The sequence below is a fragment of the Pelophylax lessonae genome, assembly GCF_965119305.1.
Source record: "Pelophylax lessonae genome assembly, chromosome: 11".
Classification (NCBI taxonomy): Eukaryota; Metazoa; Chordata; class Amphibia; order Anura; family Ranidae; genus Pelophylax; species Pelophylax lessonae.
Window position 1 is genome coordinate 13,583,930 of NC_138778.1, and position 72,089 is coordinate 13,656,018.

A 72,089-nucleotide genomic window follows, 5' to 3' on the forward strand; every position below is an offset into this window, starting at 1 on the left:
ACAGGGAGAGACAGGAGGTGACAGGGACAGGGGGGTTACAGGGAGAGACAGGAGGTGACAGGGACAGGGGGGGGGTGACAGGGACAGAGGGGGGGTGATGACAGGGACAGAAGGGGGGTGACAGGGACAGAGGGGGGGGTGACAGGGACAGAAGGGGGGTGACATGGACTGAAAGGGGTGACAGGGACAGAGGGGGGTGACAGGGATAGAGAGGGTGATGACAGGGACAGAGAGGGCGATGACAGGGACAGAGGGGGGGGGCGAAGACAGGGACAGAGGAGGGGGGGCAATGACAGGAAAGCTGCTCACTGGGCTGTGTAAGAATGAAATACACACACAGCCTTGTGACAGGGGGAGGGGCAGGCTGAACGGAGGAGCTACACATTCCCCATACAGCACAGCCGTAAAAAGGAGTGGGGAAAATTTACTTGGGGAGGGCGCCCAATTTTAGTCTTGCCTAGGGCAGCACAAAACCAAAATACACCACTGGTAAGTGTGGTTTATTATACTGGGGGGGTAAGGGGTGTTTAAGTATGTGGACAGCGGTCTTTCCTGAGCATATGCACCTCAGCAGTCAAGTGCGGCGGGCGGTCCGTAAGTGGTTAAGGGGGGAAACGGTCCTTTTGGTCCTTTGTTTTCCTCTGAACGTTGACGATGATTGCTAAAAGAAAAGCTTCCAGAACCCGACAAAAAACCTGCAAAACAAAAGGCGGTAATTGGAGCCGCTGAAAATAGTAACGTTAAAAGAGAGTTTATTGGTGGTTGGTGTTATGTATTCCATTAATTAAAATGTTGGTTTCGCTTGTTCGGATATCAATAGAACAGCATGGGGGTTTGCTGCCTGAAATGTGTTCTGACCTCGGCGTACAGCAATCAGTCTCAATGAAACGCCAATGTTCCGTTACAGCGAGCCAAAGCCGCACCTCGGCGAAGGAGAAAAGAGCTTGGCAGCCTCTCGGTATAAATGTGTTTTAAATTGTCAAATATAAGGATTGTGAGTTTCCACGGAATCGGATCTGAAAAAAGGAAAAAAATTGAAAAATAACATTTATTTAGTGCACTAGACAGGAAATGGGACTTCACGGGGTTCCCGGTCCCCAGGTAGGACTCTGTTACCGGTCGCTAGGCTGGACTTTGCATTGTTCCTAGACTCCAGATTGGGCTCAGTATTTTTAGTGAACATTGGTGAGGAGCGAACCAAGCAAAGATCCCTTCACTGGATGTCCGCCAAACGTTTGAAAAAATCTTGGTGTATATTTCTGAGGGGATCCCACGCCATTTGTTTTTTTGCATGATTAGTTAGAGGAAGGAGCAGAGTCCTCCAGCAGTGCAGAGTATTTCAGGAGAGGAGAGTTATAGAGGAAGGAGCAGAGTCCTCCAGCAATGCAGAGTATTTCAGGAGAGGAGAGTTATAGAGGAAGGAGCACAGTCCTCCAGCAGTGCAGAGTATTTCAGGAGATGAGAGTTATAGAGGAAGGAGCAGAGTCCTCCAGCAATGCAGAGTATTTCAGGAGAGGAGAGTCATAGAGGAAGGAGCAGAGTCCTCCAGCAGAGCAGAGTATTTCAGGAGAGGAGAGTTATAGAGGAAGGAGCAGAGTCCTCCAGCAGAGCAGAGTATTTCAGGAGAGGAGAGTTATAGAAGGAGGAGCAGAGTCCTCCAGCAGAGCAGAATATTTCAGGAGAGGAGAATTATAGAGGAAGGAGCAGAGTCCTCCAGCAGAGCAGAGTATTTCAGGAGAGGAGAGTTATAGAAGGAGGAGCAGAGTCCTCCAGCAGTGCAGAGTATTTCAGGAGAGGAAAGTTAGAGGAAGGAGCAGAGTCCTCCAGCAGTGCAGAGTATTTCAGGAGAGGAGAGTTATAGAAGGAGGAGCAGAGTCCTCCAGCAGTGCAGAGTATTTCAGGAGAGGAGAGTTATAGAGGAAGGAGCGGAGTCCTCCAGCAGTGCAGAGTATTTCAGGAGAGGAGAGTTATAGAGGAAGGACCAGAGTCCTCCAGCAGTGCAGAGTATTTCAGGAGAGGAGAGTTATATAGGAAGGAGCAGAGTCCACCAGCAGTGCAGAGTATTTCAGGAGAGGAGAGTTATAGAGGAAGGAGCAGAGTCCTCCAGCAGAGCAGAGTATTTCAGGAGAGGAGAGTTATAGAGGAAGGAGCAGAGTCCTCCAGCAGAGCAGAGTATTTCAGGAGAGGAGAGTTATAGAGGAAGGAGCAGAGTCCTCCAGCAGAGCAGAGTATTTCAGGAGAGGAGAGTTATAGAAGGAGGAGCAGAGTCCTCCAGCAGTGCAGAGTATTTCAGGAGAGGAGAGTTATAGAAGGAGGAGCAGAGTCCTCCAGCAGTGCAGAGTATTTCAGGAGAGGAAAGTTAGAGGAAGGAGCAGAGTCCTCCAGCAGAGCAGAGTATTTCAGGAGAGGAGAGTTATAGAGGAAGGAGCAGAGTCCTCCAGCAGAGCAGAGTATTTCAGGAGAGGAGAGTTATAGAGGAAGGAGCAGAGTCCTCCAGCAGTGCAGAGTATTTCAGGAGAGGAGTAGAATGTGAATGAAGGATGTTAACAGAAATGAGACAAGGTAATCATCCCCCCCCCCCCCCCCCAGTCTTGTCTATCTGATGGTCCCAGTGACATGAAGCAGATTCTCAGTGAAGCTGACGCAGCCATCAGCACCAAACCAAATTAGTGGCGTAAAAAAAAAAAAAAAAAGTCTGCTTGATGTGTGATCTTCTAATGCAGCGTCTGGGACTTTATGTTCTTCCAGCACTCGTAAAATGTAAACCTGTAATAATTTTTTAGCTGACTATTGTGCCAAATCGGCTCCTGGATGATATAATGCTAAGAGGAGTATTTAAGGAGAGCGTCTATCACCGCGGCATTCTCCCTCTCGCTGGCGTAAGTCATCAAACGCGAAGCAGCAGGCAGATCGCTAGGAGCAAATAACCTTGATGCCGCTCGTCCCTTAGACAGAAATGGGGACGTCTGCCAACGCAAATCACGCAGGATGGGATAATTACAGCTAGAAAAAAATTCCATATATTATAAAACTTACATTTTTCACCATGAAATAATATAATGGTTAATGCTTTAGGGACATTTATAAAGCCGGTCTCCAGGCTGAGCCAGCCGCAGAAACCTTTCCATTTTCGAAATACTTTATTTCCTACACCGTCAGCCTATGGGGCTTATATAAAGCAGAAATTACATCTTTGTTTGCGTCCTCAAAACGTTTTTGGCCTTTTAGAAATTTGTTCAAGGCAATATATCTTCTCTTGTTTACTGACATTTAAAACAAGGGTGAAAATAATCCACTCATCCAGTTGAGAGGCAGGAACTTCCGAAAAGTTGGGGTTTGGCCAAAACTTTTATGTAGCGTTTACCGTTGAAGGAGCCACTGTCCGGGTCCCCTGTCCTCGGAGCCCATGCACCCCGCTCTCCGAGACACCAGGCCTGCGGAGGGGATACCTGTTGCAACAATACACTATATTGTCAAAAGTATTGGGACGCCTGCCTTTACACACACATGAACTTTAATGGCATCCCAGTCTTAGTCCATAGGGTTCAATATGGAGTTGGCCCACCCTTTACAGCTATAACAGCTTCAACTCTTCTGGGAAGGCCGTCCACAAGGTTTAGGAGTGTGTCTATGGGAATGGTTGACCATTCTTCTAGAAGCGCATTTGCAGAGTTGTATAAAGTACTCGAAACCCATACTTGAGTAAAAGTACAAGTGCTCGATCAAAAAGTGACTTGAGTAGAAGTACTAAAGTATTCAACATTTTTTGTACTTAAGTATTGCAAGTAGTTTTTTTAACCACTTGCTGACTGCTCACAGTATATTTACTGCGGAAGTCAGCCCCTCACAGGCAGAGTGACGTAGGGCTACGTCGCTAGCCTGTGAGGCTCTGGGGAGCGAGCGCGCGCCGCCGGAGGCGCGCTCCCGCTCCCGAGCGGTCACGGACCCCCCCCCCGCGCGTGTGACCGGCGGACCCGATGTCACTCGGCGATCGTCGGGGGAGAGGGAGAAAGTCAGGCGGCTTATGTAAACAAGCCGCCTGTCATTCTCCCTGGTGTAGAAACACTGATCACACGGTTCTACTATGTAGGACCGTTGATCAGTGTTCCTACACTTCAAGCCACAGCCAATCACAGTAAGAATCACGCCCCTAGGGACACACATATCCCCTCCCTCTCACATAAAGTTAACCCCTTCACTACCAGTGTATTTTTACAGTAACAGTGCATATGTATAGCACTGATTACTGCAGTAATGTCAATGGTAACCCCAAAAGTGTCAAAAATGTCAGTCAAGGGTCCGATCTGTCCGCCACAATGTCGCAGTACCGCAAAAAAATCGCAGATCGCCGCCATTACGCGTTAAAAAAAAAACAACAAAAATGACAAAAATCTTTCCCTTTGTTAGTAAACGCGATAACTTTTGCGCAAACCAATCAAAATACGCTTTTTGCGATTTTTTTTACCAAACATAGGTAGCATAAAACAAATTGGCCGAAAATGTTAAAAAATTTTGATTTTTAATTTTTTTTTTTTTTGGGAATTTCATATAAAAAAATGTGAAAAAATATTGTTATTTTTGCAAAATTTACGCTTTTTTTTGTTTATAGCGCATGATCAAAAAATCGCACAGGTGATCAAATACCACCAAAAGAAAGCTCTGTTTGTGGGAAAAAAAGGACGTCAAATTCATTTAGGTACAGCGTCGCACGACCACGCAATTGTCTGTTAAAGTAACGCAGTGCCGAATCGCAAAATACCCCCTGGTCTTTTAGCAGCAAAATCCTCCGGTGGTAAAGTGGTTAAACATTTTGCTACTCAAGTACTGAAAGTAAAAGTACCAGTAGTTTTGAAAAAAAAAAATTGCTACTCAAGTACTGAAAGTAAAAGTACAAGTTCTGTGTTATGTAGTTATTAAAGAAAGAAGTCAAAAGTTTGAACATCATATTGTTTTTTATTATTTCAAATGCAGATTTTATTTATACATACAGTAGCATTTATTTTCGTATGCACTGATAATACACATGTTTTGAGCTTCATGAAACCTGCCATCTACTGTTCTGTCAGTGGTAATTTTTATAATTGTAACGAGTAACTATGCAGCACAAAAAAAAAATATTGGAGTAGAAGTATTGAAATCATCGAAAAAATGTAGTGAAGTAAAAGTGGAAGTAGGAGAAAAAAATTCTACTCTAGGAAAGTACAGATACCGCCTTTCCGTACTTAAGTACAGTAGTGAAGTAGTTCTACTTAGTTACTATACATCTCTGCACATTTGAAAGGTTTAGGCACGGATGTTGAAGGCCTGGTTCGCAGTCTCCGCTCTAATTCATGCCAAAGGCATTCTATTGGGTTGAGGTTGAGACTCTGTGCAGGCCAGTCAAGTTCCACCACCCCAAACTCACTCATCCATGTCTTTATGGACCTTGCTTTGTGCACTGGTGCGCACCAGGCCTGAGGAGGGAATACCTGTTGCAACAATACACTATATTGTCAAAAGTTTTGGGACACCTGCCTTTACATGCACGTGGACTTTAATGGCATCCCAGTCTTAGTTCGTAGGGTTTAATATTGAGTTGGCCCATCCTTTGCAGCCAGGGCTGCTGTTAGAATTCGCGGGGTCCCATACAGACTACCTGGCAGGGCCCCCCAAGAAAATATTAAAGATATATTTAGCTAAAATTACAACAAAATTACTATTATCAGACACAAATATAACATAACTCGCATAATTCCTGCTAAATCTAAAAAAAAAAACTATGTTAAATAAAAAAGAAGATGAGATGAGAAAAATATACAGGCTGGGCAGTTGGAGCTCAGTGATCAGAGAGACAGAGAAAGAGAAACAAAGTTACAATTTACAAATAAACTCCTGAGCAGAGGTAACATTAGAGCCAGGGAGAGGGACAGATCAGATTCAGGTGCTGGAGGAAGATTTCTGTATTTGTTGTCCATCACTAATCCCCCTCTCTGTATGGGCCCCCTTGTGTGCTCGGGCCCCCTACAAGAGGGCTGGTGGTCCCCCCCTATCAGCGGCCCTGTTTGCAGCTATAACAGCTTCAACTCTTCTGTAGCAAAGGTCCATAAAGACATGGATGAGCAAGTTTGTGGTGGAGGAACTTGACTGGCCTGCACCTGCACTCATAGTCCTGACCTCAACCCGATAGAACACCTCCGGGATGAATTGGAGCGGAGACTGCGAGCCTGACCGCACAAATGGGTTTCTGGAAGAATGGTCAAACATTCCCATAGACACACTCCTAAACCTTGTGGACGGCCTTCCCAGAAGAGTTGAAGCTGTTATAGCTGCAAAGGGTGGGCCAACTCAATACTGGACCCTATGGACTGAGACTGGAATTACATTAAAATTAATTTTCAGGTAAAGGCAGGTGTCCCAATACTTTTGGTAATAAAATCTATCTATCTATCTATCTATCTATCTATCTATCTATCTATCTATCTATCTATCTATCTATCTATCTATCTATCTATCTATCTATCTATCTATCTATCTATCTATCTATCTATCTATCTATTTATCTATCTATCTATCTATTGTGAGATTTGCATCAAGTGTAGAGCGTTTAAAGGACACCACCACTCGCTTTTTCTTTCTTTTCAGGGCTTTCCTCGCCCATGTGTATTAAAGGAAAGTTCTTCAAGCAGAAAAAATAACATAGGTTTCCCATGCAGGGGTTCTTCTCCAGTCAAAATATAGAAACCAAAAATGCTAGCCCACCTGGCTCTCAAGCTCTCACTCCATTTCTCAGTAGCAGTACCTCTGCTCTTTTCGTTGGTCCCCAGACCATGAACTCTGGCAGCTTCACTCTGGCCTTAAGGCCCGTACACACGTGCAGATTGTCGGCCGAAAAGATTCGGCCGACGACCGATCGGCCGATTTTCGGCTTGTTAGTATGATGCTTCCGACAGCCGACAGTGCACTTTCGGCCGAACAGAACGTGCAAGCATTAAAATTTTTGTATGCCGACACCAGAACGGCCGATTGTTCGCCAGTCAGTACAGATTTCGGGTGACAGACAGCAGATTTGCAAGACTGGGCATGCTCAGAAAAGAAAAAAGACACGGAAAGTTAACCATCACATGACATCACTTCTGCAGTCGGCTGTTGTTGGCGGACAAAATTAGTGTGCAGTCTTTTGCACTTTTCAGCGGACACGACAGCCCGGGGACAAAAGACGGCCGATCGTTCGGCCGACGATCGGTACGTGTGTACGGGGCTTTAGTCCTTAGGCCGTCACCTGTCTCTTTCAGACACCCGTGCTCTGGCTGCCACCTGCAGCCTCTCTCTCTCAGGGATGGTGGGAGCCCTCCTGACTCCTGGGGCCAGACCTCCTGTCTGCCCGGGTGTAGCTGTCTCCAACTGGGAGCTAATCTTGGGAATAATATGAACCCAGCCCACAGGTGTGCAATCCCAGTGACCCGGGGTCGCCTCTCTACACTATCTATCTATCTGTCTATCTGTCTGTCTGTCTGTCTATCTATCTGTCTATCTGTCTGTCTGTCTGTCTATCTATCTATCTATCTATCTATCTATCTATCTATCTATCTATCTATCTATCTATCTATCTATCTGTCTATCTGTCTATCTATCTATCTATCTATCTATCTATCTGTCTATCTGTCTATCTGTCTATCTGTCTATCTGTCTATCTGTCTATCTGTCTATCTGTCTGTCTGTCTGTCTGTCTGTCTGTCTGTCTGTCTGTCTGTCTGTCTGTCTGTCTATCTATCTATCTATCTATCTATCTATCTATCTATCTATCTATCTATCTATCTATCTATCTATCACCCCAATGCAGCCAATATTCTCAGTGTCTCAGAGTTTATTGCAGCCTTGGCAGATTGTACAGAAGAGTCATGTAACAGGATGCAGCAAACCCATTCCCATAAAATCCTAATAAATCTAAGAAATATACAGACACACCTAATAGGAATGCACAATTAAACTATAAGTAAATAGACAGAACTGTCCTACTTGTTTTCTAAATGTTAGCAGATCACCCGCCAGACTTTCCGCGTTGCCTAAAGTTCCAATGTAAGCAGCTTACTGCAGATTGCTGGAACGGCCTGTACGCGGAGCTTGTCGCCGCCATCGCTCAGATAAGAGGAGATGAAACACAGGATGAGTCACAGGATTGCATTTCTATTCTGCTATCAGAAAATATCACAACAGATTCCGTCTCATCCCGCTGGAAATCAATCACTCACCATATGGCGGAAACACCTTTTGAAGTGATACAATAATTAGCGAGCAGTAAAATCAGGCAAATTATTTTGTTTAATCCTAAAAAACTCAATTTATTCACGTCATCCTCTGCTGAGCAAAGTGTTCCTTTATTGCTGAGGTAGAACAGTCAGCGAAGTTTAGTGTCTCTGTGCGGGGAAGTTCGGGAAACATTCTGTTTGGGGAGTCGGAATATTTGTCATCCGCTGGTATGGTGGCAGTTTTGCCAGCATTCCCAAAACGCGGCCCTGTCTGCAGGAATAATTCCTGGCCTGTTACTGTGTACAGCTCCGGTCAGTGACTAAGCTGAGATGATATCATCGGTCTGCTGCAGGCAGGAGGAAGCATTTCCTCAGTCCCCCCCCCCCCCCCAGTGATCAGATTCCAACTTTGTAGCAGGACATTAGGTGAGGCGAGGACCGTCTTTAATATTGATTGGACCCTGGGCAAATATTTGCTTGGGCCCTCCCAAAACCACTTATTAACTATTTGCAGGCAGTGTGGGCTCAAGGGGCAGCTGCTTTGGGCCCCACAACAATGACTGGGCCCAGGGCAGCTGCCCCTTTTGCCCTGTGTTAAAGATGGCCCTGGGTGAGGCGCTGCAGCAGGGGGCTTATCTGTGTCAAGATTAATGTGTAAGGTAAAGTCTACAGGCTTCCTTTTCTTTACTTTAGTCTACAGAAATCCTTTTCTTTTTTATTGGTCTTATGTAATATTCTAATTTTCTGAGATACTGAATTTTGGGGTGTCACTAGCTGTAAGCCATATTCATCAAAATAAACAGAAAGAAATGCTTGAAATATTTCACTCTGTGTGTAACACTTCTATATAAAATATATCAGTTTCACTTTTTGAATTGAATTACTGAAATAAATCAACTTTTTGATGATATTCCAATTTTATGAGATGCACCTGTACATGTGTATATACAGTATGTGTGTGTATATGTGTATTTACATGTATGTGTATATACAATATATAAAGTATATATATATATATATATATATATATATAAATATATGTGTGTATATATATATATATGTATATATATATATATATATATATTTTTTTTTTTTCTTCTATTGATTGAACTATATGGACTTGTGTCTGATCATCCAATTACATCTGTTTTTCCATAGAGATACATTGATGTCTGTTTTTCATCCGTCAACGGATGGATAAAAAATGGACAAATGGACAGCATGTGTGAAAGGGGCCTAAGAGTTCCGTTCACTGGAACTAAGAGGCCAAGCCCAACTCCGGAAAAACAACCCCACACCATAATCCCCCCTCCACCAAATGATTTGAACCAGTGCGTAAAGCAAGGTCCATAAAGACATGGATGAGTGAGTTTGGGGTGGAGGAACTTGACTGGCCTGCACAGAGTCCTGATCTCAACCTGATAGCATGAGATGAATTAGAGCGGAGACTGCGAGCCTGACCTCACAAATGCGTTTCTGGAAGAACAGTCAAACATTCCCATAGACACACTTCTAAAAAATGAGAGAGTTTGGGGTGGAGGAACTTGGGGATGGCCTGAAGAAGGAGCGCACGCTCCGTAACGCGTCGCCGTTATGTCTGCAGCACAGCATCAAGAAAGTGACGTCACAGCCCCCGGACAGACGAGCCACAGCATACCATGGAACAGGGAAGCCTTCAGCACTCACTTTTGTTGCCAGCGGTTTAGACATTAATGGCTGTGTGTTGAGTTATTTTGAGGGGACTGCAAATTTACACTGTTATACAAGCTGTACACTCACTACTTTACATTGTAGCAAAGTGTCATTTCTTCAGTGTTGTCACATGAAAAGATAGAATAAAATATTTACAACAAATGTGAGGGGTGTACTGACTTTTGTGAGATACTGTATGTGATTGTTGAGGACTAGGAAGATCGCCTTAGTCGCCGTATCCTTACAAATGCCCCAGGCCCGGTATAGTAACCACACCACCAAGTCTCAGATACTGTATGTTAATTTAGTTGATTTGCTCATCTTGCAGCCACTTCCCGTCACCTGGGCATAAACTATATGTCAACTGTCGTCTCGTCACCATTGTACGAGTCGCTGAATAGGTCTCCTGTCCTCTGTCAAGTGCTAATGAGTTTCTTATGAAGTGGTCCGCGCAGAGATAAAAAATTCAAATTGCTCCTATCGTCTACACACTTGACATACCTCTGGTTCCCTTCCTCATCCCGCGAGCAGCCGTTTACAATCACTTATTACTTTCCAGGCTGGAGGGCCCTCGAAACGGTAATTACAGTCGCGCTCATGCTCGGTCTGCGCCACTTTCTCAAACTTCTATTCCCAGTCCTATTACTGTGCCTTTGAGCAGAGCCCGTGAGGGATCGTGGGTAATGACATGCAAATGAGACCACTGAATCTGTCATTTTGTGAGCATTCTCTCCTCAGACGATGTCATTTTTGTTCTTATAAATGCTCAATTATGCCTGTTTACATCCAGCGCCAGGCTCGATCGATTTTGCCGGCACATTTTTTTTCCAGCCTTAAAGGGGAACTCCATCCTATCCACCTATCTGTCTGGTCTGCATCTCAGATGCCATGGCAGGCAAGATATGAGTTTTTCAAAAATTAGCTCATTCCAGAGGCATAACTACAGGGGTTGCAGGGGTTGCAGTTGCAACCGGGCCCCATGCTCCAGGGGGCCTGTGTGGCTCTCCTGTACACCTGGATAGGAGGGGCAGCGGGGGCAGCGTGTAGAGAAATCCCTGTCCTCCTTTTTCCTCCTGTAGCTGCAGGAGGAAAATGGAGGAGATTGGTCCCTCTGTATGCTGCCCCCGCCACTCCTCCTATGCAGTTCACTTGTGTTCTGCTGTCTCTGGGCCCCCATGTGCTCCCCTGGTCCCCCCCCTCCCCCCACTGTGCTCCCTCCCCTCTCCTACTGGCTGCTGAAGGGGATGTGTCACAATAGAGAACCAGGAAGGGGTCAGTAAATATGTAATTTACCAGCTCCTTCCTTTTCTGAATGGACAGAGTCATAGTCAGTGACATTGTAAAAAAATAAAATAAAATTAGGGATGCACCGAAATGAAATTCTTGGCCGAAGCCGAAGCCGAATAATAATGAAATGCTTGGCCGAAGGCCGAATACCGAACGCGGTGTTTCGCATTTTTTCCATTTATTTTGCCAATTTTTAGGGGGCACGCTGATGGGCACATTTTATGTTAGGGGGCACGCTGATGGGCAAAACAAAACATTTAAATCAGCGTTGCTCTTAACATAAAATATGCCCATTAGCGTGCCCTTAACATAAAATATGCCCATCAGAGTGCCCCTTAACATAAAATATGCTCATCAGCATGTCCCTTAGCATAAAATAAGGGGCACGCTGATGGCCACATTTTATGTCAAGGGAGCACTCTGTTGGGCACATTTTTTTTCTTTTTTTTTTTAAGGGGCACTTTATAGGGCACTCTAATGAGCATGGCAAGTGGCAACAACATATGGCAGTCTGCACACTAATGCTTGTGCAGCTACCGTATTCTCCCCCAAATGTGCTCCACATACCATACAGAAGCATCGCGCGGGCCGCCATTTAGTGACCGCCGCTGACATTGTTCGGCACAAAATTATTCGGCCTTTTGACTTATTCGGCCGAACACCGAAAGTGCTATTTTTTCTATTTTCGGCCGAATAATGTTCGGCCGCCGAACATTCGGTGCATCCCTAAATAAAATGATACAAAATAATAAAATTAAAATACCAAAAAATAAAAACTACTGACACCAGTGGGTGAACTTCCAGGATCCCAAAGGTCACACTTGTGACCAGGCCCTGGCATTCCACCACTGTGGGGAGGCCCCAAGATGGCAGGAAGGGGGCCCACTGCAGAACTTGTGAAAGGGTCCCGCTGCGGGACCGTAATAAAGGACCCCACAACGAGAGTAAAGGGCCCCAGGATCAGTAGGAAGAGCCCCAGGCTTGAAGGGAAGGGCCCCGGCCAGGGGTCCGGGAGGCCCTTCATGGTTTCTTGCACCGGGGCCCTGAAGGTTCTAGTTATGCCTCTGGCTCATTCTCAATGAAATGTTTTGTCAGCAATGTGCACACTACAAATCCCATAGTTCACAGTCCATAGTTTATATTGGGAGCAAGCAAATGGGACCGCTGAGAAGGAACGGAGCCACCCTCTAACAGGAAGTCAGATCGCAACAGCAAAAAAAAAAAAAGAAGAGATTTGGAGAAGGCTGAAAGCTATAGAAGGGACTTTTTTTGAGTTAAGAATACATACTTTGATAGAATTTTTCTAAATTAACATTTAAGGAGATGTTGTCAAAGACGTTTTCTATTAGCCCTCCCCTCCCTGTGATTGGTGGGTTTCTCTGGTCAAGACAGACCATATCATTGTGCATGGCATGGTGTGGCTTAGTACCTTGTAGACGTGGATGTGGAAGGTGGAATCAGGGCCGGGACAAGGGGTGGGCAGGAATGGCGGCTGCCCTGGGCATTGTGGTATTATGTGAGGCGGGGCACCACAAGTAGATTGGGGGGAAGGGATTTGTGTTAGAAGGGGGAATTTGGGGGGCTGCAGGGGGTAAATATGGTTCTAGACGGGGGGTGCTAACAGTGTTTATTTAGGGATATTTGTGTTGGGAGGGAGATTGGGGGAAGAAGATTCATGTGCTAGATGGGGGGATGTGCTGGGAGGGGCAGATTTAAAGTGGGGGGGGGGAGAGAATGTATACTAGGAAGGGAAATTTTAGGGGTAGAGGATTTGTGCTAAGAGGGGTGATTTTTTTTTTTTGGGGGGGGGGGGGGCAAAGATTTGTTCTGAGAAGGGGGATTTTAGCAGGGGGGCAGATTTGTACTCTGGGAGGAAGGGGAAATAATGCTTAGGGGGAAAGCAGGCAGATTAGTGTTCTGTGTTTTTGTGGAGAGATTTTTGCTGACACATAATGCTCATACATCTTCAGAGGGGTATGCTGGGGGAACAGTTTGGCATGTTCCCCTTCGGCTCTAGATGACCTTGTTCAGGCATTGGGTGGAGTTGTTGGTTGGGCTGCAGGGGGAGAAACAAGAGGATCAGCAATAAGGCAGAAACAGCTGGTTCCCCTGCTCGGCAAGTGCCTGGACCCCCCTTTTGAAATAATAGGACACGGGTCTGGTACAGGAAGGCAGTCTGTACTGCCTTATCATCAGCCATATCACCCATCATTGGTGCCATTTGGAGGAATAGTGTCCCAAAGGCTGTATTCAGTACAGGCATGCAAATGGGCCACCTCCGTCCCCGGGCCACAGTTTGGAGACCACTGGCCTGGATGGAAGTGTTATTGTGAAGACTTCCACCTTTATGGGAGACCTATACTTGAAAAGAATGGTTTCTGTTGTCCATTCTGTGTGGAATAGCATGCTAGTAAAGAATGTTGTGTGCATTCGTAACACATCTTAAAAAACACCTAGTCTTAAGGTGATGCAAATACTTTCGAAAGGAAAGTAATTGACACAGACTACAGAAAGATGAGAGTGAAGAATAGGGATGATCGAACTTTTCAAAAGCTTGGTTCGACCAGAACACCCGAACTTCCCGAAAGTTCGGCCCGGATTTCAGAACCCCATTGAAATCAATGGGACCCGAACTTCGGTAATCAAAAAACCCCATTTTGAAGCCCTAAAACCCAATAAATGCCCTTAAAAAGGGCCTAGGGTTCTGGGTCATGCCCCAGAGACTATTAATCACACCAAAAAAAGTTCTTAAAAATTGTCATTTTTGATAGAGAGCCAATTATTGAAAAAATTATTGAAAAAAAAAAGAGATTTCTTTGGATTTGGTGTCTGGGGGGTCTAAAAGGTGTACCTGTGATATTTCAGCTCTGTAGCATGTCCAGAACCAGAAAAAAAAAAAGATTGTTTCTCTTAGGTCACTTATAGAACAGGGATATGGCTCCGCTATTTTCACACCTTGCCGGTTTTGTAGCAAGCGTTTTTTTGGGCATTTTTTGGGGGTTATTGGAGGCAGGCATAACATCAGAACTTCTGTGTAGGGGTATATATACACACACACTTATATGTATATATACACATATATAGGTGTAAAAGTAACAGAACACTATACTTGCGCTAATGAAATAATTAACACCCATATGGCTTCTCTCCTTTCACACCTATATGTGTATAAATACATATAAGTGTGTGTGTATATATACCCCTATACAGAAGTTCAGATGTTTTGCCTGCCTCCAAAGACCCCAAAAAAATGCCCCAAAAAAACGCCTGCAATAACACACCTGGGCGTTTTTTTTTGGTGCAGGCGTTTTTTTGGGCATTTTTTTGGGGTCTTTGGACCCCAATCACATTCCTAGCATTCTTCTGCCCCCTCAATTGGCTTTTACTGATGGTTCTGGTCCAATCAGGGGCTTTTAAAGCCCATTTCCTGTCCCATTGCATTTTGGTCGGTTCTGGTTGCCGAATTCCGAACTTTTTCAGCAAAAAGTTCGGAATTCGGCCGAATTTCGAACACCCAATGTTCGGGTCGAACCGATGGTCAACCCGAACCATTCGATCATCCCTAGTGAAGAAATGGTTGAGACTACTGGAAGAGTAGTGAGGACCAGAGAACCTGATTATGGTTGACCTGACGTTTGTTGGGAACCAGATGCTCCCAGAGAAGCTCCAAGAGAAAAAGATTTCGATCCGTAATCTGCCTTTGCATGGGAGAGGCACTAAAGAAAAGAGTTGACAAACCCAAGATCTAGTGATGTCCTATCCATACCAATCTGGAGGGGCTCTAGTGGAGGTGTAACAAGCTGAGGCCTAGTTAGGTCCTTGCAAATCCATGATCCCATCCTCCTCATCCTCTCCTCAGCATGTCAGCCAAGGAGCCCGCCTCGTTGTTTCAATGAGGAAAAAAAAAGACAATAATGATGTCAGTCGATTTCACCAGATTCAATACACAGCACATGCTGCAGGTTTCCTCCTTGGAACTGCCCTCCACAATGCCTTTCATTCTAATGGGCTTAGTCAAGATTTCCACTTCGGTGAAAAAGAGTGATATCATTGGTGTGCAAGCTTTCTCTGTCCTGTTCATGGTGAAGGAAAGCATGTCGATTATGAGACCCATCTTTGGAAATGTTGGATGAGGTGTTTGAAAAGGAGTTCCCACATTGTTATGGCCATTTTTTGCCATTAGATACAGCTTTCCTTGTCATTCTTCCACAAACCACCGCCAATACTCTACTGCTTTATGCAACATTTTGCATGCATTTTCCAGAAAGTACAGCAAGAAGCATGCTGCAAGGTCTCTTTTCACTGTATTGAGCCAAAAAGAGGCCCACCGATCAGGAATGTTGCAATTTACCCCATAAGTGTGTAGGTTTCCTCTAATGCTCACTTTCTATGCATCTAGCATTTGTGCGTCTATGGTCATGAGTTTTGTGAATTGATCAGCCTTGAGCCTTGACACCAGTTGGTTGTTACTCAGCACTGTAGCATAGGTCACACTGGAGTGCACACCTGCTCAAAACCCGGAGGGGCTTACATGGACTTTAGTACACTCGGCCTCTTCTTGATCAAATGTGTTTGCTCCCTATTTGTTTGCTTTGGATTGCTTTTTGTCTATGATTGGAATAACTCATGGATTCCACTTCTGCCTGCTCTGACCTTCTGGCTGTTTTGGATTATATTTGCCTTCCACCTGCTCTGACCTCCTGTCTGTTTTGGGGTCTCATTTGCCTGCTCCTATCTTGACCTCCAGTCTGTCTGACTCTGATTTTGCTTCTTGATTTTATCTCACATCCATGGCACTTTTCCACTGCAAGTACCGGCTTGGCTCCACTCGGCCCTGCTTGGCTCGGTTTGGTTTTCCACTGCATGGTACCGCATGGTACGGTGTTGGAACAGTTCGGTACAGTTTGCTTTTCCACTAAAGTAGTAAGTGGGTGTGATAACAACAATTCTCTGACCAATCAGTGGCTAGTAGTGACAAACAGTCAAGGCTGCATGCAAAGGATTGTGGGATATGATATCGGTACGGCCCTCTTGGAACCACAACCGAGGTGGTGCTGTTTAAGAGAGCCGTACCGTGGGGTCCATGTAGTGGAAAAGCGCCGCCGTACCGTACCGAACCGTTCCAACACCGTACCAATGCGGTACCATGCAGTGGAAAAGCGCAAAAGCGAGCCGAACCGTTCGGTTCCATGCAGTGGAAAAGCACCTTTAGTTCCACGTTTGAGTTACCTGTCACCCTTTGGTGATGTAGCACAGACCCCAGACTGAGCTGGCTGTATCATGCCAGGTTTGATTTCCTACGACGCATATGGCAGTTGGGCATACAGTAGTTCACAGTTACTTAAGTCAGAAAACAGGCAGTGCATGTCTTTTTGTGGTTTATTTGCTGGTATAACTTGGGTAGGGTGTGGGCAGAGATGTATAGTAACGAAGTAGAACTACTTAAGTTGAACTCCATAGGGAAGGAGAAAAGGGGAAAGTAATTGTGGGGGTTTGCTATAGGCCACCTAACCAAGGGGAGGAGGTAGAGCTGGAATTCTTAGCACTAATGAGTAAAGTGGCAAAATTGGGATCAGTCGTCATATTGGGGGACTTCAATTATCCCGACATTGACTGGGACGAGGGGACTGCACACTCACAGAAGGCCCGCTTATTCACAGAAACCTTACTGGATAATTACATGTCACAGTTGGTGGATTCTCCGACTAGAGAAAATGCAGTCCTGGATCTATTGATCACTAATGACCCAGACCTAATCTCGCAGGTAGGAGTCCAGGACAATCTGGGCTCTAGCGATCACAGGATGATCACATTTAGTATAAATAACAATATAACAAGGCAAGTGGGGAACATAAGAACCCTAAACTTCAGAAGGGCAAACTTTCCAAAATTGTACTCAATGATGGAAAGGGTAAACTGGGACCAAACCCTGGGATCCCTGACCACAGAGGAAAAATGGGAATGCTTTAGGAACATATTAGGCAAAGGCATCTTGCAGTGCATTCCTATGGGAAATAAATTTAGAAGAGACAAAGCCAAACCTGGCTGGCTAAACCGTAGCGTCAAAAAACTTATTAGGGGAAAAAAATTGGCCTTCAAGAAGTATAAATCAGAGGGCACAGTATCGGCTTTCGAGCAATACAAGGAGGCAAATAAGAAAAGTAAACAAGAAATCAAGATGGCTAAAATCAACTTTGAGAGACAAATAGCGGAGGATAGTAAAAAAAACCCAAAGAAATTCTTTAAATATATCAACAGCAAAAAAACTAGGGCAGAGCATATTGCACACATAATTAACGATGATGGGAGGATGGTTACAGAGGACACTGAAAAAGCAACCGTGCTGAATGCTTTTTTCTCGTCAGTCTTTACGCAGGAAAAGGAGGGGTACACTGACCATGACTGTATGGTTAGTAGTAATACACAGGACTTGCCACTATGGCTAACAGAGGGTGAAATCAGGGAAAGGCTGGATAAACTCAACACAAACAAATCACCAGGCCCGGATGGCGTACATCCGAGAGTACTCAAGGAACTCAGTAAGGTTATATCCAGACCACTGTTCCTGATCTTTGCTGACAGTATTAGGACAGGAGATGTACCAGGGGATTGGAAGAAAGCTAACGTGATTCCGATATTCAAAAAGGGCCAGAGGCATATCCCGGGAAATTATAGGCCTGTCAGTTTGACATCAATAGTATGTAAACTTCTGGAGGGGATGATAAGGGACTATATCGTAGAGTTTGCTAAAGACAACAACATCATCAGCAGTAATCAGCACGGGTTTACAAATGGGCGTTCTTGTCAAACCAATCTATTAACATTTTACGAGGAGGTGAGCTGTGAGCTAGATAGGGGCAGACCAGTGGATGTGGTGTACTTGGATTTCGCTAAGGCGTTTGATACAGTTCCCCACAAGCGCTTAATTTATAAAATAAGATCTGCAGGTATCGACAGCAGGGTTTGCTCTTGGATACGGAATTGGCTTAAAGGGCGTGTCCAAAGAGTGGTAATAAACAGCGCATACTCAGACGGGTCTAAGGTAGTAAGCGGGGTGCCCCAGGGCTCAGTCCTGGGACCAACCTTGTTCAATTTATTCATAAACAACATTGAGGTCGGGATCAGTAGTTCGATATCAGTTTTTGCAGATGACACAAAATTGGCCAGAGCAATAACTGCACAGCATGAAGCAGATATCCTACAGAATGACCTGGACAAAATTACAGAGTGGGCAACGACATGGCAAATGAGGTTTAACGTGGAGAAGTGTAAGGTTTTGCACTTGGGGACTAAAAACATAAAAACACAATACACGTTAGGAGGGGAACCCTTGGGGGAATCAAAAATGGAGAAGGATCTGGGAGTCTTGGTTGATGATAGATTAGGCAACAGCATGCAATGTCAAGCGGCAGCTGCCAAAGCCAGCAGAATATTGGCATGCATAAAGAAAGGGATGTATTCCAGAGATAAGACTATAATCCTTCCACTTTATAAAACTCTGGTCCGACCGCATCTGGAGTATTCTGTCCAGTTCTGGTCGCCAGTCCTCAGGAGGGATGTGTTGGAGCTGGAGAGAGTCCAGAGAAGGGCAACTAAACTAATTAGGGGATTGGAGGACCTTGACTATGAAGAGCGTCTACAATCGCTCGATTTATTCTCCCTGGAGAAGAGACGTCTGAGGGGGGACATGATAGCAATTTATAAATATCTTAATGGGGATCCCAGCTTAGAAAAAAAGCTGTTCATTCGAAGGGATTGCATGAGGACTCGAGGGCATACAATGCGATTAGAGGAGAAGCGTTTTAACCTCAGGCAACGTGGGGGGTTCTTTACTGTTAGGGCTACAAGATTGTGGAATTCTCTACCACAAGAGGTGGTTTCTGCGGGTAGTATGGTGGCTTTCAAAAGACTCTTAGACTTACATCTCAAGGATCAGAACATTCAGGGGTATGTGAGATGATTACAGCCACACACACCTACACAGGTTGAACTGGATGGACTATTGTCTTTATTCAACCTCACCTACTATGTAACTATGTAACTATGTAAGTACTGTACTTAAGTACCGAAATGCGGTATCTGTACTTTCCTAGAGTAGAATTTTTTTCTCCTACTTCTACTTTTACTTCACTACATTTTTTCGATGATTTCGATACTTCTACTCCAATATTTTTTTTTTGTGCTGCATAGTTACTCGTTACTATTATAAAAATACCACTGCCAGAACAGTAGATGGCAGGTTTCATGAAGCTCAAAACATGTGTATTATCAGCGCATATGAAAATAAATGCTACTGTATGCATAAATAAAAGCTGCATTTGAAAGAATAAAAAACAATATGATGTTCAAACTTTTGACTTCTTTCTTTAATAACTACATAACACAGTACTTGTACTTCTACTTTCAGTACTTGAGTAGAATTTTTTTTTCAAAACTACTTGTACTTTTTACTTTTAGTACTTAAGTAGCAATTTTTTTTTTAAAAAACTACTTGCGATACTTAAGTAAAAAAAATGTTGAATACTTTAGTACTTCCACTTAAGTAACTTTTTCTGTGAGCACTTCCACTTCTACTTAAGTCACTTTTTGATCGAGCACTTGTACTTTTACTCAAGTAGAAATTTCGAGTACTTTATACAAGTCTGGGTGTGGGTGAGCCTTGAGATTCTCCAAACTAACAGAAATGTAATGAAGGACACCTCAAACCCCTTTAGGGCACAACCATCCTCTTGTATCTTGTCTCTGGTGAAGTACAACTCAGGGGACCCCTTTGTGAAGGTGTAACCTGAGTCTGCAATAGAAGTGAGCTCTCCCAAAGGTGACAAGGACAGTCTGTAGGACCCTAAGGCTTTTACTCACAGTTCCCTGGGTACTTTCATGTTCTCTTGTAGTACCAGCCAGCCATTGTACTGGGTGCCTCCATGTTAGATCCTCTTGACTTCATGCATTGCTTACAGGGACTCTGGATGTAGGTCCCCAAAATCAAGCTGGGACCCAGGTGGATTTCTTCTAATCTGCAGCTAGCAGTCCAGAGGGTCTCAGCCCTCAAGCTGGGTCATCTCCCACAGAAAAAAGGTCCTGCTGTTCTAGGGCCCAGGCTATCTATATATAGCCTCCTGATGGTCACTCCTTCAACAAGGGATTGGCTGGGGCTGCATGAATATTGAGCCCAGGGTATGCCTCTCCCTCCCACCATATTCCAGAACCCACTGGAATGCAAAGGGAAGTAGTTGAACTTGCACCAGCAGAACCTAGAACAGTCAAAATAAATTGAACACTGCTCCTTCTTTTACAGGAGAACCAAAAACGAAATTTGCCCCAACTATAGCAACCTAGCTAGGAGGATGCTACAGTGACAAAGAGGCTCCACAGCACCCTGTGTTAATAAAACTGGCCACACAACTCAAATTTCACTGGACTGGAGCTGTGGGTGGCCCTGTTGGCACCACCTGGTAGGGATGGAACAAGGTCATCTGGAACCCAGGGTGAACATACCAAACTGTGCCCCTCCCCAAGATGTATGAGAATTATGTGAGGAAAAATCTCCCCCACCAAGAAAAAAAATAAATAAAAAATCAAGCACTAATCTGCATGCATATCCCCTAAAATTAATTTTCCTCCCAGTACAAATCTGCCCCTCCTGCTGAAATCTCCCCTTCCAACACAAATCTTTGCCCCCCCCCCCCCAAATCCCCTCTTTGTCCCTAAATCCCCCCAGCACAACTTCCCCCCCTCCCATTTCCTCTCCTAGCACAAATACCTCCCAATTATTCCTAATCCCAAAATTACCACTGCCAGCACCCTCTCCGAATTTCCCATCCTAGAACATTTTCTTACCCCCACCGACCCCCCACATTCCCTCTCCCAACACTAATCTCCTCTACCTAATCTTCTCACGGTGCTCCCCCCCCCCCCACCTCACATGATATTACAGTACCCAGGGCAGCCCCCCCCCCCCTTCCGTCCACTCCTGGTCCTGGCCCTGCCATCTTGCTCAACAAAAGTCACTTTTTTAATTGACCTATATCACAGGAGCCTGGGGGGGGGGGGGGTTGTGGGCCCATCAGTGACTGCATCTAATGAGATGCAGTCGTTAGAAAGTAAGCTGCTTGGAGGCACGGACAAATAAGATAAGGTGCTTGGAGGCAAGGACTAATAAGAGTAAGCTGCTTGGAGGCAAGGACCAATAAGAGTAAGCTGCTTGGAGGTAGGGACTAATAAGAACAAGCTGCCTGGAGGCAGGGACTAATAAGAGTAAGCTGCTTGGAGGCAGGGACTAATAAGAGTGAGTTGCTTGGAGGAAGGGACTAATAACAGTAAGTTGCTTGGAGGCAGGGACAAATAAGTGTAAGCTGCTTGGAGGCAAGGACAAATAAGCGTAAGCTGCTTGGAGGCAGGGACTAATAAGAGTAAACTGCTTGGAGGCAAGGACTAAGCTGCTCTGAGGCAAGAACTAATAGGAGTAAGCTGCTAGGAGGCAAGGACTAAGCTGCTTGGAGGCAAGGATTAGGCTGCTTGGAGGCAAGGACTAATAAGAGTAAGTTGCTTGGAGGCAAGGGCTAAGCTGCTTGGAGGCATACACTAAGAAGAGTAAGCTGTTTTGAGGCAGGGACTAATAAGAGTAAGTTGCTTGGAGGCAGAGACTAATAAGTGAAAATGGCTTGGAGGCAAGGAATAATAAGAGTAAGCTGCTTGGAGGCAAGGGCTAAGCTGCTTGGAGGCATACACTAAGAAGAGTAAGCTGTTTTGAGGCAGGGACTAATAAGAGTAAGCTGCGTTTGAGACAAAGATTAATAAGAGTAGGCTGCTTGGAGGCAGGGACTAAAAAGAGTAAGTTGTTTAAAGGCAGGGACTAATAAGAGGAAGCTGCTTGGAGGCAAGGACTAATAGGAGTAAGCTGCTTGGAGGAAGGAAAGGACTAATAAGAGGAAGCTGCATGGAGGCAAGAACTAATAAGCGTAAGCTGCTTGTAGGCAGGGACTAATAAGAGTAAGCTGCTTTGAGGCAGGGACTAATTAGTGTAAGCTGCTTGGAGGCAAGGACTAGTAAGAGTAAGCTGCTTGGAGCAACGCAAGAACTAATAAGAGTAAGCTGTTTGGAGCAAGGCAATGACTAAATAGACTAAGTTGCTTGGAGGCAGGGACTAATAAATGTAAGCTGCTTGGAGCAAGACAAGGACTAATAAGAGTAAGCTGCTTGGAGGCAAGGACTAATAAGAGTAAGCTGCTTGGAGGCAGGTATTAATAAGAGTAAGTTGCTTGAAGGCAAGGACTAATAAGAGTAAGCTGCTTGGAGGCAAGGACTAAAAAAAGTAAGCTGCTTGGAGGCAGGGACTAATAAGAGTAAGCTGCTTGGAGGCAGGTACTAATTAGAGTAAGATGCTTGGAGGCAAGGACTAATAAGAGTAAACTGCTTGGAGGCAGGTACTAATAAGAGTAAGATGCTTGGAGGCAAGGACTAATAAGAGTAAGCTGCTTGGAGGCAGGGACTAATAAGAGTAAGCTGCTTGGAGGCAAGGACTAAAAGGAATAGGCTGCATGGAGGCAAATATTTTTAAGTGTAAGCTGCTTGGAGGAAGAAAGGATTAATAAGAGTAAGCTGCTTGGAGGCAAGGACTAATGAGTGTAATCTGCTTGGAGACAAGGACTAGTAATAGTAATCTGCTTGGAGGCAAGGATTAATAAGAGTAAGCTGCTTGGAGACAGTTGGAGCAAGGCAAGGACTAATAAGAGTAAGCTGCTTGGAGCAAGGCAAGGACTAATAAGAGTAAGCTGCTTGGAGGCAAGGACTAATAAGAGTAAGCTGCTTGGAGACAGTTGGAGCAAGGCAAGGACTAATAAGAGTAAGCTGCTTGGAGCAAGGCAAGGACTAATAAGAGTAAGCTGCTTGGAGGCAAGGACTAATAAGAGTAAGCTGCTTGGAGGCAGGGACTAATAAGTGTAAGCTGCTTGGAGCAAGGCAAGGACATATAGGCGTAAGCTGCTTGGAGGCAGGGACTAATAGGAGTAAGCTGCTTGGAGGCAGGGACTAATAGGAGTAAACTGCTTGGAGGCAGGGACTAATAGGAGTAAGCTGCTTGGAGACAGGGACTAATAAGACTAATCTACGCTCACAAGAAAGTGCTGAAGATTTTGTTGCTACTTTATAGGTGAATACCTAAAGCAAAAACATAAAACAAAGATTAGCATTCTGTGCAAGCGTCTCCTCGAAGAATAAGCCGATGCCCAGATGGCTTAGCAGACATCACAGAAGCTGATACAAATTCCGGTAGATGAAAAGAGAACTAATCTGCCCACTTTTCAAGGATACCTTTAAAACTTCAAACTCAACCGAGCAACTTCATGGTTGCAAAGTCCTCTATAAAGGATGCCTCGTCTTTGTGGCTTTAACGGCTGTAATTTTGCTGCTGTTATAAAAAGTCTTTGACAAAGGATTACAGTAATTCTGCCCTCCTGTGGGGCCTTCCTACTGACGTCCAGATGAGATATAAGCCCTATAATTCCTGTTTGGGAGCAGAACATGTAATACCTGGCGTCAGCCTCGTGATCTTCCCAAGTGCTCAATGTCTGAGGTCAGGTTTTGCCTTCTAATATTTAATCTTTTTTTTTTTTTTTTTTTTTGGGCTCTGGCCTGCTGTGATGTTGTGGAGGACAATGCTTGGGGGAATGGACAAAATTAAATAAAGTTTGCTGAACCTGTATATGAAGAGAATATACAGAAAGGGGGCCGGAGAGGCTGCTTAAAGCTGAACACCAGGCAGGTATGATAGACACAAATGAATGCAACTCTGTATTCACTGCAATGCATTTTTTTAAATGCAATCAGTATAAATACTTGTATTAACAAAAATTAGTATTTATTAAAAATTCATCTGTAAAGGGACTGCATTCGACTTGGCTGGAGCAGTAGAATAAATCCTGGAGCCTCTGCGATTAGCACAAAGCCATTGTCATATGTGCGTTCCGGGTACTGAGTGCAGAGGCCCCCCGTGCCAAAACATGTCTCATCTCTTCCATCTCTTCTCTCCAGCAAAGTCCAATTACAGTTAATGAAACAGAAGTGTCCTCCGCCCAGATAGCAGAACCGAAAAATAATTAGCCAAATGTTGATTACCAGCAAATGTTCTCTCTTATTCCAAGAACCGCCGGTTGTATGCAGGGAAGGGATCTCAATGAACAGATCCAGAGTTACCCAGAACCAAGTCAGATCCATGGTGTATGGCTTTTTCTGCTGCAGATCACTAAAATATTCCCACGTTAAAATGATTTCCTTGATAAACAGGAGGAACAATTGGGGGACAGGGACAGGGTGTTGTCATCCTTTACCTGGAAGTACCCAAACAAGTTACATAGTTTGTGAGGTTTAAAAAAGACATCAGTCCATCCAGTTCAACCTATGATGTGTGTGTTTGCTGTTAACTGTACATTGTATACCCCCTGTATGTTGTACATTGTATACCCCTGTATGTTGTACATTGTATACCCCTGTATGTTGTACATTGTATACCCCTATATGTTGTACATTGTATACCCCTGTATGTTGTACATTGTATACCCCTATATGTTGTACATTGTATACTCCTGTATGTTGTACATTGTATACCCCTGTATGTTGTATATTGTACACCTCTGTATGTTGTGGTCTTTAAGGTGCCCATCTAATAGTTTTTTGAAACTATCGATGCTCCCTGCTGATACCACTGCTTGTGGAAGAGAATTCCACATCCTTGCTGCTCTGACAGTGAAGAACCCCGTACGTATTTTAAGGTTAAACCGTTTTTCCTCTAGTTTTAGTGAGTGGCCACGTGTCTTATTGTATTCCCTTTCGCTAAAAAGTTTGTTCCTTATGCTAGGGTCCTCACCAGTTCAGTATTTGTAAATTGATTTCATATTCCCCCTCAAGCGTCTCTTCTCCAGAGAGAATAGGTTCAATGCTTGTAGTCTTTCCTCATAGCCGATGCCCTCCATTCCCCTAAATATTTTTGTTGCCCTTCTCTGGACTCTCTCCAGTTCCAGCACATCCTTCCTGAGGACCGGTGCCCAAAACTGGACAGCATACTCCAGATGTGGCCGGACCAGAGTCTTGTAGAGTGGGAGAATAATCTCTTTATTTCTGGAGTGAATCCCCTTTTTTATACATGCCAGTATTCTGTTGGCTTTGCTTGCAGCGGCTTGGCATTGCATGCCACTGCCAAGCCTGTTGTCCACTAGAATCCCCAGGTCCTTTTCCATCTTAGATTCAAGGACCTTCATGGCAGAATCACCAGGGAGTAAATAAAAGTATTTTAAAAATATGAGATTTCTAAGGATAGAGGAAGGGTTGGCTCTTCCGAATCCTTGGCTAAACAATCTGGCATGTTGGAAGGCTTGGCACCAATCTGGCACCAAATGGTGGGAGGTATGGTGGGGATATCAGCTCCTAGAGAAGGATCTCGTGATTCCACGTTAGCCATCCTGTTGCAGTCTACTCTTGCTGAAGGGCTAGAAGTGCAGCTTTTCTCCAAACCTAATAAACAATACCCATTGTTTTTAGGCTTTTAAAAAAAAAAAGTGTTAGAGAAAGGAAAACAACTACAAAAGTTTTCGGGATTTACCAGCTATAGTCCAATTTGGAATAATCATACCTATCCTGAACTGGTCAAGCTACAACACGTCGCTGGGTTGCGTGCTGTCGGGGTGATGCATCTCAAACATATTTCTGAAAATGGTGTCTATTATCTTTTGCTGAACCACAGTCGAAATTTGGCATCCCCTTGAACATGCTATTTTATTATGTACAACTGAAACATGTGGTTATCCCTCAGAGATCTATGGGATTGGGATTTTCACCAACTCCAGTCTTTTATCTCATGCAGCATTCCAGCTCCACTAAGGGCTTTATTTCTAATTGCTATGCTACACTCCTTGGGGGGGCATATCTGGAAAGGTTTCCTAGCACAGCCTGTGACAAGTGGGAGGGGGATGTAGGCGACATACCAGGTGACCAATGGAAGGAGGCTCTAAAAACTGTCCATCTATGCCTGTTAAACGTCTTGCAGGGACTATCTCAGCTGTACATTTTGCTAAGAGCTCATCGTACCTCTTAAGCTTCACTCCATGGGCCTATGCCCAGACCCTATATGTGCTAAGTGTGGCAGGGTTAGGCCCTTTTCACACGGCTGTTTCTGTTTTTTGGGATCCGCTTGCAGGGCTACTGTTAGAAATCACAGGGCCCTGTACAGCCTACCTGACAGGGCCCCCCCCCCCCCCCCGACCACCCCTCCTGCAAAAATGTCAAAACTATATTTTCAGAAAAAATACATGAAAATCATTATTAGTGGATACATAAATTCCATCTTCAAGCCAAAATTCTCTCCAAACAATAATGCACATATTCCACCAACTCCCACCCCCAATCCCGTCCCCCAGCTCAAATCCAACCAGAATCCCCCCTCCTAGCACAAATCTTTACTCACACCCCCATTCCTGCCCCCCGGCTCAAATCCCACTGGAATCCCCCATCCTACCAGAAATCTTTGTCCACCACACCCCCATTCCTGCCCCCCGGCTCAAATCCCACCTGAATTCCCCCTCCTAGCACAAATCTCCCTCCCTCCCCAAAAAATCACCCGCCTAGCACATATTCTCTTTCTCAAACTTTCTATCCTAGCACAAATCGTATCCCCCAAATCCCCCCTGCCAGCACGAATCCCCTCCAATCCCTCCTATTAGCCCAAATTTCCCCACCCCCTCCTGGCACAAACATCCCCTCTCCTGGTTCAACCCCCTGCCCAACCCCCCCCCTCCAAACCCTCCTCCAAGCAGATATCCCCCCCCCTCATTCTTTCTTCTAGCACATATCCTCCCTCCCCAAATCCCCATTACATTTCCCAACACAGATAGTCTCCCATTCCCTCCCCCAACTTACAGGGGCAGCCACTTAAAGCCAGGAGGAGGTGAGCTGTGTTGTGTTCTCTCCTCCAACAGGAGAGCGTAGTCTATACAGTACATGAGACCAGATCGCTCTTACTGTAGATCGCATTGTACTCACACACACTGCCCCCTATCTCCTCCAAGGGCTGCTCACCTCCCGGCAGCAAGAAATGGGGATAGAGGGCGGAGTGTGTGCAGTGCGATCTACAGTAAGAGTGATCTGGTCTCATGTGCTGTATAGAGGAAGGTTCTTCTGATAGGATGGGAGAGCACAACACAGCGCACCTCCTCCCTGCTCTTTCCTCTCTGCCTCTTCTCTCTCGGCTCCAGGCTGCCGTCTCCTTGTCCTGGCTGTAAGTGCAGGTGGGAACAGGGAAAGGTGCTCAGCGACGGCCGGCCAGGGGGGCAGAACTGAAATCTGGGTGGGCATAACCCACACCAGCACCCCCCAAATCCGGTCATGGGTGTCTCTCACCAAGCAACCAAAAGCGGACAGGAGGGAAAGGGGGAGAAACCAGCTTTCACTTGCTGGGTGAGACACACAAAGGGCATTGTTCCTTCTCTGCTCCACTGATCCTCCTGCTGTCTGGGCCCCCTTTTTGCCTGGGCCCCCTACAGGAGGACTGGTGGTCCCCCCTGTCAGTGGCCCTGTCCGCTTGCTCAGCGCGGTATCGCTCCACTGAACCCTGCTGAACAGGCGGATGACAGGTCCGTCTCCACTCACTGTGCAGAGCGGAGACGGACACAGTCCCGCTCTCCTCTATGGGGAAATCAGGTGTCCGTTTTCATCTTATCATATCGGATCTGCCAGATGGATTGAATATAGGACCACCATCTATCTGAATTTTGCAGACAGGATCGAATCAGATAGCAGCGGGTGTCAGCGGACATGTCACCGCTGACACCGTCACTCCATGGGAGTGAATAGAGAGTGCGATCAGGTCCACCCAAAACACTGACAGGCAGACCTGATCAGACAGCTCGAGTGAAAGGGCCCATACAGGAGACCTAATACACAGGGCCCAAAGCTTTACTAGAATACAGTTGTTGCAACAGTTAACACTGCATTGCAGGTCTCCATTTCGGTGGAGCCCAAGTACTGTATTTTAGGTATGCTTGTCGCTGTCACTCAGGATACATTTAAGAGAGGAGGCAGCCAGGGCTGTTTCAGGCCCACAGGCTCGTACTCCTCTATTGAATCTCACCAACTCCCCCTACACCGCAGATGTGGCTTGAACAAATGGGTACAACACTATGATTTGAAAAGTTGATATACCAGCATGGAGGCAGCACCTTTAAATTCCAGAAGGTATGGGGTGGTTGGTTAGCTACCTCTGGTTTGGCTCCAACAGACTTAATAATAGATAGATTGCTGCTCTGAAATTCTGTACTTTAAGTACGGGAATGTCCTCTTGGATATTATCTAGAATGACGGGGGGTATAATTTCCCACTCCATAAAGTTCCTTCTTCCCTTACAAATATGGCCCTGATAACCCAGGTTATGTAAGGCACTAGGTGTGGTCTCTAACTGGTGGTATTGTGACTCATGAGTTTTTCTACTGTATAACGCTACTCTGGAATGTTTTTATAATGGTGTAAAATTTTTGTACCTTGACTGTACTGTTTGTATGTAAGCTTGTGTGACATCTCAATAAACTGTTACCTGATTAAAAAAAAAAAAAAAGAAAAAGTTTTTAGTAAATTGGTCTACATACTTTAAAAGTTGAACATGACATAAAGTGCCAGAGAGGACTAAATTAATAAGTCCCTATCTCCTAATTGCAAATCATTTTTGTTACCTATAAGCCATTATACAGTCCCGTACAGTTGAGTATCCCATGGCTCCCAACTGTCCTTGATTTCGAGGGACTGTCCCTAATTTGGAACAAAGTCCCTCTGTCCCTCTTTCCTCCTCATTTGTCCCTCATTTTGGTCTGATCTATATAGTTGTATACAGTGGCGGCTGGTGCTCCATGGGCCGGGGGGGGGGGGGGGGGGAGGGCGTCAGACGGACCACACCATACCCCCCCCCCCCGACCACACCAGCCCGAACACCTAATCCCCCCGGATGCTTGCTTACTCACCTTGCCCAGGCAGCGGCGGCGGCTTCCCCCTCAGTCTCCTCCGTGGGCTTCCTCTGTATCTCCTCCCTCCTCCTCCTCGGCCAATAGCATGGCCTCTCCTTTCTGCCAATCAGGAAACAGGTCTCAGGACCCGCTTCCTGATTGGCCAGGAGGAGAATCAGTGCCACAATAGCGAATATTCATTTGCTATTGTCACACAACTGGGGGGCTCTGTGCCCCGAGCTCACCCTTTTTTTGAAGCCTATTAGAGCCTCTGGCTCTAAAAACGTGCTCCAAAAAAAAAAACATTGGAATCCATGCGTCCGGCGCCCTGCATGTAGATTAGATGCCAAATTGCGCCCCCCCCCACCTTCATTATGTGCAAGCTTATGAGAAGTAGGGGGAAAGAGAACACAGCCCACACCTCCTCCTGGCTCTCTCTTTCTCTCCTTGCTGCTTTCAGTGCTGGGCTGACAGAAGTAGTGATTATGCTGTCATTACTCCTGTCAGCCATATAGTAGAAGGAACTTGTGGCGCCCCCATTCCTACAGTGCACACTGCACCCAGGGCAGCCTTCCCTTCTGCCCACCCCTTGTCTTGGCCCTGATCAACTGTTATAATATGTGCGCAACAAAACAGGCAATTGGTACAAATGCGATCAGCATGAAAATACACCATAATGCGCATCAATGCACAATTATGGCTATTATGACGTCCATTGACATCCAATACAAAGCATTGCAATGCATGTTTAAGACACACAACACATGTTAACGTGCATTTTTATGCTCTTTTATTTATTTTAATAGAAAAATGCATAGGTGAAAATCCAGCCTCAGAGATTTCAGTGATGAGATCTCCCCACACCAGCCTGTCCCTGGCCTTTCCATTTTCTTCTCCTCCCGCACTTCACCGTGAAATGAATTTCCAGTACTACTGGCTGGATTTCCCTGGTGGCTCTAATTAAACAGACACAGACTCCAATGAATCCTCATCCGCAGAATGTATTTGTTATAAAGTTCCGTTTCAATTTCGTGAAACTTGTATCAAACTTCTGCCGAGTTTCCTCGCTGCTCCCTTCAAACTCCCAACTTCAAAGATCCCCAACAAACATTAACATCCAGATAGAGCCGCCGCAGAGATTCTGCCCGTTAGCAGAGAAAGTTACACCCTGGGGGACTCTAAACGAGGCTGGAGCCGGCGAAGGAAATTGTGGCCCTCGAGGATAAACTGTCACATGTAATATTCCACATTTTATCAACGATTCGCTTAAAGAGCAACCGGCACAAACGTCTCCTGTGCTAAATGAATACTGGAGCAGGGAATTCATGTTATCAACAATACAGATTGTTCTCAATTAACCACTTTGCGACCGTCCGCCGCAGTTATACTGCGGCAGGCAGCCGCTCATGCGCGAACCGCCGTAGGTATACGTCAGTCGCGTGCCTGCAGCTAGGTGGCGAGCACGCATCACCAGCGGTGCGCTCCTGCCCCCACTCGGCAGCCGACCGCTTACTTTATATATACGGCGGCAGAGTGGCTCCTACAGGCAAAACCACGTATCGGTACGTTGGTCGCCTGGTGGTAGCTAGGGGGCGAGCGCGCGCTCCCGCCCCCCGATCATCAGCGGGGAAGCTGATGCGTGTGTCAGGCGGCTCCGATTGCCGCCTGACACCCACAATCGTTCCCCGCTGAGAGAGAAGAACGGTCAGCTGTTGTAAACACAGCTGACCATTCTTCTCCCTGGAATGATCACAGAGCGCCTGTGATCCTTCTATATAGGATCACATGTCTCTATGGTCATTTCACAAGCCACGCCCCCCCCCCCCCACAGTTAGAAACACGCCCCTAGGTACACATTTAACCCCTTGATCACTCACAGTGTTAACCCCTTCCCTGCCAGTGTCATTATTACATTTACAATGCATATTTTTAGCACTGATTACTGTAGTAATGTCACTGGTACCCCAAAAGTGTCAAAAATGTCAGTTAGGGGTCCGATCTGTCTGCCGCAATGTCGCAGTCCCGCAAAAAATTGCAGCTCGCCACCATTACTATTAAAAAAAAAAAAAAAAAACAATAAAAAAATGACATAAATTTTTCCTGTAATTTGTAGACGCGATAACTTTTGCGCAAACCGATCACAATACGCTTATTGCGATTTATTTATTTTTTTTACCAAAAATATGTAGCAGAAAACAAATTGGCCTAAAATGTTAAAAAATTTTGATTTTAAATTTTTTTTTTTTTTTGAGAATGTTATATAGCAGAATGTGAAAAATATATATATTTACTTTCAGAATTGTCGCTCTTTTTTTGTTTATACCGCAAAAAAAAAAAAAAAAAAATGCACAGGTGATCAAATACCACCAAAAGAAAGCTCTGTTTGTGGGAAAAAAAAGATCAAGAATTTTATTTGGGTACAGCGTCGCACAACCGCGCAATTGTCCGTTAAAGTAACTCAGTGGCGAATCGCAAAATATGGCCTGGTCATTGTATACTCAGTAGAAAAATACAAAAAAAAAAAAAAAAAAACCTGCAGGACAAAGGCATAATGAGCTAGTATCATAGGCGTGCGCACAGAGTGTGCCACACCCTAATCACCCTGTGTGGTGCAGATTCCCCCTGATTAAAACCCTGATATTTCAGCAAAGCCCTCTAATGGGGTTCCTAAAAAAAAAATAGTAAAAAGAAACATAAATAAATATAATTTTAAAAAATAATAAAAAATAATGATTACTGACACCAACTACTGTCCTTTTGACACCAATCTCTGCCCTACCGACACTGTCCACTGCTCTACTGACAGTAGCAGTATATATACACATGCATGTGTTTGAGCTTTGAGATGCACACCCTAATGCAATAGGCTGTGCACACCTATGGCTAGTATACATCGCATACTAGCTCATTATGAAATACTTACCTTAAAACGAAGCCCCGACACGGTTGCCTGGACAACGCTAAGGGCGCTGCCATGTTGCCTCGGCGTCTCTTCCTAGCTCTGCGCCACTCACAGCGCCGAAGCCGCGATGGCGTGACTCCCGCGCATGCGCTGCTGCCGTCAGCGGCTGCATGCAGGGTGAATATCTCCTAAACCGTGCAGGTTTAGGAGATATTTATTGTACCTACAGGTAAGCCTTATTATAGGCTTACCTGTAGGTAAAAGTCAAATAGCGGAGTATACTACCGCTTTAAAGGGGAAAATCTTCCGGTCCAGAAGTGGTTAGTCGGTGCCCATTAGTGCAGCCTCATCAGTGCCCATTAGTGCAGAATCTACCAGTGCCCATTAGTGCAGCCTCACCAGTGCACATGAGTGAAGGAGAAAAATTACTTATTCACAAAGTTTACTTACAGAAACTAAGGGGGTTATAAGTAATTTTTCAGCAAAAAATACTGATTTACGTAAACTTGAAAACAAAAAGTGCCAGAAAAAGCTTGGTCGGCAAGTGCTTAAAAGTCAGCAGCTACAACTTTTTTAGCTTCTCACTTTTATTAAACCAAAAAACTGCAAGAGCTCCGCTTTAATGAGAAAAAAAAAAAATGAATTTAAACAACTGTAGTATCAGGCTGCAATATAGCCACAATGAGAAAGTGAAGGGGGTCTGAATACAATATGAATGCACTGTATATATTAATATATGGTATATACTGTATACTATTATACTGTATTTATAAGTAATATATGTGGAAATACTCCACCGGTATTAAATAGGAAAGTCAAATATAAAAATATAAGACATCACCTCAAACAACATCAACTTTCAAAGTAGCACAACCGACAGTGCAGATTTGGTGGCGGGCAGAGCCCCCTGGTAATACGCCGCGATGAATCACCGCGTCTCATGCAAGTTTTATCCCTCCAGAGCCACGTTACAAGCAAACAACGGCGCCTGATAAATATTCCAATGAGCAGAACTAAATAAACAATGCGCCCATACATAAAACACACAATGAGGGCGGCCGCCTGTTCTCCGATCCGAATTGTATGGCCGGGAGAGTTTCATCGGCGGCCATTGCGCTGTGAGCGACCTCCGCGTGACCTCATCCCCAGCAGAGGATTAACGCCGACCGTTGGCACGCTTGGAGGTTTTTAATTTGATCCTGTCTCCAGAGTCTAATAGTAAAAAAAAAAAAAAAAAAAGAAGGGAATTTGGAATTTCAATCATTTCTAAGGCCCTGGGATTCCGTTCAATAAAACATGAAGGAAGGAGCGGACGCATTGATTGGATGGGGGAGGTAAGTGGGGACGGAGGGTCGGATAAGGGAGAGGGGAGCATAGTGTTATTTAATGTGGAGTAATAATGAAGGCCATGCTATGAATAGGATTATTAAACTTAAAGTGGAGCTGTCAGTAACTTTAAAAATGGGCATAAATAAATTCCTAACATCTCATTATACAGCAACAGTATCGAGGATCGGGATCCTTCAAGAGCCTGGAGATGCTCTCTCAGTGAAAAGTGGGTTTTCTTAACTCCTATGAGCCGGCGCCTCCCGACCCTTTAAGGGGTGCCGGGAGGCGGGGCAGGGTTTCTGATCATGTGACCGACGTGATTGGCTGTCATGGCGGTCACATGATTGGAAAGCTCCCGATCGCAAGTAGCGATTGGCAGCTTTACATTAGGCGTCATTAACCATGCCGGGGGCTGTATTCACACTGATGCATGCAAATATACGGCCTCTCAGCAGGTGGGCCTTGGCACCGAGCGGCCGCCAAGGCCGCTCGGTGCCAAGGGCCACCCGCCGAGAGGCCGTATATTTGCGTTTGGCTGGCGAAAAGAGGTTAAAATGTGGGTGTGGTTAAATTATGATGGCCAGAAGGGGACCAGAGGTCGCCATCAAATTACTACATAAACCCCTCTAAAACTCCACCCCCCTTTACCACAATGAAACACACAACACAAGGTGGAGTTAAATAGCCGTCTGGCCTTTTATTTACCAAAATAAGTGATAAACAACAAATAAATAACAGTAAGGCCCCGTTCACACTGGGGCGATCCGACTTCCCCAGGCGACCACACAGGTCGCGGCGCGCTGCTCGCACCGCGACCTTGGAGCGGCCGGCACGGACTTCATAACATTGAAGTCTATGCAGGTCGCTCCGGGTCGCCCCAAAGAAGCTCCGGACCCTTTTTCTAAGTCGGAGCGACTTGTGTCGCTCCTATTAGAACGGGTCCATAGCTTCTGTATGGCAGGCGACCTGCGGCGACCTGTCAGGCGACCAGGTCACCTGACAGGTCTCCCCAGTGTGAACGGGGGCTAACAATAACCAAAGATAGATGTCCCCAGCCACAAAACACTGCCTCTGGGACATTAACACTTGACCGCATTATTTACAGCACCTGCTGATCACTCCAGGGGAACTAACAGTCTTTTCAGTTCAGCAACAGCTCATTGCAGGCTAGGAACATCCTGTCCCTGTGTGGATATGTTTTAGTACATTGTGGACCGAACAGCATCACCTTCTACCTTCCTGTAGACACTGAGCCCAGTTCTACTGCTGAAGAAGACTACCAGACTGCCTGGCCGGCACCAGCCTACCTGGCTACTTGCTTCCCCCAGTCCTTCCGACTGGCATGTTCCCCCAGTCCTCCTGACTGGCTCGCTTCTCCCAGTCCCCCCAACTGGCACACGCACACATGGAGATTCCCAAGGACAAGGTTGGATGTAGACTTGGCACACCCCGGTCTTCAAGAGAGCACTGTTACAGCTGACCCCCCCTTGTCTTTGTCCCTGCACCATGCTAATCTACTCACTGTCTATGCTTGCTCCTTCCTGCTGCCTCTCTGGTCTGATACTTTCCAACTGCTCCTGTGTTAGGACCCTCCCAGGCCGGCTTTCCTAAGCTCCAGCCTGAGGTAAAATCGCTCCCCAGAAGGGGTTCCTCAAGGGCCACCGACAACCTCTCCTCATCACTGCTTCTCCATCTTCTACCCAACTCCCTAGTGACATGGCTTATGTCTATTTATAGGATTTCCTCAGTTCCCTGTCACGCCCACTCCAGGGGATTGGCTAAGGACCCATAAATATTCAAGACAGCATCTCCTCACCTCCACCCACTAGTTCCAGAACATTTTCCAAAGCTCTGGAAACAGGGGGGAGGTATCAGAGAGCTGCCAGGATGAGTCATCCAACCCTGGCCTCTAGTAACAGTGACCCAATCCAATGGCTCAGGTCTAACCCAGAGCCAGCTATATTTTCCCTACACTGCCGCTAGTAGTAGCACACACTAGAGGGTGCTAAACTAGTGCAGGGTTGATGGGGATAAAGCAGGTAGTGAGGAGGTGATACAATGCCTCCTTAACGCCTGTCAAATGCAATCTGAATGCTGATCACGCGTTGATCATAGACCAAAGTGTGAATAAAACCCCCTTTTTTTTTTTTTAAATAAATAAATGTTTAATTCATTTTTCTTTTCAGTTTTAGAATTTTTTTTTTTTACATTTTAACAGCCCTGTTGGGGGACTTTGGTTGACTCCTCCCCCACCAGTTGGCATCTAAGCTAGTGTCGCCTAATCTTGGGTGCTCAGCTATAATACCTGGTTCCTGGGTCCAGACTTGAAAAAGCTATATCTTGACGAAAGCACCCAAGCTGTGTGCTGGACGGTTCCCTCACAGTTCACATTACTGTGTGTCAGAAACACATGCAGAGAAATGCGCTGCCATTTAGAAGACATACAGCTGTGCAATTATTAATGGTACTGTATTGGATCCCCTATACTCCGACTGAGTATATCTGTTATAAGTCTCCAAACTCCCAAGTAAATCAGTGATCCGAGCCCTTGGTTACCCAAACATCAGCCAAGACTCGATGAACGGTACAACAGGTTATGACTTACGTAAATTTTTGTCATACATGGTTTTTTAGGCACAGATCCATACATGGGGTCTCCAACACAATACCACAGGGGTTTTAATCCCAAGAAACTGATGTGAGATGAAGGAGGGATAAAGCAGCTGGTTTAATCCATGCTGGCAGTGTCCCTCGGACAACGCCCTCCTAGGACAGGAAAAGGAAGGGGAAGGGGGAGAGTCATAGGCAAGCAATAGATTCAGAAAAGGAAGGGGGAGGGGGAGAGGCACAGACAAGTAATACATTTCTCACCTAATTATACTTTACATTCTATAGAGCTGTTGCCCCCCTTTTTGTTGACCCACAGCTGCAAAAACAGACACACATACTGCTGTATGTAGAATATAGGCACACAACACAGCGAACTTGTGGCTCGCACCAAACAATCAGGCCATCCATCACATATCTTCCCCCATGGAAAACGACAGACCTGTGGTCAAACCCACGATGGGACTGAAACAAGTCGGTTGGACCCCCCTGAGTCTACAGTCCAAGTCCTTGGGGTCCAATGTGACTAGACAAGTGGTTGGCCACATGTGGGTATGGCACTCAGTGACGGCGTTTCCTCACATGTACCTTCATGCTTCTGCCAACAGAAGCATTTTTGCATGCGCCAAACCTGATGGTGCTGCAGCACCATGTGGTCCAGTGCAGTGTGTTTTGGAAAAAGAGTTAGGGATCTTTTTTCAGTGTTTCTCGTGCATACGGCAGCCCAATGTATTGAATAGGCTGCCTTACACCTGATGTGCAGGAACACTCAAAAAACACGCCTGTGCTTGGTCGCAACTGTAGGTCTGAACCAAACAAATCAGGCCATCCATCACATATCTCCCCCCCCCCCCCATAGAAAAAGACATAACTGTGGCCAAACCCACAATGGGCCTGCAACAAGTCGGTTGCCCCCCCCCCCCCGAGTCTACAGTCCAAGTGCTTGGGGTCCAATGTGACAAGACAAGTAGTTGGCCACATGTGGGTATGGCTCTCAGTGACGCCATTTCCTAACATATACCTTCATGCTTCTACCAACAGAAGCATTTTTGCATGCGCCAAACCTGATGGTGCTGCAGCACCATGGGGTCCAGTGCAGTGTGTTTTGGGAAAATAGTTAGGGATTTATTTTCAGTGTTTCTTGCGCATACGGCAGCCCAATGTATTGAATAGGCTGCCTTACACCTGATGTGCAGGAACACTCAAAAAACACGCCTGTGCTTGGTCGCAACTGTAGGTCTGAACCAAACAAATCAGGCCATCCATCACATATCCCCCCCCCCATAGAAAAAGACATAACTGTGGCCAAACCCACAATGGGCCTGCAACAAGTCGGTTGGACCCCCCCCCCCAGTCTACAGTCCAAGTCCTTGGGGTCCAATGTGACTAGACAAGTGGTTGGCCACATGTGGGTATGGCACTCAGTGACGGCGTTTCCTCACATGTACCTTCATGCTTCTGCCAACAGAAGCATTTTTGCATGCGCCAAACCTGATGGTGCTGCAGCACCATGTGGTCCAGTGCAGTGTGTTTTGGGAAAATAGTTAGGGATTTATTTTCAGTGTTTCTCGCGCATACGGCAGCCCAATGTATTGAATAGGCTGCCTTACACCTGATGTGCAGGAACACTCAAAAAACACGCCTGTGCTTGGTCGCAACTGTAGGTCTGAACCAAACAAATCAAGCCATCCATCACATACAGTATCTTCCCCCATAGAAAAAGACAGACCTGTGGCCAAACCCAGGATGGGCCTGCAACAAGTCAGTTGGACCCCCCCGAGTCTACAATCCAAGTCCTTTGGGTCCAATGTGACTAAACAAGTGGTTGGCCACATGTGGGTATGGCACTCAGTGACGGCGTTTCCTCACATGTACCTTCATGCTTCTACCAACAGAAGCATTTTTGCATGCGCCAAACCTGATGGTGCTCCTCACGTATCACTAATTTACTATCAGATATATCGGTCTGGATGTCTCACCACTTCCTCAAACTCAATCCATCCAAAACCGGGCTTATAATTTTTCCTCCGCCACGTGCTCCTTCCCCTGATCTCTCTGTCAATATCGATGGCATTACTATCAGCCTATCCCCACATGCCAATGTCTTAGGTGTTGTCCTGGACTCTGAACTCTCCTTCAAACCCCACATCCAATCGCTGTCCAAATCTTGCAGCCTCCGCAACATCTCCAAAATACGCCCCTTTCTAACCAAAGACACAACAAAACTCCTAGCTCACTCCCTGGTCATCTCGCGCCTCGACTACTGCAATTCCCTTCTCGTTGGCTTACCTCTAAACAGGCTATCCCCCCTTCAATCCATCATGAATGATGCCGCCAGACTCATCCACCTAACCAATCGCTCAGTGTCCGCCGCTCCTCTCTGTCAAGCCATCCACTGGCTTCCGCTCACCCAACGAAATAAATTCTAAATACTAACAACATCTTACAAAGCCATCCACAGCTTAGCCCCCAGCTACATCACTAGCCTAGTCTCAAAATACCAACCCAATCGCTCTCTTCGTTCCTCTCAAAACCTCCTGCTCTCTAGTTCCCTCGTCACCTCCTCCCATGCTCGCCTCCAGGACTTTTCCAGAGCCTCTCCAATCCTATGGAGCTCCTTACCCTTATCTGTGCGATTATCTCCTACTCTATTAGCTTTTGGCAAAAGAGAAATTGGTCTGGTGCCATCTGTAGACCAGCTCCATCCCCAAATCAACAAAGAAAGAGAAAATTGGCCCGTGGGACTTTAAATGAGGTGGGTACATGTGGCTGGAAATAACAAAAAATTAGTAATTGAAAAAATATTCTTTATTACAAAAAATAGCAGAAAAAGTCATTAATGTTATGCGCCTAAAGCGCTTGTAATAACAGACTTGGTTGGAAAACTTAGAATACATGTATACATATAAATAACATACATATAGATATGCATGGGGGTACAAAACATCTTAGTCTCAAAGATACATAGTAATATAATGTTCACATGGCATATAAATATAATGCATCTTGGACTGACGCGTTTCGCGAGTTAAATGCTCGCTTCTTCAAGAGGGAATGCATTGAAAAAATATCTAAAGAAAACAAAAATAATAATTGGAATGTAACTAAAAAACATTGTTTGGAAAAAAAATTCTGTAAGTCCTAGGGAACTCATTGGAGTGCCCAATATTCACACACCAGTAAAGCTGGAGTCAGAGAATGGACCCCCGTGCGGCGGCGGTGGTGTAGGTCTGGCCCGGGAGCTGAAGGGTCCCAGCGGACGACAATACGGCGGAGGGGCCCATGGGGGGGTAGGTGACCAATGTGTGGAGTAGAACCGTGAGCCTTCCATGTCTGTCATACAAATTGGGATTCATCGTAATATAGGTATAAAGAATATATCATGTATAATAAATAAATAATGGGATATTATGCACGGTAAGCTCTATTAGCTTTTAGGCGATCTCTGAAAACCCTCCTTTTCAAAGAAGCCTATCCTACCAACCCCTAACAAATGTACCTCCATTTTCTCCATCAACCCATCCCCCACGGTTATTGCCTTTTGTTTCACTTGACCCTCCCTTCTAGATTGTAAGCTCTAACGAGCAGGGCCCTCTAATTCCTCCTGTTTTGAACTGTATTGTCTTCCCTCATATTGTAAAGCGCTGCGCCACCTGTGGGCGCTATATAAATCCTGTATAATAATAATAATATATAATAATAGTCCTGCAGCACCATGTGGTCCAGTGCAGTGTGTTTTGGGAATAGAGTTAGCGATCTCTTTTCAGTGTTTCTCGCACATATGGCAGCCCAATATATTAACTACTTTAACACTAGCCACTGTGCTGCTACTGCGGCACAGTGGCTCGTTATCGTCTAGCGACGTAGAACTACGTCGCTAGACTCCTCTCCTGTAGGCGGCGCTCGCGCGCCGCCGGAGGCGCGCTCCCGCTGTTTTCATTCACAGCGGGAGTTGGGCCAGGGGAGGAGCAGCGGCGATCGCCGCTGCTCTTCCCCGATCGTCGGGGAATCCAGTTTGGAGATCTGCCCACCTGTGTAAACAGAGCGGGCGGATCTCCTAAGTGACAGGGAGTGACAGATCGGAGTGTTCAGCATAGCTGGACATCCGATCTGTCCTTGTCTCACACAGTCACCTCCCCCCCCCCACACGTTAGTAAGCACCAGGCATACATTAACCCCTCCCTCTCCAATAAAGTTAACCCCTTCCCTGCCAGTGTCATTTTTACAGTAACAGTGCATATTTATAGCACTGATTACTGCAGTAATGTCACTGGTACCCCCAAAAGTGTCAAAAATGTCAGTCAAGGGTCCGAACTGTCCGCCGCAATGTCGCAGTCCCGCAAAAAAAAATCGCAGATCGCCGCCATTACTCGTTAAATAAAAAAACACCAAAAATGACAGAAATTTTTCCCTTAGTTAGTAAACGCAATAACTTTTGCACAAACCAATCAAAATACGTTTATTGCGATTTTTTTTAACAAACATAGGTAGCAGAAAACAAATTGGCCAAAAATTTAAAAAAAAAATTGGTTTTTACATCTTTTTTGGGGGGAATTTCATATAAAAAAATGTTAAAAATATTGTTATTTTTTCAAAATAAACGCACTTTTTTGTTTATAGCGCAAAAAGTAAAAATCGCACAGGTGATCAAACACCACCAAAAGAAAGCTCTGTTTGTGGGGAAAAAAGGACGTAAATTTCGTTTGGGTACGGCGTCGCATGACCGCGCAATTGTCAGTTAAAGTCGCACAGCGCCAAATCGCAAAAAGTGGCCCAGACGTAAGACAGCAAAATGCTCTAGTGGTAAAGTGGTTAAATAGGCTGCCTTACACGTGATGTGCAGGAACTCTAAAAAAAAAAAAAAAAAACGCGCCTGTACTTGGTCGCAACCGTAGGTCTGAACAAAACCGTAACGCTTTTATTGCACCTATGAGCTGTCTTCATGTCTTCCAGTCTAGAACAAAAGACGGATATATATGTTTTTTTTATTTAATGAGTCGAAAAAAACACACAACCAAGAGAAATATATCTCAGGAGCGCAACATTGTAAGAGGGAGAGCTGCAAGGATAGATGAACAATTAGCGGAGCTGCTGAGCCAGCCGAATTCCCATCAATTAAAAGTTCCTCCAGATTGTTAGTAACTTCAGATACATAATTGAATTTACCTTGCGAAGAATCTTTCCTTTTTTTTTCTATTACCCTCTGAGACAGACTGCGATTACATTTTCCCATACAAATCAACAGCCGCCTGTATAATACATTTTTTTTTTTTTTAGAAAAAGAACCATGAATACATTTCCCATGTCAGCTTAAAGTGAACGTTTCAGTAACTTTGCAGGGCTGCATGATATGATTATTGACATGGAATGATATGCAGCAACAGTATAATTTTATATTTTATTATTATAATGCCCTCCTTAAAGTGTTATTAATCCCAGGAGCCTGCAATCACTATATCTGGTCTCCCACATTACACAGAACATGGAAATGTAATTATTTAAATATATATAAACTGCTAAATACCTTTTCTGATCAGCAGTATATAGCAGTCTTGTGACTTCTATCAGTGTCTGGCTCTGAAAAAGGACTGGTTAAAGCTTGTAGAAGGAGTTTTCATTCTGCTCTGACTGTCCTATGAAGCTGCATGACCCCTGACCCTCTGTCTGGACAGTGCTGATTGGCCCTGTGCCGAATGCATACACCCTCCTAAAAAAAAAAAACTGAGGATGTGTAGAGTGCCTGCAAGCCTCTGTCCTATCAGCAGATGGATTGGGGACAGTAAATGAAGGCAAGGATCAGAGAAGACAGCATCAAAAAGCCGTTTTACACAATGTGCAGGATTAACCCCTTGGGTTCCAAGGTGAATATAACAAACATGCTTTACTGCATATACACACTGATTTTACTGGTGTGGGAGTAACACTTTAAGCTCAAGTGCCTAGGCTGAGATGAGGTCATTAGTCTTCTGCAGGCAGGAGGAAGAATTTCCTCAGTCTCCTGTCCCCCAGTGATCAGACTGCAACAATGTAAATTGGTAGTAAGTCACAAAGGTGTAATAGGTTCAGGGGGAAATATTTCTTCTTTTTACACCCAATTAGTCAATTCCCCCAACAAGTTGCCATACCTTGTAGCGGAGGATCTGGATATCATTGTGGATTCAGAGGATTTGTTTTCTCTAGATGAAACTTTTTCAACCCTCTATTCATGGAGAAACTTTTGAACAGTGGCGGCTGGTGCTCAAAATTTTTGGGGGGGGGCGCAAAAAGAAAAATGTAATAGGTATTGCTTCGCGTCAAAAAACGCAGTAAAAAATTGCGTGACTTTGAAGTCATGGTACAGGCATGGCACAGGTGATGGTATAGGCATGGCACAGGTGATGGTATAGGCATGGCACAGGTGATGGTATAGGCATGGCACAGATATGGTATAGGCATGGCACAGGTCATGGTACAGGAGATGGTATATGCCCCCCTTCAATGCAGAGTTCAGCGTGTGTGCCCCCTTCAATGCAATGAACATTGTGCTGTGCCCCCTTCAATGCAAAAAACACTGTGCTATGCCCCCTTCAATGCAATAAACACTGTGCTGTGCCCCCACAATGCAGAGTTCAGCGTGCATGCCCCCTTCAATGCAACTGTGCTGTGCCCCCTTCAATGCAATGAACAATGTGCTGCGCCCCCTTCAATGCAATAAACACTGTGCTATGCCCCCTTCAATGCAATGAACACTGTGCTGTGCCCCAACAATGCAGAGTTCAGCGTGCATGCCCCCTTCAATGCAACACTGTGCTGTTCCCCCTTCAATGCAATAAACACTGTGCTGTGCCCCCTTCAATGCAATAAACACTGTGCTGTGCCCCCTTCAATGCAATAAACACTGTGCTGTGCCCCCTTCAATGCAATAAACACTGTGCTGTGCCCCCTTCAATGCAATGAACACTGTGCTGTGCCCCCACAATGCAATGAACACTGTGCTGTGCCCCCACAATGCAATGAACACTGTGCTGTGCCCCCTTCAATGCAATAAACACTGTGCTGTGCCCCCTTCAATGCAATAAACACTGTGCTGTGCCCCCTTCAATGCAATAAACACTGTGCCCCCTTCAATGCAATGAACTCTGTGCTGTGCCCCAACAATGCAGAGTTCAGCGTGCATGCCCCCTTCAATGCAACTGTGCTGTGCCCCCTTCAATGCAATGAACACTGTGCTGTGCCCCCACAATGCAGAGTTCAGCGTGCATGCCCCCTTCAATGCAACTGTGCTGTGCCCCCTTCAATGCAATAAACACTGTGCAGAGTTCAGCGTGCGTGCCCCCTTCAATGCAACTGTTCTGTGCCCCCATCAATGCAGAGTTCAGCGTGCGAGCCCCTTTCAATGCAGAGCGCCACAGCATTGTCCCCAATCACTGCAGAGCGCCACAGCATTGTCCCCAATCACTGCAGAGCACCACAGCATTGTCCCCAATGATTGCAGAGTGCCACAGCATTGTCCCCAATGATTGCAGAGTGCCGCAGCATTGTACCCCAGTGATTGCAGAGCGCCACAGCATTGTCCCCCAATGATTGCAGAGCGCCACAGCATTGTCCCCCAATGATTGCAGAGCGCCACAGCATTGTCCCCCAATGATTGCAGAGTGCCCACAGCATTGTCCCCCAATGATTGCAGAGCGCCACAGCATTGTCCCCCAATGATTGCAGAGCGCCACAGCATTGTCCCCCAATGATTGCAGAGTGCCCACAGCATTGTCCCCCAATGATTGCAGAGCGCCACAGCATTGTCCCCCAATGATTGCAGAGTGCCAGCATTGTCCCCCAATGATTGCAGAGCGCCACAGCTTTGTCCCCCAATTATTGCAGAGAGCCACAGCATTGTACCCCAATGATTGCAGAGCGCCACAGCATTGTCCCCCAATGATTGCAGAGCGCCACAGCATTGTCCCCCAATGATTGCAGAGTGCCACAGCATTGTCCACCAATGATTGCAGAGCGCCACAGCATTGTCCCCCAATGATTGCAGAGTGCCCACAGCATTGTCCCCCAATGATTGCAGAGCGCCACAGCATTGTCCCCCAATGATTGCAGAGTGCCCACAGCATTGTCCCCCAATGATTGCAGAGCGCCACAGCATTGTCCCCCAATGATTGCAGAGTGCCAGCATTGTCCCCCAATGATTGCAGAGCGCCACAGCTTTGTCCCCCAATTATTGCAGAGAGCCACAGCATTGTACCCCAATGATTGCAGAGCGCCACAGCATTGTCCCCCAATGATTGCAGAGTGCCACAGCATTGTCCCCCAATGATTGCAGAGTGGCCACAGCATTGTCCCCCAATGATTGCAGAGCGCCACAGCATTGTCCCCCAATGATTGCACAGCGCCACAGCATTGTCCCCCAATGATTGCAGAGCGCCACAGCATTGTCCCCCAATGATTGCAGAGCGCCACAGCATTGTCCCCCAATGATTGCAGAGTGCCACAGCATTGTCCCCCAATGATTGCAGAGCGCCACAGCATTGTCCTCCAATGATTGCAGAGCGCCACAGCATTGTCCTCCAATGATTGCAGAGCGCCACAGCATTGTCCCCCAATGATTGCAGAGTGCCAGCATTGTCCCCCAATGATTGCAGAGCACCACAGCTTTGTCCCCCAATGATTGCAGAGTGCCAGCATTGCCCCCCAAGGATTGCAGAGCGCCAGCATTGTCCCCCAATGATTGCAGAGCGCCACAGCATTGCCCCCCAATGATTGCAGAGTGCCAGCATTGTCCCCCAATGATTGCAGAGCGCCACAGCATTGTCCCCCAATGATTGCAGAGTGCCAGCATTGTCCTCCAATGATTGCAGAGTGCCAGCATTGTCCCCCAATGATTGCAGAGCGCCAGCATTGTCCCCCAATGATTGCAGAGTGCCAGCGTGCGTGCTCCCTTCAAACTTACCTGGCGGCGGGGCGGCTCAGCTTCTTCCTTTTCTGCGGCGGGTCCTTCTCCCTCGTCTCGGCGGCGGGAATCGGCGGGCGACCTGCTCCCTTCAAACTTACCTGGCGGCGGCGCGGCTCAGCTTCTTCCTCCTCTTCTGCGGCGGGTCCTTCTCCCTCGTCTCGGCGACGGGAACCGGCGGAGCGGCCTCTCCTTTTCTCTGAGCGGCGGTGACGGTGAGTGACTGACGCACGCACCGGCACCGCCCCCATTGCGACGTCAGCGATATCCTGGATGATGATTGGTCCAGGCTGTAGACTGGACCAATCACAGCCAGGATATCAGAAAGTGGGGGTGTCCAACCGCAAAGACTTGCGCCCAGGATACCCCCCTACCCCCCAGAAGACAGCCAATCGGTGCCTCTTCTGGGACGTAACCCCACCCCCCCCCCCCAGCCACCAGTTCCTTCAGGCAAGGCCGGCAAACCCAATTTTTTTTTTGAACAACTTTATTTGTTCGTTTTGTTTTTTTTTTTTTTTCTTTTTCTTTTTTTTTTAGGGGTAGGGGGCGGCGCCCTGGCGCCCCCTATGCACGGGCCGCCACTGCTTTTGAAGTAATATTTAGATCTCAGAGAACCCTGGCTACAAATATAGGTATAGTCCATGGTACATTAGCCACACCACATTGGTGGTCAATCAGATCAGGGTTTTGTTGCCATGATGAACAGTGAAAAAATACCCATTACAATGGTGGTTCATTGGAAAAATGGCCATAGCAATGGTGGTCAGTGAGAAAAATGTTAATTACAATAGCGGTCATTGGGAAAATGTCCATTACAATGGTGGTCATTGAGAAAAATGTCCATAACAATGGCGGTTCATGAGAGCGCTGCCCAAAACAATGGTGGTCCATGAGTAAAATTCACATATCCATGGTGGTCAGTGTAGGCCCCCATATATTGAGACAGTGGGAAGAATCTTTCCTTTACAGTCAGTAATCATGATCACTGGTGCCAGAGGTTACTTACCCAAGAAACAAGAGGAGATGTTCTACTGGTCCCATTCTGGTGGTTAATCTGAGTGGTGTTGGTGCCAGTTATATGTGGACACCATCAGGAAGGAGATTATTCCATCACTGCTCAGGAAACCACTAGCAACCTCTGGAGGAACCCTAGTTGAGAAACCCGCTCTAGATGGTACGTAGTACCATCTAGATTTGTGAAAATGTATCCTAATCTTCCCTTTCTTTGTTTTAGACAGTAAGCTCAAACTGGGGTTATGTTTCATATACTGTATGGTGGCAATTCCCAAGGGTAAAAGGATTCTGAACCCAAGTGTATGCTCCTATACAGTACATACAACTATGGGAAATAACCCCCTAAAATTCCTTGGAACTCTTGGACAATAAACCTATCCTGGGTATCCCACAATTCTCTCCGGAGACTTCCATTCTTTTTCTAAGGCATGGAAAACTTCCATATTAAGACTAAATGAAAAATAAACTTTCCAGGATCATGATCCAAGAGAAACTAGCTAGCATAGCTAATGAAAAACAGGAATTATTTTTAGAGGACATAAGAACCTGTATTAAATACATACAACATGAAGGCTGAATGTCCTTGAGGGACAGAAAGCCTCCATTCAGGGGCATCTTAATGCATGAGCACCCCTGGGCATAAGGGGGTGCTGTTGTGGGCTTGGATAGGGAGAACCCCCCCCCCCTTTTTTTTATTGGCCTGCTGGCTAAACAAAAAAGGCTTAACAAAAAATTACCTTTTGGGCATCTTTATTCCTGACTCCTGCACTCTATATATGGAACATTGTATGTACATTACATAGCCCAGACCAATGTGTTCATTATCTAAAAAGAATTTTTTTTTTTATTAACGTTCTTTTTTTAAGGTAGGCTGAGTCAGGCAAAATTATATCTACAGTATTTGTGTGCAGAAAAAAATTATGTAAATTAAATTTTTTATTTTTTTAAATGATCCTTTGTCCTGCGGTTTATGTGTGTGAGACTCTCATTTGTGGCACAGTAATTCAGGGTATTTTGTAGGTACAAGGACTTTGGCATATGTATAGAGTGTATATAGGGACTTGGCTCATGTTCTGTTTATTCACTCCCCTTTAAGCCATTCCCACTATTAGGCCCAACCTGACCATGACCACCATTTGCCATGGAGAGCTACGCCTGCTGCTGATCTTTGATTTTTTGATTTCTTATTGTTTAAAATAGATTTTATTGAAAGTACTAATAAATATATGTTTAATTCTATCAACTTTTTATACTTTAACTCTTGAGTGTGGGTGTGTAAATTGGGACAGGCTGGTACATGTCCCAATGTATTACTTTACCCGGGGCCCATGATGCTATTAAGATGTTCCTGCCTCCATTTGTAATTTGGTGAGTTCCTATTTTTCTTCTGTTTTCTCTTCTCTTTAGCTTTGTTATGTTAATAGGAGATGGAACATGGAAATGTTCTTGGGTTTCCATCCCTGACCACCCCAGTGAGGTCTTCTTCTCTTCCCCTTCTTCCATTTTTTCTTTGGAGCATCAACTCTCAGTTTAAAATATCTAAAGTAATCTTCAGTGTTAGGAGGTAAAATATATAAATTCATACGTAAACACCAATCGGTAATGGCTCGGCTTTATTGATGACCAAATTAGGCCTTGAATGGCAACAATGTAATGGTAGCAGACACACAACAAATGTCAATGGCTTGCAACTGTAATAATGTTATAATACAATTACTGGATTACTGTTGGCCTATTGATACAATGCTTCAGACAAATGTATAATGCATAAAAATGTATTGCACTTTTCAAAACCAATAAAAACACTTAAAGAGAAAAAGTCTCATAGACCATTATCTTTTTATTTAAAGAAAATATTAAAAGCATGTACAAAGCGCTTGCATTAACCCCTTGCCGATGAAAGTAGGCACAAAGGCGGCTTCACTGAAGTTGTGTTTCTGCCATAGGAGGTGCATATGTAAGTACCTTTGTTTGCACTGGGAGCATGCTGCACAGCAGGCTCCCAGCACAGAGACCGAGCTGTTACTGACAGTTTTGGGTCTAATACTAATGCAGGGGCGTAACTACAGGGGTTTCAGGGGTTGCAATTGCAACCGGGCCCCATGCTCCATGGGGCCTGTGCAGCTCCCCTGTACACCTGGATAGGAGGGGCGGTGGGGGCAGCTTGTAGAGAAATCACTGTCCTCCTTTTTCCTCCTGTAGCTGCATGAGGAAAATGGAGGAGATTAGTTCCTTGGTATGCTGCCCTCGCCATTCCTCCTGTCCAGTTCACTTGTGTTCTGCTGTCTCTGGGCCCCTGTGTGCTCCCGTGCCCCCCCCTACTGTGCTGCCCCCCCCCCCCCCCACACACACACACACTTTGCTCCTTCCCCTCTCCTGTCGGCTGCTGCAGGGGATGTGTCACAATAGAGAACCAGGAAGGGGTCGGTAAATATGTAATTTACCAGCTCCTTCCTTTTCTGAATGGACAGAGTCATAGTCAGTGATATTGTAAAAAAATAAAATAAAATGATAGAAAATAATAGAATTAAAATACCAAAAAAATTTAAATCCAAAAAATGATTCTAGAGTTCTCGGGAATGCCACCACACAGCTATTGAGCTCCACAGGGCCTTCAATATTGTGTATCCATCACCTCTGCATTGGATTTCATTATGTAATGTATAAATATCTTTGTGCTGACATCTAGTTACCATTCCGTGTAACTACAACTTGTTATTACTGCACTTCCTAAGTAGAATATTCCAGTTTACCTGTATGTTGGGGTTAGTTGGTTTAGTCCTTAGATAGACCCCTCCTTTATTCCTCATGTTTCCTCAGTTAGTTACAAGCCTTCATACTGGGCACAGGGTTTAGAAGATCGTTGTTCGACACTCTGGGGTTATGTACTAAAACTAGAGAATGCAAAATCTGAGGCAACTCTGCATAGAAACCAATCGGCTTCCAGGTTGTGCCAAAGCTTATTTAAACAAGCTGAAGTTAGAAGCTGATTGGCTATCATGCACAGCTGCACCAGATTCTGAGTACATCAGTTTTAGTAAATCACCCCTTTGGCTGGTGAACATCCCATGCACTGCAGTTTAACAATGTTGGATTAAACTGCCATGTCTTATGGGAGAGTTGAGCTATCTGTGGAGCGTACTCTTTCAGCAGGTGACCATACTGGCCGGATTGGCCATGATCTAAAGGAGGTATGTCAACGACTAAAGCAGTGCTTGAAACAGAACAAGATATTCCTCAAGGAGGTTCAAGCACAGTGCTTTTTGGAACTCTAGCAACCATTTCTGAGCCCAGATGAATAGAAAAAACCATTGGTCCCCCAAAACGTATTGGCCACTGTTTTCCCTTTGATGGTATATGTCAAAAATATACCATCAAAGGTGGGACCGCGCATAAAATGCCGGACACAGCCTGGTACAAACAGGCCACGACTACAGTGGCGCGGCTGTTTGTTACCACTCGATCTCAGTACTCAAGGTAAGCGTCTCACCAACTTGGATCTCGCGATTGCACGGCTCTCTGCGGGATCTGTTCGCCACTTTCTGCGGATTGGCACATCATTTCACTTGCCTGACTCTTCTCTTGCTATTTTCTACTATGGACTGGGTCTGTTTAACCGGTTGCCGACCGCCGCACGACTATATACTGCGGCGGTCAGCCCCGGCCAGGCAGAGTGACGTATCGATACGTCACTCGCCTGTCACTGACTTGCGAGCCTATTGCCGCGGCTCGTTCACAGACAAGTCAGTGCCTGTGACCGGCGGACTCGATGTCCGCCAGTCACACTACGATCGCTCCTGTGAAGGGAGAAAGACAGAGCGGCTTGTGTAAACAAGCTGCCTGTCAGTTCTCCCTGTGTAAAAGTGAAGATCTGACCATTCTACTATGTAGAACTGTTGATCTTTGCTTTTACACCAATAGCAATGTCCCTGCACAGTTAGAATCACGCCCCTAGGACACACTTAACCCCTCCCTGTCCAATAAAGTTAACCCCTTCCCTGCCAGTGTCATTTTTGCAGTAACAGTGCATATATATAGCACTGATTACTGCAGTAATGTCACTGGTACCCCCAAAAGTGTAAAAAATGTCAGTCAAGGGTCCGATCTGTCCGCCGCAATGTCGCAGTACCAAAAAAAAAATCGCAGATCGCCGCCATTACGCGTTTAAAAAAAAACACCAAAAATGACAAAAATCTTTCCCTTTGTTAGTAAACGCGATAACTTTTGCGCAAACCAATCAAAATACGCTTTTTGCGATTTTTTTTACCAAACATAGGTAGCATAAAACAAATTGGCTGAAAAATGTTAAAAAATTTTGATTTTTACATTTTTTTTTGGGGAATTTCATATAAAAAAATGTGAAAAATATTGTTATTTTTGCAAAATTTACGCTCTTTTTTTGTTTATAGCGCGTGATCAAAAAATCGCACAGGTGATCAAATACCACCAAAAGAAAGCTCTGTTTGTGGGAAAAAAAGGACGTCAAATTCGTTTAGGTACAGCGTCGCACGACCGCGCAATTGTCCGTTAAAGTCACGCAGTAAAAAATCGCAAAAAAACCCCTGGTCCTTTAGCAGCCAAATCCTCCGGGGCTTAAGTGGTTAATATCGCACTATATTCGCTCACTTTTCAAGTCTTGTACAGACATATACCTAAGGTCATTCCTTAGCTAACCTTCAAGGCACCTTGTCACACTTTGTATGTGATAACTATTTGCTCTATATGTGGTTTCCTGTATTACCTGTTTCTATTCATACTATATGGGCACTCACTTTGCTCATCTCCACATGGTACTATTGTCTACCTTTATATCTTCTGGTTGTAGGATTCTCTCACTTTCTCTGATTCTGCTTACCACTACGTTTCACTGCTCTGTTCACCCCTTTGGCCTTGCTCTTGGAGACCAACCTTGTGATACTCATACACACCCCCCTTTTTCCCAAGTATATTTTGGGATTATCGGTGATGAGCCTTTCTTTTTACAAATTATTGATCCCTCTAGATATGCTGTGATTCGGCACAGCCCGGTCCGGTTCCTGTTAATATAGCGAGGTCTGACCTGGCTGGACTTCGAGTTCAGGGTGTTTACCCACCATTGGACACACGGCAGAGATCCCTGGTATATGGATACATGTGCAATGCTTTAGATACAACCTTTGGTGAGCCTCAAATTTCAAATACATCAATAGCTGTTAAATGTTATTATGACTATGTCTAAACCTATTGTATATTGTCTATATTTAGAACCTGTGTTGAGGTCACCAGTTTCCAATGTCCCAGAGGAAGCCTGCTGGCGAAACATGTCAGACATAAGTGGCCCTAACCACACAACTATGGTTCCTTGTATACTATGTATCTTTATGCACTGAATTATTATCACGGTCTGTGATTGTTTTTACAAACATTGTAATAAAACCTTGTTATTTTATTTTGTCTCATTATTATTTATCTATTGTATACCTCAGCAAGCTTCACCTTCAAAATCCCATTTCTTGGTTCACACCCCTAATTTACGGTCTCTCTGGGGCCCAACAAGAGTCCGCAGGGTGTGTCATACCGTTTTCTTCTCCTTCTAGAAAAATACATAAGTTTTCAGCTGAACGTTTGGCACTTGGTTTCTTCTGTTCATGTCACCTTTCCAAGTGGGGTGGGCCCCTATCCCGTGAGACAAACCCCCATATTGTGGCTGAGATCCAGCAAACGAGAATCACCATTAACTGGCTTTTTCAGATAGTCAAACTTCCAGTCTAGTGACTCTATTGTATTGTCTCTCTTTTTTTTTATGAACCTGTAGCTGTCTCATCATTTATATCTACGTTGTGCGCCATTACCATGACCCAGTTCAAAGCTTGCATTTTTCTTTATTTATTTATCAGCGCCTGACATAAAATGATAAAAGTGATACAAGTGCATATAAATGTAAATGATTTGATACCAAACACAGGAGCATTACTGACGATATACATTTGTACAGAAGGGATTGTCTCTGGATGTCAAGGACAAGCAGCAGCTGTGGTTGACCTCACAAGGGGCAGTGACTGGGCTGTAGATTATTATAGAACTCTGTAAGTCATGTTGGGACAATCCTTGTTACTTTTTAGCCTTTGTCAGTGATAAAAGATTGCACCTTTATAAAATGAAAAAAAAAAAAAAAATCAAGGATAGGAATTGCAAACTGTAAATTTTCAGTGCAGCAGCCTTGAGGATGCTATGGAAAGTTCTGAGGAGGACACGATGTCTGGGAGACATGTAAAGTGAATAGATGCTCGTTACTCCATCTTCCCGCTTAGAGAAGGTTATTTATTTTTCTCCCAAGTGGTAATCAGAGTTTAGCTGTCCATGAAGGAATTGGAGGAAGAAATAATGAAGAGGCGCTGGGATTGCAGGGCTTGTTCAAACGATCAGACACCAAGCGATTTTCAAATAAGCTCACTGGCTCTGGTAAGGCAGCTCTTAAGAAACAGGCCTCCCTTAAGGGGTACCCGGAAGCAACTCAAAGCATAAACTACAAAAACGGGCACCAAACCAAAAGATGAAAGAGTCTTCAAGAAGCTTCAAAGATGAATTGCTGGTACCATACCTGGATGACCCCCGGGAAACCTGGAAATCACTGTAGTCGGCTCTGGGACTCCAGGGGCGAGCGCGCCGCTCATTCCCTGCCTTCCCCGCGCGTGTGACCGGTGGCTCCGATGTCCGCCGGCCACTCGCGATCTCCCTCACGAGAGGGAGAAGGACGGACGGCTGATGTAAACACAGCCGCCCGTCATTCTCCCTGATGTAAGCACAGAGGCTATGCGATCCTGCTATGTAGGATCGTATGTCTCTGTGGTTACATCACAAGCCACGCCCCCCCCCCCCCCCACAGTTAGACACACTTAACCCCTTGATCACCAATAAAGTTAACCCCTTCCCTGTGTCATTTTTACAGTAAGGCTCCATGTACACGGGACGTTGTTAAAAGTCCCTTTGAATGCTGGAATTTTTAGGACGTTTGAAACGTCCGTTCGGTCGCGTTTGAACCCGCGTCTAGCGGGCGTTTAGCGGCGTTTGCGGGCGTTTGCGTTTAGGAGCGTTCCTAGAGGTAAAAAAAAATGATTCCCCTTTAAAATGGAAAAACGCAAACGCTAAACGCGGGTCATCGCGTTCAGAAGCGTTCGGACGCGTTTGTGCATTTGAAACGCCGGGAAACACACGTTCAAACGCAAATAATTGTGTTCTAAAAAAAGTCCCTGAACGCAACTGCCTGTAAATGACTGTAAACGACCTGGTGTACATGGACAGATAAGATAAAATGTAGATGGGTTCAGGGGCTTCTGAAAAAAACGCCCAACTGCTCCTAAACGGCCATTTCCAGCGTCCCGTGTACCAGGGCCAGATTAACGTAGGGGCTATTGGAGCTGCAGCTCCAGGCCCCTACCTTTTATATAGGCCCCGGGTTGGCCATATTCACTGTTACCGCTCTTCTGTCACTTGTAAACACAGAAGTCTGGTTTCTATGCTCGCTTCCCCAGGCAGCACCCTCAGAACCTCCCCACACAGCGCGAAGGCCGGACAAGGAGGGACAGTTGCCGATGCATGGATGTGTTTATGGGCTTCAGAGACAGCATCCCATGTTGAATTAGGCATGCATGGCTGCACCCTTCCTCCTCTGGGTGCATGCCAAGGCACGGCCCTTAAGGCCCTTCAAAATCCTCAGCACCAAGCCCATGATGCTCTTAATCCGGCCCTGCCGTGTACATGGAGCCTAACAGTGCATATGTATAGCACTGATTACTGTAGTAATGTCACTGGTAACCCCAAAAGTGTCAAAAATGTCAGTCAGGGGTCCGATCTGTCCGCCGCAATGTCGCAGTCCCGCAAAAAAAAAAAAAACGCAGATCGCCGCCATTACTAGTTAAAAAAAAAAAAAAAACAATAAAAATGACATAAATCTTTCCCGTAGTTAGTAAACGCAATAACTTTTGCAAAAACCAATCAAAATACGCTTATTGCGATTTTTTTTTTAACCAAAAATATGTAGCAGAAAACAAATTGGCCTAATATGTTAAAAAATTTTGATTTTTACATTTTTTTTGAGAATTCCATTTAAAAAAATGTGAAAAATATTGTTATTTTTTCAAAATTGTCGCTATTTGTATTGTTTATAGCGCAAAAAATAAAAATCGCACAGGTGATCATATACCACCAAAAGAAAGCTCTGTTTGTGGGAAAAAATGACATCAATTTAGTTTGGGTACAGCGTCGCACGACCGCGCAATTGTCCGTTAAATTCACGCAGTGCCGAATCGCAAAATAGGGCCTGGTCTTTGAGCAGCCAAATCCTCCGGGGCTTAAGTGGTTAAAGATCTTGAGCGGTTTAATACCCACAATAGCAGTTTCTGGATTCTTTGTGCTCCGGCTCCGTTATCTCACCAGTAAAGGCGTTCCCTGCTCCTTTGGTTTGTTTTTTTGTTCGGCAGGTATCGTATAAACCATCAGAGGAACATTCACCGCGAAAGCCGTAAAATACTGACAACTCCCGCTGTGCCTCATAACTCCTCCGCTCACCGCCAACCGCGCCAAAGGATTTTCCAGTCATGAGATATCATTTGCAGATATTTATTGTACAATGTGTGGTATTAGAAGAGACACCCTGCCATTCCACAAACCGTCTTGTCTTAATTCAGGATGTTCACTTGGCGGTACAGACCCGGCGCAGCTTTCTCCACGAGCCCACAACAGGCATTTACACGGCCGCAAGTGGTAATAATGTCACATTTCTCCTGATCTATCTCTGCTCTTTTAAAGGGCAAATCAGGCAGAATCTGCTTCTATCGAGACATCTTTATCGTTTTTAGAGGAAATGACTTCCCTCGCAGCAAAAGGTGGCCTCCGCACACCCCTTAACTGCCGGAATCTGTGTAGAAATTTGAATTTTTTATCCCCTGTGTGCTAAAACAGCACGTCACAGCTGAAAGATAAAACAGATTCCATGATTCAAAGACAGCTTTCCCTGTACTGGTCCTGCATCAGTTGTAATGTCTGACACAGATCAGCCCCTGCTGCAGCCTCTCACCTACAAAGGTACAATGTTGCAGTCTGATCACAGCATGCTCTGGGCTGAAGGAGTGCGCATAGATTCCTTCCATTAAAGTCCATTAAAGTCTACTGTACACCTTTCCTGATGAAGCAGCTACTTAAGACTGACGAAACGCGTTGATGTGTTTCATCCCGTTCTTATGATCAATAAATACTTATCTCCTGAAGAATCCACTTAGTTACATAGTTACATAGTACATAGTTACAAAGTAGATGTGGTTGAATAAAGTCCATCCAGTTCAACCTGTATAGGTGTGTGTGTGTGTCAGTGGCCTGCTCATTCCCCATAACCCTGAATGTTATAATCTGTGAGATGCATGTCCAATAGTCTTTTCAAAGTAGCCATACTCCCTGCAGCTACCACCATTTGTAGAAGAGAGTTCCACATTCTCACCGCCCTTACAGTAAAGAACCCCTTACGCAGCATTAGGTTAAACGGCCTCTCCTCTAATCGTGTGGTCACGTGTCCTCTTGCACTCCTTGAGACGAAATAGTTTCTACCTATGCTAGGATCACCATTGATGTATTTGTAGATCGCTATCATGTCCCCTCTCAGGCGTCTCCTCTCCAAGGAGAATAAATTAAGCGCTTGTAATCGCTCCTCATAATTAAGGTCCTCCAATCCCCTAATTAGTTTAGTTGCCCTTCTTTGGACTCTCTCCATTTCCAGCACATCCTTTCTTAGGATTGGCGACCGGAACTGGACAGAGTACTCCAGGTTTGGCCGAACCAGGGTTTTATAAACTTTTATACTTGGCAGCACCTTTTTATTAAATTCACACCTCTGCTGACGACACATTTTGGGCCCTCATGCCCTTATCCAATGTTGCAGTCTGACCACTACAGGATAGGAGAAAATGCTTCCTCCTGCCTTCAACAGATTGATGACGTCATCTCAGCCTAGGCAAAGTCACCTAATTAGAGGTCGAGTATAGAATGTGCAAAGGAGAAAAATGGGTCTTTCCCGGTGCTAGACTACCCTATTCAGTATGACAACATTAACAAAAAACATACATTTTATTCAAATCAAAAAAGTTATTAAAAATTCAATCCAACACATGATTGATTCATATATCATTATACAACAGTACAATGCAATAAATAGAAATAGTAAAATTACCCTTTCTCCAAGACCTAAACTTAACCTCTCACACACCGAGTAACAGTGTGCCCATGAATGTGTCAGAGGGCGTGACTGTCCCGACACGTTTCGCTTAAATAGCTTCTTCAGGGATATTGGGTGAAGAGGGCTCACAATATCAGATTAACATAATTGTGATTTTAATAGAGAAGGGGTAGTAAATATTTGCCTAAATCAGGATTGTTGATAAGCCAAGACATCTGTAATTATCAATCATATATGAAAGGATGAAAAAATATCACTTTGTTGGTGGTGTCATTGGCAGGATATCCTGCAGCATAGAGGAAAAAGAGAGAGTGGTACCCCCGCATCCAAGGAGCCTGACCCAAACGAGGGAGGGCAGTTTCTAAATATGCATCGAAATATTTCCTCAAATCCCAATCAGGAAAGGCTCCACACCAAGACACAGCCTCAAATATCTTAGTGAATCTGGATAGATTTCCCACTTATCTCCCCCACCACCGGACATTAGTATCCTCCTGCCTTCAGCAGATTGATGACATCATCTCAGCCTAGGCAAATTCACCTAATTAGAGGTCAAGGATGACTTTAATCTCATACGTTGGAGTTTTATGCTGTTACTGTATATTGTGACATGCTAGAAATGTATTCATGAAGATGCGTGAAAGGGTTGTCATTTTAACTGTTAGAGTAAGTTCTAGGATTAGGGACAGGTTTGGAGGTCAGGGACATTATTGAACAACAGCCAAAGAGACTGTGTCCATTAAGTTTGCCTGATGAAGTCTTAGCTGATGAAACATGGTGTCAAGGAAAGAAAAAATGTCCCTGCATTGCTGGTGCCATTGTAAGGAAGAAATATCCCTTCATCAGCGATGTTATTGGAAGGAAGAAATGTCCCTGCATCAGTGGCATCAGTGGAAAGAAAAAATGTCGCTGCGTCCTTTCGTGACGTTGGAAGGAAGATTTGTCCCTTTGTTGGTGGTGTCATTAGAAGGAATAAATATATCTTCATCTGTGGTGTCAATGGAAGAAACAAATGTCCCTTCGTTGGTGGTGTCATTGGAAGGAAAAAATGTCCCTTCGTTGGTGGTGTCATTGGAAGCAATAAATATCCCCTCATCGGTTTGTGTCAATGGAAGAAATGTCCCTTCATCGGTGGTGTCATTGGAAGGAAGAAATGTCCCTTCGTTGGTGGGCATCTCAATGGGGGTGGGGCTTACAGAGTTAAGGGCCCCAAAATGAAAACATATGTAACGGTTTATAACCTGTTTTACGTCAGTGGTGTTGCCGGAAGGGAAAAAAGGTCCCTGCGTCGGTGGTGTCACTGTAAAGAAGAAGTAGGAGGGGCTCTGGGAGCTGGACAAGGGGTTTCCAGACCTCTCTAAGGTAAGTTGTGTTCCACAAGCCCCCTGCCCAAAGTGACTCCTGTAACAATACACACCCTATATTATTCAAAAAAGCCCATAAGTATTCATGCTTGCCCTGTGTGTGTTTGTGTATGTTTATTCCCAGACCCCACTTCCTCCCAGTCTTGTCTCTTATTTCCCCACGTCTCTGCATAGATCGGGGTCTCCCATTGACAGCTCTTTCCTGATCTCATCACCATCACACAAATGGCTAGTATATGGTGTCACCTGGATGTAAATGGTTGTTTTTATTGTTATTTGTATATATACCTGGGAACCTTTGTAAATAAGTGGGCATCTCAATGGGCATTGGGCAAGGGCCAAGGTAGGGGGTGGGGTTTACAGGGCTAAGGGCGCCAAACTACAACATATAGAAGGGTTGCAGCATGCGTCAAATTAGTGCCCACGGTTGTGGCACACAGCTCATAGAAAATATTAACAGGGGTGCACATATTTCCTTGCAGTATAATATTGGGGGCTTAAAATGGCAAGGGAACTTGAATGGGTGGAAAAGGATTTGTGCTTGGAGGGTGGATTGTGGGTTGTGCAATAAGGGAAAAAGGATTTGTGTTGGCAGGGGGGATTTGAAGGGGTGGAAGAGGATTTGTGCTTGGAGGAAGGATTGGGGGGACTTTGTGCTTGGAGGGAGGATTAGAGGGATTTGTGCTAGGAGGGTGGATTGTGGGTTGTGCAACAATAAGGGAAAGAGAATTTGTGTCGGCAGGGGGGATTTGAAGGGGTGGGAGAGTATTTGTGCTTGGAGGATTGGGGGGGCTTTGTGCTTCGAGGGAGGATGGGGGAGATTTGAGCTTGGAGGGTGGATTGGGTGGGGGGAATTTGTGCTAGGGGGATTTGGATGGAAAGAGAATTTGTACTGTAAGGGTTTTTTTTTTGGGGGGGGGGATTGTGCTAGAAGAGGAAGAGAATTTATGCTGGGAGCGTAATGGGTGGGGGTTGTGCAATAAGGGCAAGATAATTTGTGTTGGCAGGGGGGATTTGAAGGGGTGGAAGAGGATTTGTGCTCGGAGGGAGGATTGGGGGGGCTTTGCGCTTGAAGGGAGGATTCGGGGGATTTGTACTTGGAGGGTGGATTGGGGAGGGATTTGTGCTGGGGGAATTTGTACTAAAAGGGTTATTGGTCGGGGAGTTATGCTGGGAGAGGAAGAGAATTTATGCTTGAAGGGGTGATTGGGATGGAGAAGGTGGAGCAGTTTGCCATCTTTGCCCTGGGCACTGAATGACCTTGTCCTGGCATTGCAAAGGAACGTTGGCTCTGGAACTTTGCAAGTACCATAAGATGGGAGGTCAGTTCGGCACATCTCAAGGAACCCATAGCTACCCCTGGAGGAACCTTAGTTGGGAATAGCTGGTCTTAAGGTTCCAAACCCCGCCCACTGCAAGTGTGAATAGCGGCGTCACTCTCTTGGTTGTGCTTTATGGCGCGGAGGGCGATGGGGTGGTGTGAATCATAATCCTGGAGGAACAGAACGACAAATATTTTGGCAGCTAAAACTGTTCACATGTATGCATTCCATCAGCATGGAAATATTGAATATTTATTTAATTCTGTTCTCCCGCAGCTGCGTCAGAAATAAGGTAACCCTTTAATCGCCAAGTTCCTTGGCAGAAAAAAGCAGCACTGGCGGTGGGAGGGGAAGGAGATCCTCTCTCCTTCTGCCGGCAGACGGTCCACGCTGTAGAGCGTTCCAAGGTTCCACTGTTGGACGCACGACAAGGACGATGAAAAACAACCTGCAATAACGCAGCGCGGTTACAGTACGAGCCGCGTAATTAAAGCCATTTGTTTTTCAACACTTTCAAGCTGCGGCTTCACTTACGTAAATCAGGAAAAAAAAAAAAAACTTTATTTCCGCGCACCGACGACCCTTTCCTTCCATTCCCTCACTCGTCTCCTCCGACTGCCGCTACAGGCGAGAGCGTCAGCGATTTGTACCGCTGCCTAATTGGTGCTGAGATATGCAATGTACACAGAAAGAGGTTTTATTTGTTATTGCTGAATGGAAAGGTACAGTTCACTGTGCTGCCACAGAACTAAAAAAATAAATAAATGAATATACAGGTATATATATATATATATATACAATATATTACCAAAAGTATTGGGACGCCTGCCTTTCTACACTCATGAACTTTAATGGCATCCCAGTGGTAGTCCGTAGGGTTCAACAGTGTCGAAGCTCGACATTCATTCACCCGGGGCAAAGACTCAATTGGTACCCCCCCACCCCAGAAAGACGTTCTCCATCCATACACTCCCAGCCCCCTGCCCAGAGGAGAAAAGCATAATAAATACATAGATTAGCCAGAGGATGGTAATAATACTATAGGTTTTGGTAATAGTGATTTCAAACCTCACATCTGTAACGGGTTAGGAGGGGCGCCATCAGGAAAGAAGAAGTGAGCCAAGACGCTAGTCTTTATTAAGTTCTGCTTTTGTGTGCTCTTCTTTTTTCCCGGCAGTACCTCTCCAAATCCACCGTGGGAGTGAGGCTTGAAATCTCCATATACAGCGCTGCTACTTGCTGCTTTCTTCTGGTGTGGCAGCTAGGGTTGCCACGTTTTCTTCAAGCCAGTCCCAAACATTTTAGCGGCACACACCTTTTTTTGTAGTTATTAGGGATCGACCGATTATCAGCAATGCCGATATATCGAGGGCCGATATGCACTTTCCCCGATATATCAAAATCAGCCCCTGAAGTTACAGATATTGCCGATATTCCAGGAAAGGGTTTGTACCGGAGTGATGCCTGCATCACCCGGTACCGGCGTCCATAGCCGACGGTCGGCTGTCTTGTAATGACAAATGATGCGGCTGAGAAGCCGCGAGGCTGTCATTACAAGGAGCGGGAGGGGACGTCCCCCCCCCCCTCCCGCCGCCTTCCCGGGTCTCCCGTCCCACCAGGAGACCCGGGCATCCTACCTCCACGGCCGCCGAAGAGAAGACCCGATCAAAGCCGCATTCAGCTCTGATCGGGTCTCCATGTAAAAACCCGGAAGTGATGTCATGACTTCACTTCCAGGTATTCGGCGCCAGATTAAAAAAAATGACAGCATTCAAAACAGTCAAACTTGGCTGTTTTGAATGTTTTTAAGTGCAGGGGAGGGGTTTGAGGTCTTTTAAACCCCCAAATCCCTCCACAACTGTACCTGTGAAAAAAATAAATAAATAAAATAAAACATTTTAAATGTCTGAAAATATCGGCCAATATCGTCTGATACCGATATCCGATGACCAAAATATCGGTATTGGCACTAAAAAAACAATATTGGTTGATCACTATAGTATACACTAAAGAATTGTAAAAGGACTGGGACGCCTTTGGGTGCCGTAAGGAGGGCAGCAATGTGGCATAGCATAGCACGCCACAGTGAGCAATGGCCAAATTGCGTTAAAAGTTGGAGGGGCCCTAGTCCTGGCTCCAGTGCGACCGTCGGCAGTGCGGGCTCACAGAGCAGTCAGTGGTGTAAATGCAGCTTAGTGGCTCATCCGGGTCAGTCCAGCACGATGCAACCTCTCAAATATCAGCTAGTGTCAGCACTTCAGAAAATTTGGCACCCCCCCTCAAGTTGGCACCCGGGGCATGTGCCCCCCCTTATTGAATCTATGTCAGGTAGAATTAAGGCAGTTCTGAAGGCAAATTGGGGTCCAACCCGGAACTGTACCTGAAAAAGTGGTCAGTAAGTGTGTATGTACAGTATCTCACAAAAGTGAGTACACCCCTCACATTTTTGTAAATGTTTTATTATATCTTTTCATGTGACAAGACTGAAGAAATGAGACTTTGCTACAATGTAAAGTAGTGAGTGTACAGCTTGTATAACAGTGTAAATTTGCTGTCCCCTCAAAATAACTCAACACACAGCCATTAATGTCTAAACCACTGGCAGCAAAAGTGAGAACACCCCTAAGTGACAATGTCCAAATTGGGCCCAATTAGCCATTTTCCTTCCCCAATGTCATGAGACTCGTTAGTGTTACAAGGTCTCAGGGGTGAATGGGGAGCAGGTGTGTTAAATTTGCTGTTATCGCTCTCACTCTCTCATACTGGTCACTGGAAGTTCAACATGGCACCTCATGACAAAGAACTCTCTGTGGATCTGAAAAAAAGAATTGTTGCTCTACATAAATATGGCCTAGGCTATGAGAAGATTGCCCAGACCCTGAAACTGAGCTGCAGCACAGTGGCCAAGAGCATACAGCGGTTTAACAGGACAGGTTCCACTCAGAACAGGCCTCGCCATGGTCGATCAAAGAAGTTGGGTGCATGTGCTAAGCGTTATATCCAGAGGTTGTCTTTGGGAAATAGACTTATGAGTGCTGCCAGCATTGCTGCAGAGGTTGAAGGGGGGAGGGGGGGGGGGGGTCAGCCTGTCAGTGCTCAGACCATATGCTGCATACTGCATCAAATTGGTCTGCATGGCTGTCGTCCCAGAAGGAAGCCTCTTCTAAAGACGATGCACAAGAAAGCCAAACAAGTTTGCTGAAGACAAGCAGACTAAGGACATGGATTACTGAAACCATCTCCTGTGGTCTGATGAGACCAAGATAAACTTATTTGGTTCAGATGGTGGCAACCAGGTGAGGAGTACAAAGACAAGTGTGTCTTGCCTACAGTCAGTGGTGGGAGTGCCATGGTCTGGGGCTGCATGAGTGCTGCCGGCACTGGGGAGCTACAGTTCATTGAGGGAACCATGAAAGCCAACATGTACTGTGACATACTGAAGCAGAACATGATCCCTCCCCTTCAGAGACTGGGCCGCAGGGAAGTATTCCAACATGATAAAGACCCCAAACACACCTCTAACACCTTGCTAAAGAAGCTGAGGGCCGATCCCCGCTGAGCAGGCGGATGACAGCTCCGTCTCCGCTCTGTGTGCAGAGAGGGAGGTGTCAGATTCCCCGCTGTCCTCTATGGGGGAATCGGATGAGAACAGACCGCCTGTCCATTCTCATCCGATCCGATCTGCCAGACAAATGGAAAATAGGGTTTCCATCCGTCCGGATTTCACGGACAAGATCGGATTGGAGAGCAGCGGGTGTCAGCCGCTGCCCCATAGGGATGCATGGAGGATCAGATCCGGTCAGCCTGAAAAACTGACAGGCAGATCGGATCGCCTGTGTGAAAGGGGCCTTAGAGTAAAGAAGAAGGTGCCAGGAATTAAGGGGCACCATTACACCCCCTTCCCCCCCCCCCTTCTCCATGAAACAAAACCTCCTACAGGCCTATAGAGGAGACCCAGCAGGGGGGAAATGCGCTCCGTTGGTTGCAGATAACAGACGAGGAAGTACGACGCAGGATTTCCACAAAGCAGAATTCAGATATCACAGAAGGAGTCGTAGACGGGATACAAGAGTCCGGGAATGAAGATCTGAGGTTCATTCCGCCTAAAGGGGCGAGGAGCGAGATTGCCGCGGCTGGTAGACAATTGCAATTGACTTTGAATGACATTTTGTATCTTGTAGCCGCCGGGAGACCATGCTGAAGAATTCCTGCAATAAGGACAACATCAATCTCAATAAAATGAGGACTTGTGTTCCGTCAGTGGGATCCCATCGCTGTGAGCTCATCTGTCAGCCCTCATCTTCCCTCCTGCACACTGCTGACACTTCAGTGCCGGGGCAAGTCAAGGACAAGTAGAAGATCTTTGAAACCGACCTGACTCCATGTTTACACGCACTACACTAAGTAATCTGTAATTGTAACCCTTCCAGGTATTTATTACCTCTCACAGAGATCACAGGACTTCCCCTGACAATGCCTTCATCTGATTTTCTCTCCAGAAGAATGGCGCCATCTTTGTTCAGGGATCATCCAAGGTCACCTTCTACTTCCCGTAATGAGATGCCTGGCTCAGAGGTGACACACTCATTTGTCTGTGCAGTTCTTGGTTGTGTTCACAAATACTGTATATCATATTTAGTGAAAATATCAGCAATATCAGAAAGGGTTTAAAAAAAATCATAGTGTCTCATAAAATTATGATTATGATTTATGATAAGTTCACATCAGGGGCGTAACTACAGGGGTTGCAGGGGTTGCAATTGCAACCGGGCCCCATGCTCCAAGGGGCCTGTGTGCCTCCCCTGTACACCTGGATAGGAGGGGCGGCGGGGGCAGCATGTAGAGAAATCGCTGTCCTCCTTTTTCCTCCTGTAGCTGCAGGAGGAAAATGGAGGAGATTGGTTCCACTTTATGCTGCCCCTGCCACTCCTCCTATCCAGCTCACTTGTGTTCTGCTATCCCTGGGCCCCTGTGTGCTCCCCTGGTCCCCCCCCCACCCTACTGTGCTGCCCCACCCCCCTACACTGTGCTCCCTCCCCTCTCCTGCCGGCTGCTGCAGGGGATGTGTCACAATAAAGAACCAGGAAGGGGTCGGTAAATATGTAATTTACCAGCTCCTTCCTTTTCTGAATGGACAGAGTCATAGTCAGTCACATTGTAAAAAAATAAAATAAAATGATAAAAAATAGTATGATTAAAATACCAAACAATAAAAACTACTGACACCAGTGGGTGAACTTACAGGATCGCAAAGGTCACACTTGCAACCGGGCCCTAGCATTCCTCCACCGTGGGGAGGCCCCAAGATGGCAGGAAGGGGGCCCACTGCAGAACTTGTGAAAGGATCCCGCTGTGGGACCGTAATAAAGGGCCCTGCAATGAGAGTACAGGGCCCCAGGATCAGTGGGATGAGCCCCAGGCTTGAAGGGAAGGGGGGCCCTTCATGGTTTCTTGCACCGGGGCCCTGAAGGTTCTAGTTACAACTCTGTGGTGTCCAATCCATGTGTGGAAATGATGTCTCATGCTCCCTGCACCACTCTTTCACAATTTGAGCTCGAATAATCCTGGCATTGGCATCTTGGAATATTCCCGTGCCATCAGGGAAGAAAAAATCCATTGATGGAATAACCTGGTCATTCAATATATTCAGGAAGTCAGCTGACCTCATTCTTTGGGCACATGCAGTAACTATCCAATAGGAGAGTTACCGCATGCTTAGTTTAATTAGTTTCTTAGTTAATTCCAGGTGCATTTGTTTGGCCGGGCAGTGTATAAGCGATGACATGACATGAGGCCTGTGCCCCGGAAGAAGTCTTATAGTGACGAAACGAGTAGGGTGGAGCTGCTTGGTCACATCATAGTGATACCCGAAAGTGAAGGTGGACACCATCTTGTGTGACTGGAATTGTTTTTTTAACACATGCGCATGTTCCTTTTATATTTGTGAGTGGCACTTGTTTTCTAATAAAGAATATGTCAAAAGGTTCTACACTATTTAATGCTTTTTATCCTTATGTATCACGTGGCATTCATTTTCTGAAATTTTCGCTGAGACATCGTCCCCACAGTGGGATCCTACTGCAGCGTTATAGGGGAGAGTCCCCATAAGCGTGTTTGACCTGCCTGTTCCCCCCTTAGGGTTAGGGTTAACCCTAACCTTAAACCTAACCCTAACCTTAACCTTAACCCTAACCCTAACTCTTACCCTAACCCTAACTCTAACCCCAACCCTAACCCTTAGAGTTACCTTAACCCTAACTCTAATCCTAACCTCAACCCGAACCCTAAACCTAACTCTAACCCTAATTGCTCTATGTCCTTGTCTTCAACCTCCACTCAGTAGGTCAGCGGCAGGGACTTTTTACTTCTCTTCACCAGGAATCCTTTAGGCATGTCTGTGGCAGAAAGGGTGCAGCCTTTTTTTACGGGGGAATCAGAGCGGCCCAGGGGGCAATTGCCCCCCTGCCCCCTGGCCCAGTCCTCCCCTGGCTCCCATCCTTTCAAAACTGTAGTAAACACTCTCTGGGGGTCCAGCAAGACCCCACAGTTGCTGGTGAGCATCCTCTAGGACCGCAAACCACCCATTATGTTATAACGCATCTCCATAAGGTTCAGCACTCCTACATTATAAAAATAGAATGTGAAGGTGTCATGGAACCGGCGTGGAATATTAGAAGCTTCAGCCAAAAAGAAATCTGTAGTCTAGTGTGCAGCTTTCGCTTTTTGCTGCAGAAGCTCATGACTAGTCAACATCGGAGTGTAAAATTTAGGTCTGCAAAGAGGAAAAAGAATCATAATTATATATAATTTCTCACTTTTAATTAATTAACGGACTGACCTGGAAGCAATTCCCCTGTGCTTCCTGTACTGGCGCCAACAGCCATAAGGTCATGCCCCAGGGATGTTCCTTACTGCCATCTGCTGGCCTTAATAAAGATGACGGGCGCTGGATCTTTTTTTTTTTTTTTTTTTTTACAGAATAATTGTGCCAATATTCTCACCTCTCCTCCTGGGATTCTCTGGCCTGATAGCAAATTACTAAATTGACCTACTGATGTGACCCATTTTTACTTAGAAATGAGATTATTAACTGCAGCAGTAACTAGGATTATTCCCGGAGCGATAAAGTTATGAAAAAAAAAAAAAAAGGACAGAGAATTAGAAAAGCTGGGAAACTGTTATTTTCAGCGCACAATAAAAAGGTTTGTAATTAAAATCTGTTTTTCCTCATTTTTTTTTTTTTTTGCTAGTCAGTTCTTTGAGGACAAGCTGGGATAAAGTACAAACTGTGTCGATTTAATAGGCATTCGAGAAGTTTCCCCGAAGCGCTGGCTGTCTCTGCAGGGCTGTTCGCGTTCTGGCATCTGGGTGCAATATGGCGAATAACAGGTGCTCTTCGGTCCCATGTGGTTCTATGGAAAAACAAAACATCTCAGAATTCCAAAAAATAGAGTCAATAATTTATGTACATACATGAGCTGTCAGTATATACAGTATGCATGCAAGTCCCAAGGATAACGACGGCACTCCATGTTTTAGGGTTATCAGTAGGGTTAGTAAAAATTAAAGGAGTTTGTGTAACCCTGAATAGCCAATTAAAGCCCATTATACCCTTAAAAAAACACAAAAACACCTACACCCTTGCCCCTGACTACCAATCACCATCTGCCTTCACCTTCACCCTTGACTGCCATTTACCATTCTCATGGCGAATACCATTAGGATTAGCGCCAGGGTTAGGAATACATTTTAGGGTTAGGGTTATCAGTAGGGTTAGTGTATATCAGGGGTCTCCAAACTTTCGAGACAAAAGGCCAATTTACTACCCTTCAAACTTTAGGGGGGCTGAACTGTGGCCAGTGGGAGTAGAAAATGCCCTGGCTTCTGTGGGAGTAAACAATATAAGTAATAAACTTATATTATTGATGTCAGTGGGAGGAATAGTGCCCCATCCCTTGTGCCAGAGGGAGGAATAGTGCCCCATCCCTGGTGTTAGTGGGAGGAATAGTGCCCCATCCCTGGTGCCAGTGGGAGGAATAGTGCCCCATCCCTGGTGTCAGTGGGAGGAATAGTGCCCCATCCCTGGTGTCAGTGGGAGGAATAGTGCCCCATCCCTGGTGCCAGTAGGAGGAATAGTGCCCCATCCCTGGTGTCAGTGGGAGGAATAGTGCCCCATCCCTGGTGTCAGTGGGAGGAATAGTGCCCCATCCCTGGTGCCAGTAGGAGGAATAGTGCCCCATCCCTGGTGTCAGTGAGAGGAATAGTACCCCATCCCTGGTGTCAGTGGGAGGAATAGTGTCCCCTCCCTGGTGCCAGAGGGAGGAATAGTGCCCCATCCCTGGTGTCAGTGGGGGGAATAGTGCCCCATCACTGGTGTCAGTGGGAGGAATAGTGCCCCATCACTGGTGTCAGTGGGAGGAATAGTGCCCCATCCCTGGTGTCAGTGGGAGGAATAGTACCCCATCCCTGGTGTCAGTGGGAGGAATGGTGCCCCATCCCTGGTGTCAGTGGGGGGAATAGTGCCCCATCACTGGTGTCAGTGGGAGGAATAGTGTCCCCTCCCTGGTGCCAGAGGGAGGAATAGTGCCCCATCCCTGGTGTCAGTGGAGGGAATAGTGCCCCATCACTGGTGTCAGTGGGAGGAATAGTGCCCCATCACTGGTGCCAGTGGGAGGAATAGTGCCCCATCCCTGGTGTCAGTGGGAGGAATAGTGCCCCATCCCTGGTGTTAGTGGGAGGAATAGTGCCCCATCCCTGGTGCCAGTGGGAGGAATAGTGCCCCATCCCTGGTGTCAGTGGGAGGAATAGTGCCCCATCCCTGGTGCCAGTAGGAGGAATAGTGCCCCATCCCTGGTGTCAGTGGGAGGAATAGTACCCCATCCCTGGTGTCAGTGGGAGGAATAGTGTCCCCTCCCTGGTGCCAGAGGGAGGAATAGTGCCCCATCCCTGGTGTCAGTGGGGGGAATAGTGCCCCATCACTGGTGTCAGTGGGAGGAATAGTGCCCCATCACTGGTGTCAGTGGGAGGAATAGTGCCCCATCCCTGGTGTCAGTGGGAGGAATAGTACCCCATCCCTGGTGTCAATGGGAGGAATGGTGCCCCATCCCTGGTGTCAGTGGGGGGAATAGTGCCCCATTACTGGTGTCAGTGGGAGGAATAGTGTCCCCTCCCTGGTGCCAGAGGGAGGAATAGTGCCCCATCCCTGGTGTCAGTGGGGGGAATAGTGCCCCATCACTGGTGTCAGTGGGAGGAATAGTGCCCCATCACTGGTGCCAGTGGGAGGAATAGTGCCCCATCCCTGGTGTCAGTGGGAGGAATAGTACCCCATCCCTGGTGTCAGTGGGAGGAATGGTGCCCCATCCCTGGTGTCAGTGGGTGGAATAGTGCCCCATCACTGGTGTCAGTGGGAGGAATAGTGCCCCATCACTGGTGTCAGTGGGAGGAATATTGTCCCATCCCTGGTGCCAGAGGGAGGAATAGTGCCCCATCCCTGGTGTCAGTTGGGGGAATAGTGCACCATCACTGGTGTCAGTGGGAGGAATAGTGCCCCATCACTGGTGTCAGTGGCAGGAATTGTGGTTCAAGGGCCAGAAAAAAGCAAGCAAAAAAGGGGCAACATCCAGCCCACGGGCCGTAGTTTGGAGACCCCTGGTATAGATAAAAGGAGCATTTGTAACCCTTAAAAGCCAACTTAAGCCCATTATACCCTAAAAAATGTAAAAATCACTCTGCCTTCACCCTTGATTGTAATGCATTTCACCATTCTCACCTTTCAGGTTAGCGCTAGGGTTAGGATTGCATTTTAGGGTTAAGGTTATCAGTAGGGCAAATACCTTTAGGGTTAATGCTAGGGTTAGGATTGCATTTTAGGGTTGGGGTTATCAGTAGGGTTATAGTGTAGTTGAAAGCATCTTCTGTAACCTGTTGAAGGCAATTAAGGCCAATGTACACCTAAAAAACACAAAAGACTTTCACCTTCGCCATTGACTGCCATTTCACCATGGTGGTTACCTTTAGACAGGGCCAGGACTAGTGTGTGTGTGTGTGGGGGGGGGGCAATAGGGGGCGCTGCCCTGGGTGAAATGTCTTTATGTGTTGTGGTGGAGAGGTGCCACAAGGCATCCACTTTCACCTTTGACCTTCACTGCCATTTCACCATTTTCATGACAGTTACCCCTAGCCCTAAAATGTAATCCTAACCCCAGCACTAACCCTAAAGGTATCAGTGGGGTTAATATTAGATGAAAGGAGCTTATATAACCCATAGGGACCAATTAAAATCTATTGTAACTTAAAAAAAAAAAAAAAAAAAAAATCCCCCTTGAGTGTAATGCATTTTGCCAAAATGGAGAAACTGCTGAAATCTAGCAATTTTTACCAATATTTTAAATAAATCTCAATTTCATTATATCTCTATCTATAGAGTGGAGTTCAGGGGCTTTGGCAAAAAAACACCAAAAGCTTCTAAACTCACGTTTAGGAGCAGCAGCATACATGAGGCCTAAGGGTTACAATTACAGAAGCTCCTGACTGACAAGAGGAGGGAGCAATAAAGTATATCTGTCATGGACTTGCAATAGTGTTTTACAGCTTACCTGTTCCTTCATGTCTGTATTAGAGGACTTCACCTCTGGTTCCCTTTTATCACCTCTCCTTCCTGTTCCTGCTCCACCCCAAGTTATCACAGGAAGTCTATATTAACCAGTGCACTGCAGGTCTGCTTTGCTGTTCAACAGTGTTTGTTTCTTGTTTCCTGTCTGCCGTGTGCTCGATCTACCTTTCTGTGTACTGACTTTGGCTTGTCTTTGACTATTCCTGTTTGCCTGTTACCCTGACCTTTGGCCTGTCCCTTGGTTACCCTCGTCTGCCTGTTACCCCGACCTCGGCTTACCCATCACCATTCTGTGTGTCCTTCTCTTCCTACAGAGCGTGACCCGGGGGACCCCAAGGGCCGCGACCTGTGCCCAGCTGCAGCCAAGTCCATCCTCACCACTAGAGGCTCTGGTGAACACCTGCTGGGTCTTAGACTCCGCGCCCTGTGGAATCTTGGGCTCGCGTTCCGTTCCATCCGCAGCAGTCTGCTATTGGGTTCACTACCTTGCCCTGCACCCCTGCCTCCAACAGGGTGCAGTTGTTACCTGGCCACAGGTGACCTGACAATATCCCTATCTCCCCTTGTCAAATCTAGCAATTAACCTTGAATTGTGGCAAGGGCCCATTGCAGAGGTAAATTTTACAGAAATCCTGGAGTTCAATGCAGGAGTTTAAGGGACATTTTTTTTTTTATGAGCTAATTTTCCAAAATGTTGTTAAATTTGTCCAAATTTTGCTACTTGTAAATTTGCTATTTTCACTATTAAAACAGGCTAACTAGAATCATTGCACTCGTCTTTATTGATTAAAGAATGTAATATGCAAAACTCAGCAGAAGGTTTATACTAAATTTGGACAAATTCAGGAATCCGAACATCACACTGGACATTTTATACAGGATTTTTATGACCAAAGGATGAGGATACTGCTGTTCGCAGCAGTTATGTCTTTAAGTTACATTTTCTCCAAGGTTTAACATCTATCCCTACATGGAAAATATTTACAAAAAATATCCAATTGACATAAGTGGGTGGAGACTCGATAAAGAGCACTCAGAGACTAGCGAACCAAAGATCACAAGCAAGGCACGCTGTAACCCTTGACACAGCTCTCCAACTAAAGAGTTAATGAGCCGCATCAATCCCGCATATATTTTAGAATTGTAAAGAGCCAAATTATGGCAGAAGCTGCCTCTCAGCAAATTCCAGGTTATATCGGCCAATTATTAGGCTGCATTTCCATAGGGGCTGTTATGGAAACGGGCAGAACATCCCAATTTATAGCTGTTTTTTTACTTAATGTATGGTGAATCTGTCAAACAAAACTCCCACTTTCTGTGTAATTTGTAAAAAGACGGTTTTAAATTGTCTCTGAACACTTTCCGTTCCCATTATAATTGAAAAACTGCCGCGCTTTACAGAACCGCTGACCCACACAGAATCCGTCAAGGCTTTAATTCCAGGGATGGATGGCGAGGGATTATCTCACACATCTCCCGTCTCTACTTTCTGCACACTTCTTTATAATAAAGAATGGATGGAGCTGATCAAACAGACATTAGTTAACAAAAGCTTTTTACTATTGATTTATTTTAACCCATCATGCAAAGGTAGCAAAAAGAAACCAATCATTTCACAAGAGACCAGAGACATTACTGAGACCTTTTATAATAATGAAAGCTCAGCTTACCTGATCACTAGAGACCAGTGACATCACTAAGACCCTTTATATTTATGAGAATGCAGTTTGTCCACCACTAGACATGAGTGACATCACTGAGACACCAAGAGCAGAGCCTATCTATTCACTAGAGACCAGTTGCATTACTAAGACTCTTGATATTCATGAGAACACAGCCTATTCATCACTAGAGACCAGTGACATCACAGAGGCACATCATATTCATGGGAACTCAGCCTATCCATTTACTCAAGCCCAGTGACATCATTGAGACCCTTCATATTCATGAGAACACAGCCTATCCATCACTAGAGACCAGTGACATCACCAAGACCCTTCATTTTCATGAGAACACAGCCTATCCATCACTAGAGACCAGTGACATCACGAGACCCTTCATATTCATGAGAACACAGCCTATCCATCACTAGAGACCAGTGACATCACCAAGACCCTTCATATTCATGAGAACACAGCCTATCTATCACTAGAGACCAGCCATATCACCAAAGCTCTTCATATTCATGAGAACATAGCATTTCCATCACCAGTGATATCACCAAAACTCTTCCAATTCATGAGAACACAGCCTATCCATCACTAGAGACCAGTGACCTCACAGAGACTCTTCAAATTTATAAGAACGCAGCCTATCCATCACAAGAGACCAGTGAAATCATCGAGACCCTTCATATTCATGAGAACGCAGCCTATCCATCACTAGAAACCAGTGACATAACTGAGACCTTTCATATTCATGAGAACACAGCCTATCCGATCACTAGAAACCAGTGACATAACTGAGACCCTTCATATTTATGAGAGCGCCGCCTATCCATCACTAGAGACCAGTGACATCACCAAGACTCTTCATATTTATGAGAACACAGCCTATCGATTCACTAGAGACCAGTGACATCACCAAGAACACAGCCTATCTATTCAATAGAGACCAGTGAC